Source organism: Neopsephotus bourkii, unplaced genomic scaffold (genome assembly GCF_033783945.1).
Source record: "Neopsephotus bourkii isolate Nb327-2 ecotype Australia unplaced genomic scaffold, CSIRO-AGI_Nbou_v1 NB_1358, whole genome shotgun sequence".
Taxonomy (NCBI): domain Eukaryota; kingdom Metazoa; phylum Chordata; class Aves; order Psittaciformes; family Psittacidae; genus Neopsephotus; species Neopsephotus bourkii.
The window spans coordinates 1,561,593-1,633,681 of NW_026901837.1; the positions used below are offsets into that span (position 1 = coordinate 1,561,593).

The window sequence follows — 72,089 nt, forward strand, 5'->3', positions numbered from 1 at the left end:
GATTCAAAACTAATTTAAATAAAAAGTCATCTCACTGCTTTTTAAACCTGCTGAAGTTGTAGATTACAAGTTTAATTTACACTCAGGAGCAAATCACTCTTTGATATGAACCAAAAAATGAGTGTTCCACAGTATGAAAAGTACCTCTGTTAGCTGAGTTGTAAAAACTGCAGACCACAGACCTGAGAAATTTACTTTGGCTTCATACTTGAGCAAGAAACCCTTGATATTTGTAATTACTTGAAAACAGACCCTTGAAAACTTGTTTTTCACCCAGTCTATTTTCTTCCTTCACACAGCTCCTATCTTTAAACAAGGCAGACATATACACATGGAAATGTTGCAAATGACACAGGGTACATGTGAGTACATGGTGCAGAGGAAAGGCAGCTGACTTACAGTACTATCCCTGGCCAAAGCCTCCTCTTTGCAGTAACTGTAAATGGCTCCTGCAGATCTTTTTGCTGGGATCGGAGACAGTTCAGTCTGTATCAGCAGTAACAAGATTCGTTGCTCACAACAGAACAATGACGTCTGCATGGCTATGGCCAGTTTCACTTTGAGTTTTTAGGTTCACACAACACTGAAACTCAAAGTACAAATAGAGGAAGGGGATGTCCCAAAGCACTGTAAAGTGAGCACAGCAGCTCCACTTTCCAAAATGTATGCAAATTGCTGTTGGTGGGTTTTGCACAGCCTAACCTTGTAAATCACGCTACAAAGCCAGCCAGCACATTTTAAAGTTATGAGCTTAAGCTTCCCACAGGGTTGCAACAAGCAACTGGTCATCTAGCCTCAAAAACTCCACCTTGCCCTCCTCTGACACAGGAGGCAGCTCTAATAATGGCCTCATTAAACACTCCAGAGAGCCCTCAGCAAAGCTTATGCTACCTGTGTGCCATACATCTTATTGAAACAGAGTGGGATTTAGATTACATAGAGTTTTTGTATTGGTACAAGCCATGGGCTGAATTTCACCACAAAGCAATACAAAAAGACCACACAACTGCTTCAGCTGAAGTGGCATGCAAATTGTAGCCTTCCACGGACAGTACTGCCATCAGCCTAACTTAAATATCAGCCTCTTTTGTGAGGCATGGTCAGTTGTGTCATGTCCATATTTGAAAATGCAGCAGTCCAAATATTTGAGGGAAAAGATTTCCTGAAAATATCTGAAGCTCTAAAACATGCTGCCAAAATGTCACTTCTGATGAAAATTTCAGTGCTTTCAAAGGACAAACATAAAACTACATGCTAGAGCAGGTTGAGATTGTGAAATGTTGAGAGATGCCCAACTTGTCATACTGCCACATAAAAAATGTGTGTGCTTCAATTGTAAATATAGACATTTTTCACACTGTAATGAACTGTTCCTCAGAAAATTTGAAAACAGAACTTATGGAGATACCTACCATTTCACAGAGAATCATCTCTGTAACCACTTGTAAGCACAAGATAGAATGGGATTTAATGAATCACTGACTTGTGATTCTGTTCCACCAAAAGTTGTCTGTCTTCCTCTTCCCCTCATTTCAAGAGCAGAGCAAGGTATCATGTGAAACTTTTGAATTACATGGAGAATCTGGTTTTGACCATCGTAAGTTTGCAGGCCTATACGCTACTGACTAGCATCCGCTGTGATGTTATATAACAGCAGCTACATTAAGTTGTGCCAAAGCACTAATCTGAAGTCAATTAACAATTGCTACTAAGGGGTGTTTCATTCTAATCCTTAAATAATTCACCTGTCTTTGATGTTAATAAAGTGGCTTAGAGAAGTAACATTTGATGGAAAAAAGCCACAGATGCCAGAAATAACATGAAAAGCTCCTACTTAAAGCAGTTAACAGCTGCAAAGCTAACAATAAAATGTATTAGTTAAAGAGATGTATATATTTAAGTGTACTTAGATTTTATTACTAAAATGCATAATGTGATACACTGCATGATTTAAGTGGTAGGGCTTTTTATTACCTTTTAAAGTGTTCAGACAGAAAACAGTGAAGAATAAAGGATAATTCACTGCATTTTTGTGGGCAGCACCCACATGTTCAGATTTCCCAATGTTTTTTTCTTTATGGGAAAAAAAAAAAAAGTGCACTGGGCAGCAACTCAGTTTTTTCCCATGTAAAAATCATGTGCCAGTGATTCACTAATTCCTATTTTTCCTTGTGCTCATAAACGGGCAAAGGAATGACTGTCAATGAAAACTATTAAAGGATGGATAATAATACCTCAGAGAGCTGACATTCCAAGTGATAAATTTAAGATAAGACAGATTCGAACAGGTCACTGGTTTGCAGTTGCACAACTGTCTGGATTTTTTTTGATGTAGTTCATTACATTACAGTATCCTGAAATTCTGACTTACGCACTGTTAGGAGCAAAACAGTTTGATGAGCTGACATTACAGTCACTCCCAAATGCTAAAAAAGCATGAGTCAGGGAAATCCAGGGAATAGCTTAAAGAAAAAATTACAACCTTTTATTTGTTTTCTGATTTCTGAACCATTAGGTTGCACTCCCTTCACACTTTCTGGCTTTCCTCTGCACCAGTCGAAGCTAGAAATGTAAAATGATCATTAAAAACACAGAGCAATGTCCCATTCAACAAACTGCCTCCAGGGTCTAGATTCACAATAAACGGGTCATGTATCCTGTATAGCTGTATGGAAAAATCCACCTGTACTTTTATGTCTTGTCTTCCCCTCGGTCATTTGAGTGGTCATGTTTTATTTGTAATGCCTCCACATGAAACCAGTGATAAGTTTATACAGTAGAGCATACCCCTAATGTATGTGGTGAAAAAACTTCAAGATGGAAAACAGTGAAAAAGCGAAGCCAATACAAATCATGAATTCCACAAAATCATCACTCCTGGTCAAACTAGATAAAAAAAACCTCAAAGAAAAAGCAGTCAAGACCATCAACTTCCTTACTGCAGCTAACAAGTTCTTAGGTGTTTCCTATGGCTTACACACTGTGTAGAAACACAGCTCACCTGCAATAGCTGAACCCCATAGCTGGTTCTTCTACATCAGTTCAGTTCTGCACTGCACTGTATCTCTGATCTTAGATGAAGCTTTGCTCATGGAAATTCGGAGCATCTTCCCCAGTAGATAATGTTTAAGAATACCTATATTTAATGAGCAGCTCCTGTTTAACCTTTTATCTTATCTGTTCAGCTATTTAGGAGACCCACTAATGAAAGTTGCATTAACTTTGGAATTCGGTGTATTGCAGATTGAACCTATAACATTTTTCAAAAGGCTAGTTTAATTCAGTAGTCAATGCTGATTCTGAGTAGCAGTACTTTATTGTTTTGTACTAGCAATTTGCTGAGTGGAAAATGAAAGGGCAAAACATTATAAAGTGATCCATTAAGTTAAACTTGTGGAAAATCTGAATCACAGAGCTTGACAAGAACAGAGTCCTGCATGGACTGAGAAGTGTGAGTACCCTTTGATGATCTCTTCCTCCTTTCACACACAGGACAATTACTTAGTAGGGAACAAACTTAAGCAAAATGGGCTTTGGTAGAGAAGAACTGTTATGATATTTGGCATAGTGCTTGGGAGCAGAAAAAGAAGTGGTACTGTCAGTTAAATGAGAACATGCCAAGTGATGGAGGGAAGAATACAGACAAGAAGGACGCAAGAATGGATGTTATCATGGTTATGGTTAAGCCATTATGGTTTCTCACTGAGCAAGAAATTAAGCACCAAGTTTTCTCCCAGGCTTGCCACAGATGTATTTTGGGAATTTCTGAGGGGTACTATCAAGAAGTACTCCCATTAGCAGGTTGCTACAGCATTCTCCCCACCATCCCATAAATGTGAGGTGTTCTAATATTTTGTGGAGAAAAAGAAGAAAAATAATCCTGCCTCCATCAATAGATAAAGATGAGAAGTAAGACAAAAGGTAGGTTAGAAAAAGTCTAAATAAGTTTTTAAAGTTTTCAGACTTTGTATTCTATTTTTCATATGGTATCCATGACTACGGTATCAGACCACCTTCTAATAGTTATGTGAGCAAGATGACTAATACTTGCCATGTTAAGTTTGGGGTTTTAAAGTACATACTTATATCTTCTTTACTGTGTGATTATTTTTATTAAAAGCTGGGTCAAATTAGTTCTCTTGCTCTAAGAGCATAGGTAAGACCACCTTGGAGGGCTCAAATTCAAGAGGTGATTCCACAAACTTGGCCTAAGGTGTTGAGAAAGTCCTGTTGACATAATCAGGATTTATTCTTGTTAAAGCAGACAGCATTACTTTTTCAGATCTACTATAGGTCTCTATTCATAACACCTTCTAGCATGAGCGAAGATCACCCTTTTTGTATTGCATTAAATGTGCTGCTATGGGGAAGTATTTCCAGGCAGTGTCACAGGTGCTGACCTTTGACCATAGACACTGCCATGTTTACCTTGGAATTGGTAGGGCAGAACTGGGGGATACAGTATAAGTATTCAACAACCAGCACTTTTGAGAGAAAGAAAAAAGGAAAAGAACAAGAAGATATGCAGAGATATTTTTCATGAAGTTGCTCCATTTCTATTTGGTTTGACTGGATTGCATGCTTTGTTGTAAATCACTGTACATTTGGCATTGGATACAAAGTTTAGACCCAAAATGTGGCCCAAAAGCCATTTGAAAAGTTTAACAATTAACTCTGGGCATGAGGATGCTGCCTCCCAACAAGACACTATTAATAACACACCATACATTATCTGAAAAGGTATCAGAGGGGCTTTCTGGTTTTGAGTTTGTTTGTAGGTAGCTGGGGTATCCAAGATGAAGGGAAGGGAGGCAGGCAGGAAAATAGGTGCTCAGAGGGCAAGGTTGACTACTATTCTCCCATCTCTGCATTCCATTGCTAATGTGATCCAGTCCCCAGTTAAAATGTTATGCTTGTTCCAAATAAGTTTTATTAAGAAAATAAAACCACCAAAGTGAAGGTTGTGCAAGCTATCTGGAACTCCAGAAAAGCAATGACTTACACACATACATACTGGACAAGCGCAAAGGTTTTACTCATCCATCTTCTGGCACGTCTCAATGCCCTCTAACTTTCCTTTGGGGAATCATCATTTCACACTGGTAGAGTTGGGGTTGAGAAAACAAAAACAGCATTTACAGAAATAGACATGCCAGCATGTCCTGCAATCTTTTGGCCATTCTTGCAAGGTTTTAAAAAGAACAGAATATAGAAGATGTGCTTTAATACATAGTTGTCACTGATGAAGATTTTTTGTTCTTTTTGTAGCAGAATTTAATGAACGTTCAAGCTGATCTATTGTTCCCCTTCTTGCTATTGTCTCCACTGATGTTAATATGTTGATCTTAGAAAAAAATACTATATTACGAAATTTTAAGTCCAAAAATAAAAGGCAGCAATGCAGCTTCTCCTTTTTCTTCATCAGCTGGGGCATTCCTCTTATTGTGTATCATGCATTTACTTCACCTTGGTTCCTGATGGAAAGCCAAAGAAACAATGAGGTCCCCTTCTGAATCCTTACTCCTATTCATTGTACAGTGTTTTCCAGAGTGTGGAGAATGAAGGTGACTTGCCTCTGCAACACATTAGCTGGGGCCATACTCTGTATGAAGTCATCTCTATCTAGAGCTTCTTCTAGCAAGCGGGCTTACTTTCTGTACCAAGGACAGGTTCATCTCAGTTTATATCTTCTTTATCACAGGGAAGCAACACTGTAAGTCTCCTTTTTCACAGTTTTGCTCCTGCATGCCTTTCCTCTTTGGATGATTGCTAGCCACAGAGTAACACTATGTCAGTATTTGAAGACTGATGTGGACGTAACTGTCACATGCCTACTTTTTAAAAAACAGTGGATTCTTTGGGACAGTGTGCAGCCCTTCTGACATCTTTTGTAAAACAGTGTTGGCATTGAATGAATACTAACAGCAAAGGAGGAGAGAAATATGCAAATGTGTTTACTGGCTGCTATGAGCTAGATTAAGATATCACCGACACACTAATGTTTCCAAATGAAGGTAGATTTACTCTTTTACCATTCAGAGCAAAATCTACCTAGGTTCATCCAGATAAAAGGAAACTTAGCAGCCAAATACTTGGTAATCTTTCTTAAAAGGAGATAATTACTCACTTCAGCGAACAAAACTTATGGCTTCCTCAGACTGAAAAATGAGAAATGTCATTACTTCTTACAACCTTTGCCATGTTAAACATTTCTAAGTGAATTTCTGTGTATGTGCTGAACACAGACTACTCATTTCAGAGTTGGTCACTCAAAGAGACCATAGAATCCAGCTTGTAAAGTGATTGTTCTCCATGCACAGTTATATTTTAAGTTTGTTTGGGAGACATCAGCACTTCCTTAAGCAAGCGGTTTCTACAAATGCAGTCTCCTTTGCTGCATAGACAAATAAGATCGAATTTTACATGGTGAAGAAGAAAACAATCGTTGAGCAGTGATTTACTACCCAGTTCTAGAAATTAGTTCTGAAAGCAATAAAACTACAAGTACTACAACATGAACTGATGAGGTACTCCATACAAAAACTCCTTGGCTGTTGGTCACATATCTTTTATGCAGGCATGGAGGTTTTTCTTACAGAATCAGTAATATTATCTTACTATATTGTCTCTGCTTTTACTATATCTTCTCTGCTTGTCTAATTACTACTGAGTGCTAATCAGTCTGGTTAACAAAACAGGACATGTCACCTGTATGAGTTCTTATCACAAAACCCAAGCACATTTGCCCCAGAGAGATTCTGTTAATATTGCATGTACACTTGCAAGCTTGCAAAAAATGAACAAAGGGTGTTCAGTGGCTTATTTTAGCTAGTGAAGCTAATCTCTTATTAAAAGGAGTGAAAAGCTATATAATGTTATTTTTATGATATAATAGCTTCTAAAGCTCAAGAGTATTAAGATAACCAGTCACTGCTTTCCATGTAAAACCTCCATCGTCCATTGGCCCGGGAGGGGGGGGGGGGGTGTGTGTGATTAGTATGTTTTGTATTACAGTTTCAACAAGAAAAGCAGGACTATCTGTTAGGAGTCTGCTTAGTCAGTATGGAAACGACTGCTACTGTGAACTGCGAAGGGTGCATACCTGACCAAAGCTAACTCACTGGTTAGATCTGACATAGCAATTCCCAATTCCTTGTCCAAAATGGTACATTCTGAAATGAGGGTGAGGTGCTTATTGCAAGTAAGCAGAAAAGCTTTGTAGTGCACTGTGTACACTGTCAGCACTACATGAATCCCACTGTGGACCTGTGGGAATTTTCAATGAGAAAGATCATCCATCTGGCTGACGCTTCTAAAAACAGATTATAACTAACTCTGATTTATATCTGCAGCTCATTGAGTCCAAATGGAGATGAATTAACACAGATTTTACTAACCCAGTTTGGAGTAAAACTCATTTAGTTCAGAGAGGAAATGAATCTGATGTATTATATGCAAGCTGCCTTGTGCAAGCACACCACTTGCATTGTCAGGGCAGAATGTGGCCAGAAACCTTTTTCTAAATTTCAGAAAAGACATTAATTTAATTGATGATTAATAAATATTCCAGCCTACTTTTATGAGATTCCATCACAATTTAGGAAAAAAACAATAATAATAATAAAAGGAGACTATTTTCAGAAGCTCTGAAGTCTTATTTGAAACTAATTTTCCTACCTTATTCATTTTTAAGGAACTAAAATGTGTTATAGGTGGAGATTACAAGATCTGCTACAAACATCGTTTTTATTCTGGTTCAGCCTGTTTCACTCCTCCAATATATATATATATATGCTCCAAAAGAAATTGCACTAACAGCTACAGACTATATGGTGAGGCATCCATAACATCCCTCAAATCCATTCTAGATTCGCACAGACACCTAGGTTTAGCAAGCTCTAGAGGCTTGCTGCAAAATAAATAAAGAAAAAATCCTTAAATGAAACATGGAAAGTTCAAGCAAATTAGAAAAGACAGTAATAATTATAGTAGACTACATTGTCATACATCAGTGACATACATCATTGTAGCTTGTCTGAAGACCATGGGATCCTGACTTTAAAAGACAGGATGGAATCCACTTGCAAATTAAACAAGATTAGTAGGTTTTCCTCCTTTGCTTGCTTGGTTGCTTGCCTTGAGACAAACACATGCTATTCATTTTGCCTTACATCTGTACAAGAAGGTAGCAAGTATGCAGGCCATATTCCTGGACAAAAAAAAAAAAAAAACAAACAAACAAAAACAACAAAAAAAAAAAAAAACCTGGGATCAGTTGATTTCCAATGGAAAAGCATGGAGCAAGTGGCTGCTGTTGGCAAAATGGCCATTCGGGTGTAAAGTTGCTTGCCTGATTTAAAGGGTACTGACAACAAAAAGACAGACAAGAAGTTCTTAAAAGGGTTTGTCTAACTGGGAGGTAGGAGAAGGAAAAGGCAGTTTCTGTGCTCTGTTTCCTGCTGTTGTATCAGAGGGGGAAAGCCCCTCTGTCAGCTTGCTGCCATGGATTTATAGCTAAACTTGGAAAAGTACTGTCCTTCCTCAATTATGACTTCCATCAGTGGAAGCTGAAGAGCACTCAGCAGCATGCAGAATGCACTTAGTCATCTCTCAAACTGTATATGATCATCTTGGAATATCTTTTGAGAAACTAAGGCACTAAATGACAAAGCAAAGTAAACGGGTAAAACTGTTTCCCCTGACAGTATGAATCATGCTGATCATCCTACTTTTCAGTTAACTTTCTAACACTGTAGTGATTGTCATCTTTACCAGATGTGTTTGATTCTTACAGAGAGTGACAGACACTTGCCACATTCACAAGCCATTTCAAACTACAATAACATGAAGGGAGAATAATGTTGTGGCTTTATTTCTCATGGCTTTTACCCTCAACATACAGGAACTCAGATAAAATCCTCCGACACACCTAACCCCCTAGAGACCAACCTACGACACAGCAGCTCAGTGACAGCAAATAAGCGGTAAATAAACAACTAGCAGGGCTGACAAAAGAAACCACTGGGTACTTAGAAGTATATGCAGTTATACAAGATTATAGATATCAACATATATATACTTTCAGGAGCGTGAGGAAATGCAGTTCAAGTCAGAGAAAAATATAGGCAGGATCACCCAAGCTGCCTGGATGCTCTGAGTTCTGCTGGACAAATTACAATTTGGGATGACCTTGACTGGTTTGAAGCAATAGGCTTGAACTGATTTCACAGGCTGTTAGAAGTTCCTTCTACCATCTAGACACCTATCTGACTCCTAGGTTTTGTCTAAACACCTAGGCTTCCCTAGACATCATACAGGCTTGAAGATGGATGGCTCAATTTTAACCCTGTGATAGAAAATGCAAACATCTGTTTGGAACCTGGTGTTTGGAAATGTCCTTCTGTGAGATAACAGAGAATAGGGAGATCCCTATCAGCTTGACACTTCATATGAGTTAGGTGGCATGCTCAGTAATAACTCTACTTGCCTGGCTTTGCTGCTACTGGGATAAGGCCCATCACTGGGAGACTGACACTGTGAGAGACACAGGATGTGCCTCCAGCACACAATGTGCTGGACCTGTTTGTTATCACACATCTTCTATTTGCATAATTTTACAACTGGTATTAGTAGTCCCATTCTCTCCTGGTTAACCATATATGCTGCTTATCCATCTCAGCTGAAATCTTGTGAGTTTCACAACGTTTTGTGCTGTGAATAACAAAGATCATTCATGTTGTTGGATGAACTCTTCAGGTCACTGGAGGTCTCAGAAAGAGAAGCACAAGGGGTATTCCTGTCCTCCAAGCTGTGCCCTTGTAGAGAATTACCTGGAGGCTTTTAACGACAGCTGTCATACTGGAGGATCCCAATACACATAGTATACAGCATCCCAAGAGGGCAATTAAACAAGATTTTCTGTACCAAGAGGCCTCATCTCCTTTATTTTGGCACTTAGATGTGTCAGGTTGATTCGGGATGATGATTCAGGGTAGTTTATCCATGCTCAGATGGTGCCAGCTACTTTGAAACATTCTTTTCATTCTCTCTACAAAAGACTTTTCTCTATTCTGTACCATGATGGGCCTTTAAAGTGCCATATTAACAGAATCATGGAAATGGGAAGGGACTTTTAAAGACAGTGTAGTCCATCCTCCCACTCACTGCAAGACCCTCTTTAATACCCAGTGGAAGGATAGACCTTCTCTGATGACCTGCTTAAGTGCTGCAGCACCTTCCTAATAAATAACAAACAAACACACACACAAAGGCCAAACAAACAAAAACCTAACAAAACAAACAAGCAAACAAAAACCCAAAACCAACCGCCCCCCCCAAACAACACTTTCTTTTCACTTTTTTTTTTTTTAATGTTCACCCTGAGTTTCCCAACCTGCAAGCTGGGGCTGTTGCCTCTTGTTTACATCTGTGGCTGCCAAGATGAGTTTGGTTCCATTGCAACTCTTCTCAAGGCAGTGTAAGGTACTACTAGATTGCCCCTTAGCCTCCTCTTCCCCAGGGTAAACCAGTTCAGCTTTTTCAGTTTCTCCTTGTAGGTCATGTGCTCCTATCTCTCATGGTAGACTTTGGTTGTTCCCTCTCCAGTTTGTGAGCAGCTGTGTCCAGAATTTGCAGGAACTTCTGCAACTTGCCCACAATTTTGTCCAAATGTAACCCCCACAGAAAACACGCTCTGCAACTGCTATCTAGAGAAATGCTCCTCGGATGATAAGATGGCTTTGCATTTATTAAATCTCTTTGCATTTATTAAATATTATTAAATCTCAGCATTTTCCTGATTTCCAGTGATCATGGGAACAGCATTTATCTTGCAGGCTGTGAAGGCAGAGGAGCCCAGAATCTTATAGAAAAACTTCCTCACAGGTTCTCAAAACATTTGCACTGAAATATCCAGTTTCACAGAAAAAGAAAGAAGTTACAAAGGAAACACTCCACACTTGACTATGGTGCTGAGTGAGGATGTGTAAGAAGTATGTTCAAATCCCTGCTGTAGAATGGGAAATCCCTGTCCTGAATCAGGTAAAGCAGGAAACTGTACCTGGGTCTTCTCAGGTCATGCCTGCCTTGTCTCTTCACCACCCAGCTATTAAAGTGACACATTCATTCCACCAGTACACACAACCTTTAGAACATTTCTGATTTCATTTCAACATGGAACAAAACCAAATTCTTACACCTCAAAATAGTCATACATCAGAATGGCTGTCCCCTGCTCAGCTAATGTTTACTGACACCTTTCCTGAACTCAATTGCTTTGGTTACTATTTGCCATAATTGTTCCTTACCCATTACACATTGAAAAAGGAAAAAGATAAAGGGAAAATATTATTGCAAGGGTTTTCCCACTTCCAGCAGAAAGTGTGTATTTGTAAACAAGTCTTTGGCCTGATGTAGTATGAGTTGATTGCTTCTGGTAAGCCCACGCTGAAGAAAGGTCTCCATCAAACTACCACTGGAATATGTTTAATGATGTTTCCAAGGGCAGGCTTCTGAAAACTGCTTGTTCCTGTGTCTTCACCAGAACCATCCCATGTGTCACTGTATCCTCACATTTTATTTGCCCATGACCATGCCTATCTGCTGTGGTTTAAATTTAGTATCAGCTAAGCATTACACAGCCACTTGCTCTCCATCTCCACTCCCAGCAGAATGAGGGAGAGAAGCAGGAGGCTAAAAGTGAGAAAAACAATGGGTTAAGATAAAGACAGTTTAATAGGTAAAGGGTGCATGTACAAGTAAAGCAACATAATGAATTCACTCACTACTTCCCATTGGCAGGCAGGTGATCAGCCTGCAATGGTTTCAATCATTACCCAGGAGAAAGGGATTTACATATGTTATCTAAACAATGAATGAACATCTCATTCTGTTTAACAGTACTGTTTTGTAAAATTATAAAATTGATGTGGGACTTGAAAAAACCTCCTGCATAAAACAGGATAAGGATATGGAACTAGGGTTTATAAACTTTAATCAGCTTTAATTGAGGACCCATAACCTTTGTTTCCAATTACATGTGACTCAGTTTATTTGTTCCTGTTTATCAAGGACATGTCTCTGATCCTCAGGAAAGAAATTCTGTGGATGCTTAAATGAGAACCATGACAGGGGAGAACCTCTGAAACTTTTCACTTGTCAACACATAGGAAAAGAACTATGTTAACTTTTTGCTTGGACTTTCTAACACGTGGTATAGTCAGACAAGTAATAGATAGAAAAAAAAGTAATTTCTGGTAAACAAGAAAGAATTAATTCCCTCCACAGCAGGAATTATTCTGTCAAATTCTACAGTTTTTTTGAGACAATGTGATAGTGATGTGAGTTGTGGTGTGACTGAATCTACCAGTAATTTTTATTGTTACATGGTTTTAGTCAGAAGTATACTTATTAGAATGTGAAGAAGACAGGTATCACTTGAATAACTGTCTCCACATCTGCACAGTGCCATGAGTCATATTAGTTGCACACATTTAGTATCAAGAAATATGAAAGCTCTAATAACATTTACAGTTTTGTGTAATTAGCAGCAACTAATACAGGTCATGCAGTTGCCCCAGTAGGGAACTAAACTGTGCCAATACTGTTATAGTAATGCTGAAAAAGAAAGCATAACTGACAAAATAACAGAATCTCTTCAGTTTCTTTCCTCATTCCTTGGGTTACATAGCAGAGAATGAAAAAGCCCAGCTGTACCTTTTCTTGTACCCCAGACAAGGTGTTACAACAGAGTATGACTTCAGTCTCAAGAAAGCAGAGGCATCTTTCTGCAATGTCTGTGAATCAGTAATTCAGAGGGCACTTTGTCTGACCATGTGCAGATGTCTGCATAGGCTTCTGCATGTGAACTATTTGTCCAGGCATCTTTATCAGCCAAGGGAGAGACAGGCTTACAGTGTAGCTCCTCCCATCCTGCAATAAGTATCTAAGAGTGCTCATCTGAGAGTGAAGGTACTTTATTCAGACTCCCTGGGGTTTCCCTTTGGAGGCAAATCTGAAAGCCCTTCTCTTCCTGGAATATACGGGGTCTGGATGAACTTAAGGAAGCTCTCTGAACCACCCAGCTGAGGCAAGTTTATAGTTGGTAGGATTACAGAATACAGTACAAGTTGTAACTTATCTGCCTGTTCCTTAACAGACAAATTTTAAAACGTGCATTTTTCAAAACAGGACTATAGTGAAGAGGTACTGCAGTTCTGTGAGAATCTCTGGACAAAAAGAAGGGATCATAATGAACTCTAGGATTAAGAAAGCAAAAGGAAATTTCTTCTTATGATAACCCTGCTCTGGCCACGATGCTTAGTATTTAGTGATATGTTGATTGGAGATTAGAAATGTTAACAGCCAACAAATGAGTGCTTATGCAGCATAACACAATATTGTGAAAGGCAGTGTCATAAAATATATTTTCCTTTGTATTTCTTTGTATGGAAAAAACATATCCAGCAGTTTGAACAATCGTGTATGGTTTGCCACAATTATTGTCATATAATTAGACAAGTGGTTTGGTTACTTGCAAAGCACATCTTCATATGCATTCATGCGTAGCTTTGTAACCTGGCTAAGTGACTAATTGCCTAAGATGTGCATCTCCATATATACATGATCTAAATATTCACTTAGAACATGATCAAAACCCTATCTAGATCAAGAAAGTATTAGTAATAATAAAGTGGGCTCACCAGGAGCTGATGCCCTTTGTACAACAACACAGAATCTAGCTGATTCAAGATTACTGGCAATAAGATAAAAATCTCCTTGTTACGTCTATCTCACATAACGGATGGTAGGTTGCTTTCTCTTGAACACACTTCACTGCTTTATCAAGACTGCCACATCCATGTCAAACTTACAAAGAAAAAAACCCCAAACCAAAACCCCAAACCAAGACATCCTCTGTAAAACAATAGATGCAGGGAGAATAAACATACAGTTCTTAAAATATACAAGAAAGTAAATGATGTCTACATGGCAAAATGATTCTAAAATTGCATAACATTTCTATGAAAGTCGAGCTGCTAGAAGAATGGTTAGCATGGCACAGCAAAGAGGAGAAAAAGTATACATCGTCCTGTCTATAATTCATATTACCCTTTGCTACTCCCGTCAAAAGGCAGCTTCCTGTGACAGCACAGCAGGCAGATTGTTGCTTTCTCACCCTTCTGTCAGGCGGATTTGCTTAGCTTTGTAATTTTTGCATGTATGTGTAGGTTTCTGTTTGGTCCACTACTATAATAACTCAGCTACTATATCTGTTCTGCAAGTCTACATTTCTGTGTGAGTTTTTTATTGCTAACCTTGAACAAATTATGAGTATACTCCTGGAAAGATGTATTGATAGAATAGATACTGAAATACATCAGCTTGAAAGTAAACATGTCTGTATGAATAAGTCCAAGAGAGGACATTTCTAAAATGCCCACCTCCGCAACCGCTGCCCTAGTGGAAAATCTGAACTGCAGTTTTCTGGTTCTTTTATGTTACTGCTGCTTTTTCTGGTACAGTCCTCCCACTGATAAAAAATGATATGGAGGTACAGGAGTTAAACTCCTTTTCTCTTTAGTCCTTTTTATTGCATTGTGACATGGGTAAGTCAGATGTAGAGGCTGAAAATCCTGAAACTATTGAGTCATACTTGAAAATGCTTGCAGAAATACTCTGAAGGCCTGATTTATACCTGATTATGTTAAAGCAGAAGGTGCTTATAGATGATTTGCCTTCATTCTTGGTTGTTAGGGGTTGTGCTCTGAAAGATAATGTTGACAAAGAAAACAATGGTAACTTAATTCTTTCAAAAGAAGGGTTGGATTGAGTTTTGGCTTGAGGTTAGAATATGTTCTTAGTTTAGCAGAGCTACTTCAAACATCGTTAATTAGAGAAGCATTAACATAAGAACAACATTTCAAATTCATTGATGTCATCTTGCTAACAGATTTGGATACATGGGCCATAATCCTACTAAATGTCAAGAGCTGCTTTTTTCCAGAACAGGGAGGCCACATGTCCTAATTTGTTTTCATGTTTGGAGGGACTGGGGGAGATGGGAGGTGTGGGATCAATTCTTAATGGTCATTGTTCTTCCCAGCAAATAATGAACTACACAGAACATGTCTGGATCTAGCATCAGACTAATTTTGGTTTGTGACTCATTTTTTGGTCATAAGTAGAGCTTAATATAAAGTCTTAACAGTTTTCATAAGGCATATGATACTGATATCACCTGAAAAGTACTGTACCAGCAAGAGTGGCTATACTGAGCAATAGAGAAAATAGGTCCCCATAACACATCTTGTGTTTAGAAGGTTTTAGGCATACCTCTTCAGCTTTTGACCGGGAGTCAATTTTGCAGTGTGTTACAGTTTTCTCATATGAAGACACATCAAAATGCATCTTTTCTCAAGTCAGTGTCCTTGGTAATTATTTGCCCACGCTGGTAAGAGGGTTTCAGGATCAGCCAGGCCTTTTCACTTGCTTTAGTTCAGATGTATAACATTCCTAGTGCCTGCACAACAAATGTCACATTGGCAAGACCAAAGAACATGATGTATCAAGATGGTTTATTACCAACTCATATGGCCCCAGCCCTCCAGCAATCCAGTACCTAGTAAAATTATTAATGCCTAATAAAGAGGCTTATTGCAGCTCTGAAGCTAGTGATTGCTTTTTAATTACATATTTCTTTTGATTTAATAAGGTAGTAAATATTTTCTTCATCTCTCTTTAAAGAGAAATATGCACTTTATGCATTGGTACCCTTTATATAGGTTATTTATATTCCATGCATAATCATCACCATGTTTACCCTGGGTCACATCAACCTTTTCACCATCTTTTTACATTATTTTGCTATCTTCGCGAAGCATTAGTTATTTTACAATTTGTAAAAGAATTCCTTAAAGGATAAATGATACATAAATTCTTCCTTGATACAAAGAGTAACAAGGACCCTTACACAAGTCACTGCACATTTGTGTTCATTCCAGCTCATCCCTGTGAAAAACAAACTGATGGGGTCTGAGGCTGCATGTGCACCCCCCACATAGGTCCATGGGGTCACCAATCCTGCCAACAAACCTGCTCTGGCATGGGCTCCTCTCTCCATGGGGCTGCAGGTCCTGCCAGAAGCCTGTTCCAGTGCAGGCTTCTGACAGGGTCACAGCCTCCTTCAGGCATTCCCCTGCTCCATCGTGGTGCCCTCCATGAGCTTCATCTGCTCCACCATGGACTTCCATGTGCTACAGGGGCACAGCTGTTTCAGCATGGGCTACTCTACAGGCTGCAGGGGAATCTCTGCTCTGGTGCCTGGAGCACCTCCTCCCTCCTTCTGCACTGGCCTTGTTGTCTGCAGGGCTCTCTTATCTCTTCACGTATTCTCACTCCTCTCTGCAGCTGCTGTTGCTGTTGGGCAGGTTTTTTCCCCTTCTTAAATACATTATCCTAGAGGCTCAACCACCATCACTGATGTGCTTGGCCTTGGCCAGTGGCACATCTGTCTTGGAGCTGGCTGGCACTGGCTCTGTCAGACAGGGGAAGCTTCTACCAGCTTCTCACAGAAGCCACCCCTGTAGCTTCCCCAGTCACCAAAACCTTGTCATGCAAACCCAATGCATGTGGACACGCACCAGGGAATAAAATACATTAGCAACAGCACAAAACACATGCTGGAACAGCATCTAATTTACTTTCTACTAGTATGTAGTCTCTTTGCTTATATGCTGCTTTGATACCCTACTCACTGAGTCACATTAGTGGTGGTGTTGGCTGAGGTTGTATTGGCTGAGGTTATGAGTTGTATTGGTTATAACACTTTAAAAGGGAATAATTCTGTGTGTCTAAGGCCAGCTTGAAACTGAGGGCTGCAAGCTCAACAGCACATCCTGTCTGCAAATGTCATTCTCAGCTCTATGCCCCAGGCCACTGTTGCTGCCTTCCCATTGCTCCATGAGGCAAGTAGTTGGCAGTTTTACACAGAGCTTGTTTTTCCTCTAGGCCTGTGCAGCCAAAATGTTTAACACTGGAGAAAGTGAAGTCTCTTTCTCTCCACTTTTCCTTCACCAGTCTGTGTGGCTGGAGAGCAGGGACAGTAGTGGGTCATGGCAAAGTGAGGGAGTGCACTGTGCCCAGTTACTGCTTGCTGCAGGAACCAAAATAGAAGCCCTAAGTCTTTATTTGAAATAAAAGAAAGCCTTTCCCACTGAAGTTAATGGCGCTTGGGGTCTTGCTTCAGTAAACTGTCAGGGTTAAATCCTCAGGTAGTATGGGGAAAGGAATACATGTACAGAGGAAGACAAACAGCAGTGAAGCCACATATCATTACATTTTCATGACTCTTTGAATACAAAACTATTTGGTGACCCGTGTTCAAAGGAAGAACATACCACTGGTTTGAGGGGCAGTCTTTGGATGTGTCACAGAGCAATGTAACTCTCTGGGCTACAGTGACATAATACGAGCAACAGATTTTGCTCCATTCCATGAGAAGACTTTTCCCTCTGCTCTTTGATCCAGATTCAGCATATGGAGGGAGAACACCCTCATGTTTTGGGCATGGCTGAGGCCATCAACAGTGCTGAGTGTTGCTTCAGAATCAGCTGCAGACCTGCTGCTTAAGTGGAGTTGTATTTCTGCAATATCTGTCTTTTGCTGATAACTACCTACATGGTACAAAACCCTCTCTCACTGAGAGCTTTGAAGCTACATTTCTAAGGGGATGTAAAGAATTTTAAAAATCCCTCTGTTAAAATTCCTAATTAGTGCCAATGTATTATAAAAAGAGGCTTTCTCCAGGCCACTCTTTTACTGTCACTTGGTCAATTAGGGTAAATGAAAAGACAATGGCTGTGATTTTCCACTCCATCCCTCTAGTTTCACATTAATGTAATAGAGCAATTAACACTTGAGGCTTCAGCCTCTATGGCTGCTAAGCTGGGGTGAGCAGTTGCGGCTGGGCCACAGGGAAGTCTCAGCTGAGCCAATCTCAGCGAGTGAGGCTGTGAGCCAACCACCTGGCTGCACAGCCCATGCATGAAGTCTTTTTGATGTACACCGAGATGCAAACAGGAGGCTTGAACCCTCAGTAATAAATAGCAACACTACATAATAATAGCTGGGAATTACTAAGTGCTTTACACTTATACAATGCCAGTCATAGGAAGCTCTCCCAGCATTTTGCAGACATTAACCTCTGCTATTAAATGTGCATACCATGAGCTTATTAATTAGTTTATTTTTTCTGTGTTATTTTTAACCGGGAGCAGTTCCTTGATCCAGCTCACAACACAGCCCCACACATACTTACGTGAGCCTTAGTACTGGGATGGTGATGGTGCTGATAACAGAGGAAGGAGAAGGGAGGTCTTTGCACCAGTATAGTCCCTGAAGCCTTCATACTGTTAAAGCATAGGTTTAGGCAAAATTATATCTAATTCTTAACTCAAGCAATGCAGTTGTGATTAAGATTTTGCTGCCTTTCATTACAGTCCCATTCCCCAGAGTTGTAAGAACAATTAAAAGGCCTTTTACCATGCCCTTGACATGACCCTTTCAAAAGTAGGTTAGGCCTCACCTTTCGCCTTCTCCTGCCTCACTGCTATTAAAGACAGGATTGAATTTTACAGCCACGAGATCTACTTAGAGTTACATTATGATTCATCAGTTCCCTGAGGCAGAGACTGGAGCCAGATCTGTTGCTGGTATAAACTGGCAGAGCTCCACTGATTTTGACAGTAATTTGCACCGCCTCACCTGTGTATGTTTTTCAAGGCAGCATGTTGCCATTCAAGCAATAATAAAATGAATGGGCCATTATCATGAGCACTATACTTGTGTTGGCTCCAGCAAAGGTACATGAGGCATGAATTTGACTCAGTACTTCTTTGACTGATGGGGAAATCATGGTCCTACAGATAAACAATATGTTTTCTGTTTGTTCTTTTATCAATATCTGGATAGAACATATGGAGGAGTTTTTGAAAGCTTTCTTTTGCGCAAGGTTGTTTTCCACTTCTGAACTGCCAATTTACCATGAGAAATCTGTTCACGGGAATGACAGAATGGGCAAGATGTACAGCAGAAATAGTATGGTCTATTGCAATAAATTACAGGTTTCTTTTTCATGTGCAGCAGTAGAGGCGGCACTGATGCAATTAGCTACAGCTGGTTATAGAAAGAAAATACACATCTGTAGATGGCTCAGACTAAAGGGAACCGAGATGTATTTTCTGGAATTTATCAATGTAGAGAGAGCAGGAAGAAAAAAGAACTGCCAGTTTCATTCCTGGCTACAACAAACTTTAATAACCTTTTTTTCTTCCCTCTTAAACTAACTTAAGCTAGTAAACACATTTAGTCCATTACATAGCAATTAGCAAATGCATCTAGGTCATCACACATGCTCCTAAGGAAGGGTATGAAAGGTTCAGTTTCTGGACTGAGGGATTTGAAATAACTGTTTGCTGAAGTAAAGAACTAAAGTGTGCCATATGTTCTATGCCCTTTTACCTCTAGGCTTCAAATAGCCCATTTAATTTTGTCGTAAGAAAGACTTGGGACTAATTTGCTAGCAAAACTCTTGCTGCTGGCTGTTCAGTTTGCCTGCTCCCAGATATCACAGCCTGGGGTTTCCAGAAACATAGCTGCAGAGGATGTGGCTCATATACATGATTTTCAGCACCAGCCTCATGGCACAGCAGTGCCTTAATGTCCTGGTCATGGACTAATTTTTTCTCTGCCTCTTTTAATCTCAGCACATGCACCATTTTCCACCACATTCTTCCAACAATACATGTGATTACCTTTAAGTTTGTTCTTTGAGAAATACTTTGTCTACTTCCAGAGACAACATGTTTCCCCAAATAAAACTGCACCTAAACTATAAAATAACAACTGCTCAGTAAATTTGATATGAAAAAAAATTGTAAAAGAGAATTGTGCTTTTCTATGTCTAACTTGGTTGCTTTTCTCACTTTTTGATTTTGCTTTTGCCCATTTTTTAGTTTTCATTCTTCTATAGAGAACAAAATGAAATTAAACTTTCTGTGTCAAGGGTTCTCTTCAGTCTCATGTTTTGCTTCACTCTCTCATTGCCCTGGCTCTCATCCTTTATGTAACACTTTTATCTGCCAAGGTCAGGTCTAACAGACAGAAGTGAGAGCTGGCAACCAGTTCTTTCCACTGTTGCTTGCAAATGACAATGAGCAAGACTTTGCAAACACTGAATATTTTCTCAAGAGTGAAATACTCCTGCCACTACACCCCAGTTTTTCATTATTTGGTAGTCCCACAGCTCATCTACTCCCTTGGAAACATCTTCAATAGGTGCTTCACCTTCTGTGCTTTGTAATGTGCTTAAATTAGTGGGTTAGATCTTTTCCATTTCTTTATGCATGGAACGCTAAAGTCTGGGAAGTATAAGAGAATGATAACCATGAACATGAATATTTCCCAATGAGGAGTCATGGTGTCATTCTCCAACCCTACCAGAATCCTTCCCTGTGTTTGAGTGTTAGAACTCATTTCATGGCTTCAGCATCATAAAAGTGGCTAGTCAGCTATTTTTGCTATTGTTTTGACAATGGCTAATTTGTCTTTCTGTAGGGTGGACTCAGAACTTGCATTGAAAACATCACAGGGTGGGAAAGGAGAGGTGACCTTCAACATCAGCATTCAAGCCCAAAATTCCAAAGGGGCTTCTGGGCTTTTGTCCCAGATGCTTAATCTCTTCCTGAGCTCACACTCCAACAGAAAACCACAAAGGCGATTACACCAATGCAGCACGATCACTGACTTGCCACTTCTTTTCAAAGCTGTGTTTAAAAGTAAAATGCCACTTCTTAGACTTCCTCCTTGTTACACAGCCTGCTTTAATGTTCCATCAAAACAAAGAAAACAACTGTTCCCACATTAGGCATACATTAGCTATGGGGGAAGAAAAAGAAAAACAATTCATTATTACACGCTTTGGAAAAGGAAAGCAGCCAGGGTGTGTGCCTAGACGACAAATTTCTATAATCTCCACGCCTATAATTTACTTCAGAAATATGCGGTTACCTTGAAGAAGAGAGGGCTCTTCCCAGCTTGCCAGTATAATGAATGATTCAGGTGCGAATGGAAACACATGAAGGGAAAAGTAAAGATCTAAGGAAGACAGTTTCAAAACTGTAAGGCTAAACAATGTCTCCTCAGACCTCACCCACTCAAATTCCTGCCCCACAACTCAGCAAAAGGAGACAAGCTGTCTTGATACTGGCACCCTGCTGCAGTCAAATAAAAAAAAGGCAAGTATTGAAACCCACAGAACAGATGGCAAAGGAGGCATTTCAAGCACTCTCAGATCATCCTGTGAGCTGAGAACAGATTTTGACAAGCTTCGGGTTATTGAAAATGGATCCAAGCAAGAGCTGAGGCTGCTGCCAATTTCTCTCTCCTTAATTACAATCAATTTCTGTCGTGTGCACACCAGAAAGAAAAAAAAGAAAGGGCATTCCAAACTTCAGTGTGTGGAGACGGGAAGTACAACCTGTACTCGGACGCTTCATTCATAATGCTGAATGCAGAAGATGGTCAGAACATAGAGGAACAGGGGCTACTTGGACAGAATAATTTATGCCAGTTGCTCCCACAAAGGATACTGGCAAGGACTGTTTTCCTCATTACTCTCTTTGGAAACAATCTTTACACATCCCACCAGTAATGTAAGACTATAAATTAGTCCAGATAGATCACTTAGAGTGAACAGAAAAGATTTTCCAGATCAGAAATTAGCAGTGCATGATGATATATTTGGTTTCGATATTGTCTTCAGCGGTAATCCAAGAATCTGGTAACAACAAAAAGCAAACCTATGAAGCCAAGTATAAAGACAGCCTTGCAGTATAACACATTTGTTTAGTGCTGTAGGGGACCCCACCTCAGCTGCCCCCAGTCACCTGAAAGCCGGTTGTCCCAGGCTGAGCTAATCACCTGAAGCTTGTTCATAAATAGCAGCACCTTCACAAGGTGGTTTTGGCTTCCCTTTCTCAGAAACACCTTTTAGGATGAGAACAGCTTCCTGGAAATGTGTTTCCCTCTGCTGAATAAGAAGGCAACTTGGGATGACAAGGTTAGGCTGGGGCTGCAGTTCAGTTGTACAGTGAATACAGCCTTAGGGCTCCAGCCTAACTGTGGAAACATTTTTTGATGGCTTGACTTTTTATCGGCAGGACTTGCTCCAGACTTGGCATTATCCGTGCTCTCACAGTCAGGAGAAAGACAGCATAAACCAGCATAAACATGATGTCATGTGCTCAAGTTAATCTGATGGAAATGATGAGATGTACCTGCATGGGATGAGGCTCAGGTTAGGGCACTTCATAAGGATTAGGGATGGTGAAACCACCTGGGGCAGCTGGCGCTTTTGCTGTCAGAGGGGTCTGTAGCTTTCCTGTCCCTCTGGGCTCGATTTGCTCTGCGCCAAGCACATTTTGGAGGGCAAAGGCAGCAGTGGGGGACTGGTGAGGTATGGGGCTGGGCTGCCACCGGCGGGAGATGGCTGCTGCATTACCGGTTTGTAATGCCAAGCCTCCCCTAGCTGCCTCCAGTGCTGGGTTCACTCCCCAGGTTCTGCCTTCTCCACGTGAGAGAAGTGGGGGGGCAGGAAGAAAAGGAGCAACCAGCTCTTTAAGATTTGGGCCCACAAGCAATTGGCTCATGTCAGCCATCCCTTTGAAGTACCGGGGCTGTTTGTGGAGGCAGAGGATCACAGCTCAGCCCTGGACAAGCTGATTGTTTCAATCAAAGGTTTAAATGACTGCCACATGCAAATACGTGGAAGAAAAAGCTAAGCTCCACGGCAGCTCTGTCATCCTGGGTCCCCTCGAGAACCCAGAAGCATGGGGGTGCTCCAAGGCTCTTCAGCCATATCAGATGGTTTCTTGTTGCAGCTTGCACTGTCTGTCCTGAAGACAGACACAGGGGACAGCACTTTTAAGAATTTTAGGAGCTCAGGACTTATGCTTTAAAGCAGGTTTCACAAGTTTCTGTGGCAGCTTGGGCACGTCTTCTACATGACAGTGCTGGGGCACAGCTACAGACTCACCCCGTGCCTCAGTGTTTCCTTCAGAGTGGCTCTCAAGTGCTCCTTGTTTGGTGTGCAGGTGGGTTTCAAACTCACTGTAATGCACCCTTGCCTGATTCATGTTGGGTGCCTGAGTATCTGGATCACACCTTGAGTAGCCTCTTGACTCCAGCCTTGTGGATCTCTGTTCCCCATAGGTTCCTCACAGTCTGCAGCAGTGGAAGTCATTAAAACACTTACAAGGAACAGTAATACTGTCTTTAGAGTAAGGCATCTGTGAACGAGCTGTGAGATAGCTTGGTAAGGAGTAGAGGAAATGCCACTGTGCATCCAGGACACTTACTAATAGAATATAATAATGTGTTCACTCATTTTAAGTGACTGCACAGCACAGAATTGCAGATCTCATTTCACATTGCTGTTCAGTTCTAGGAAAAGTTAAATGATACTTGCACATAACTGCTTTTTGTGTCCTTCTATTGACCCCAACTATTTGAATGCCATGACAGAGTCCAAATGACAAATGTAAGGAGAATGAAAAAAGAAGAGCCGTTTGTCCAAAATTAGGCAGATCTGCCCGATGAGAGATTGTATCTTCTGTTTCCAATAAATTAAATGAGTTTGAGAGCTATCTGTGCTGCTGTCAAGCTGCTACTCCTCACCTGAGCTGTCCAGAGATGAATCATCTTTTAAAACTGATTTTTATGTTCATGATATCCAAAGAGGAGTTGCCAGCTAATTTGCATGGAAAGTTTTGCACTGCTTTTAGGAATGTGAAACTAAGTCTTTTAATCTTCTCTGGCCTTCATAAACTTGGAGAAGGAAAAGACACATATGACAAGATTAAGCATTATACAAACCCTATTTTAGTTTATTCCAGTATTTCCCAAACATCAGGCACTCCTTCTGTAGCAAATATGAAGGACCAGAGGCATAGGAATAGGTGGAAGTAGGGGAAAAGGTACAGGAGGCTTCAGATATACGTACATGAAGACATGCAAGTTTTACTGCAATATACTAAGGGTATGATTGATTTCATATGAAGGGCAAAGGGGCTGAATTTAAGCAAGCTGCGTTTGTTCAGGGCTCCAGCTTTGGAACCATCCAATTACGTCAGGCTCAGGCTTGTTTCTAAATGGTTTTCTACCTTTTACTGTTCAATAAAACACTTTGGAGATGTGAACAGCCTATGATGTAGATGTAGATGTAGATAAGCTTTCTTGAGTCAGCAGATAGCCTAAAAAAATAATCCCAAAGCCACAGCTCTTTCCTTCCATCACCAGGAGGTATTTATTCCAAGTCTTACCATCCTGAGATGGGAACACGGTGTAGGATGGAGGAAGAAAGACAACATGATGGCCATCCTTCCTAAGCAAACACTACCTGCTGCTGCCAAGGCACGGGGTGCTGCCAGACTAATGCTCTTGAGGGGACCCATGACTATGCCAAAGCTTCTAGGGAAGGAGGAGTATCCCACAGCTCCCATTTGTCAAAAAAAAGAGCCTGGCCACTATCACACCATATTTTTGGAGTCCTGGTGTGCTGATCCATGGGTTGCCAAACACAGCTCTCTGGGAAGGAGAACAACAAACAAACATTTGTGAAATCGTAATCGGAAGTGTAAGCTCATCCATGCTGTGTCACTTGTGTAAGACCTCCAGCTTACATCCTGTTTTGCCCCAGCCCAGGGGTCTACTGTCTTGAGCAGACCACAGGGTCGGAGCCTACTTATGACAATATTATTGGGTAGATTAATGTTCCACAGTTTCTCCAGTACCTCTGTTCACAGAGGAACAATTTCACAACAGGGTGCATGTAAATAAACACCAGAGCCAATGTGAGCAGGCTGAGCAAACCAGAAACACCACACATTGCAGAGGGAGCCACTTAGGCTCAAATCAGAAAACAAGCATAGTACTGTAAGGCTTAATATTGGTGAACACTTGCTTTTACTCTGCTGATCATGAGTTGATCTCATGTTAAAAATTGATGCTTAATGGATTATTTCTAATCATATTTCTGTTTGGTTTTTTTTCTTCTCCCTCACTCCAGTTTTACCCTCCTCACACCTGCAATTTAATATTGAAACATTAGCCATGTTGTGATTCCTTTTACTCCATCTTCTCTGACTTTCAGCACACAAACCATTTGGTGCAGGGACTGTATGTGTACAAACTTCATACTCTTCCAAAGTACCTTATCTGTTCTGGCTTCAGAGGGAGTTCATGGTCCCAGGGGACTGAGGCAAGGGGTGCAAAATGCAAGGACTCTGAACAAAAGAGCATGCCAATGCCTAAAGCTGTAATCCTTGGAGCTGTGAATTGGAAGGAGGAGACAAGCTTATCAGTACCATCTCATGGCCTCTGGAGGGGTGATACATAGATCTAAAGGTTGTACACACACAAGTTGCTGAGTTCCAAAGCTATGCTGGCAATGGAGAAGCTGCTCCATCTTCCTGTGCTGTGGAAGCTCTCCTTTCCATGCCCACAGCAGTTGTATCTCAAGACCCTGGGGGAGATGGGGGGCAGGCGTCATGGATTAATAGAAATCCAGGGATGCTGCTATTAAGATGTTCATCTACAACTTCTGAGCTTCTCAGTGGTTACAAGCTTATGGTGTTGTAGGGAGCAAAGGCAGATAGTAGCATGGGATTTCTGAGGATAATTGGTCTTTGCATTAAGAGGATGATTCACTGCATCAAACTTCAGATGTTTGCAGTGCAGCAAGTTCTCCACAATGAAGTGGAAATAGATACTTCTAGGGCACGGTTGATTTTGTCCTCACACAGATATCTACAACAGGTCAGATGAATCATCTGCTGTGAGTATTTCTTTCCACTGACTATATAGGGAACCTGGCCTCAGATGCAGACCTCTATATTACAGATATCTGGAGTGAGGTATACGGGGTACTTCAGAGAGATATTCACTCCAGACGTATGTGCAGAAGCAGCCTCTATGTTTATACATCAATGTTTTATGTATAGAAAAGACAGGAAGTATAAGTGTGTCCTCAGGGTTGAACCATGGATATTAATAGATTTTGATTGCATTCTCTGTGAATACAAACATCTAGAAAATCAGCAGAAAGCAGCTAAGGTCAAAATTTTGGTGCTAGTATGTAGTTCATAGTGACTTTCAATACATATGTTTAATGCTGATGTGTTTTAATTGAAGTATTTATTTATTACAAACAATACTGATGAAGTTTAGGATTTATCTTCTTGGTGAAGTAAATTTCAGTTTTCCCTCACATTTTTGTAAGGAGATTGCACACAAAGAAGTTTCACACAGAAAAGGTGTGTGATGTGGAGCTCCCTTTGTCCACAGCTGTGGGGACCTTCCAGCTGCTTGTAGGATCATGACAGATTACAGATTGGAGCCATATGTCTTTCCTTACCCTTAGGTCAATATACTTGCTGAAAGCTGCTACACTTGCCGTCTGAGTGGCAGAAGAGAAGTGGAGTGTATTACGACTTGGTCAGGTCCCTTTCTGCAGCTGTGGCAGACAGGAGAACCAACAATGGGAGCACCCTGCTCTGTTGCCACCCCGCTCTGGCCCCCTGCCCAGGGGTCCCTCAGCCTCACATCAAGGCTTTCCACCCCACATGTCCCTTACAGCTAGGAGACACATGCCCTGGGCCATACCATCAACTGTTCTGCCCACTGCCTCACTAGGGCCAATGACAGTAGCTCATGTGGGGCCCAGCACTGACTACCCACAGAAAACGGTAGGGAGCTCCCTTTGCCCACAGCCATGGGTAGCTTCCAGCTCCCTGCAGAAATGTGATGGGGCACAGGCTGGGGCTATCACCTGTTCCGTAGAGAGCTGACAGTTCTCCAGATGAGTGGCAGAGGAGGTAAAGCACAGGAGCGTGCCATGATGTAGTAACATCCCTGTCTGAGCATCCAGCTGTAATCCACAGAAGAAGCAATAAAGGAGGAGCAGCCACCTTCCATCATCATGGGCAGCCCCTGCCTCCCTGCTCTCTCCTCCCAGCCCTCACTCACCCGGTTACTCATCTGCCAGCCTGGAATGGTGCAGCCATTTTTATACCTGTCCAAGGCTAGCTGCCAACATTCTACCTGCTACAACATGGCCACAACATCACCAGGGCTAATGCCAGGAGCTGGTGGCTGCCTGCCATGATGTGACCATGACACCATCTGGGTTGGCTCATTACTGTGACATGGCTATTCCACCATTCCAGGGTGAAGAAACAAATAAACAAACAAAACCCCAACAACAGATAATGTTGAAGAGGGAAATTAAGCAGCAATCTGAAGAACAGCAGCTTAGCAAAGGTTAAAAAAGAATTAAAACCAGCAGGTCTTACCCGCTGCTTGATTTTAAAGATTTGTGTGGTACTTGCTGCCAGTATCTGTGGGTTTGAAGGCTAAATTCTGGAAGAAAAATGCTTGTCAAATTGACTGAAGGTAGTATTTCACAGCTTTGGAATTATAGGCATGTCCAGTGCCAAACCCTGCACTCAGGAGTGGCTGACAGTGCTGAGGACCAGCAGTGAGCTACAAGACTCATGTCTTTCTTTACCGGAAAGAGTAGAAGTTGCAAAGTGGACCTTCTTTGTTTACTTGGAGAGAGGAAACTGGAGGCCATCCTCCCTGAAGAAAGGGACCTCAGAACTATGAATCCCCAGAAGAGATACAGTGTTAATCCTCCTGACTCCCTCAGGTTCCCTGGCACTTCCTCGTTGTTTGGCCTTATGTCTACCACTGCCCAGCCACCGCCAATGCCTTTGAGTGGTATGACCACATTCTTCTGCTATGAAAATCCCAGAGCCTGGGTCCCAAGAGATCTTGCTATTGAAAATGCAGCGCTGGTCTTCTTGGGTCTGTGTTTCTTGTTGTTTGCCTCTGTGAGCTGTTTATTAAGTAGTCAAATAACAGCATACTAAGTAAATAATGTCTTGTCTTCCTTACAAGAAGTAAGAAAGACTTGCTACATTTTACAAATATGGAATAAGAAAAAAGTAAGACAAAATACATGGTGACTAACCCCATGGGTGAAAATATTTTAGGATAAAACACGCTGGAAATTGGAATGGTTTGCTTCCTGTTATGTACAAAATGGCTGCAAAGGAGCTATTAAAGTCTTTCAAATAAATACAGTGCTTTGTGTGTTTGTTTGTTTCTAGTTAGAGGTATACAATCATTCAAAAGACCATGTGCTGTATAGCCTCCGCAGGGCTTGCTTTGTAGTACAGATAGTGCCTAACCACTACTTTCCTCTCTCTTGATCACTAACGAAAACAGACCATATAGAGATGAAAGTGTTCTAAATCAGTGCTCTGTGTCATTTCCCACTTACTTTGCACTTTTCTGACAGCTGAAAGGCTGCAATAAATTGAGTGCATGCACACCCACAGAGAATGACAGTACCACCATAACCTAGCATCTCAGGACGTGTATTTTCTTCCCCAAGGGACTATACTGTAAAATTATCAAAGTGGGGGGCTTGTTAATGTCCTCCACTGGAATTCTAACATTAACATTTTGGTCAATGTGATTTCTTTGTGCATTGAGCTTTCCTGCTACTTTTCAAAAAATAAAAAAACATTTTGAACTTAAATAATTGAAAACTATTCTAATGCGATAGCTAAATAACAGTTTCATACTAACACATGTATGAATAAAAACTCAGGAATGTAATAACAGTAGATTTTTTTTTCTTTTGATCCCTTCTTTTCCTTCTGTCCTTTCATTCCTTTTTCTCATTTCCCTCCTCTTGCTCTTTCTTGCTTTTCCTTCCTCCTTCCCTCCATCCCTCCCTCCCTCCCTCCCTTCCTCTCTCCCTCCCTCCTTTCCTTCCTTCCTTCCCCATTTCCTCCCTTTTCCCCTTCCTTCCTTTCCTTCCTTCCTTCCTTCCTTCCTTCCTTCCTTCCTTCCTTCCTTCCTTCCTTCCTTCCTTCCTTCCTTCCTTCCTTCCTTCCTTCCTTCCTTCCCTCCCCCCCTCCCTCCCTCCCTTCCCCTTCTTTCTGTCCTTCTGTCCTTCCTTCTACCCTCCTGCCTTCCCTCCTGCCCTTCCTACCACTCTTGCTCCTTTTGTTTCTGCCTTTCTTTCTTTCCTCCTCCACTTCTAATTTTGTTTTGTAGGTAGTTGAAGATCTGGTTTATTTTAAAACAATGAAGAAGGCAGAATCCCCTGAGGTAAATTCATTGAGTACTGGGAGGTCTTGGTAACACAATTGAACTGGCACCAAATCAATAAAAACAGAACAGAAGAAAAAACAATAATTAAAACATTCTGTCAAAAAAATGGAGCAGTAATTAAAAGATGCAAACTATTGTTTTGCTACACTAATTACATTTTAATTTTCAATAGCTTGCTGAATAGTATAAAAGCCCATGCCTATAAAATGTCCCAGTGACAGTGCTCTTTCTGCAACTAGCGTGATAACAGTGTTTATGTGCTGTAACAGAGTGGTATGTGCTTTCAACTCTGTGTGGGTGAAACTAGCTTCCCTAGCTTCCTTGCAAGATAGCATGACAACAAAGTTGTTTTGCTTTTTTTTTTTTTTCTGGTGTGGAAAATTATTACTCAACACACACTCACACACACACATGCACGCACATATACATGCACACAAAAACAGGCTCAGTCCAAGAGACACTCTGCTCAGGGCACTTCCATTGACCTCAATGGGAATTTTCTGTGTGGCGCAATAATGGGTTGTTGGCCAGCATGAATACTGTACTTAGGTTTAGACCATGTTGTTTTCTTCACATGTTACCGAAGGATGAAGAGAAAAACAAATTGAATTTTCCTATTAATATACACCATTTGCAACCCTAACACATGCAACCTTTTAGGCAGGGTCCTGAGGACTTTTCTCACAGAACAATCCTCAGATTTCACTGGTAGATACCGATATATAAAAGCAACATAATAAAGCCCATATTGTGTACCGTTATGAATCATAATTGTCCTGAAAAAAATTACGTAATTCATTTAGCTCTTTTTGCAAAAAGTTTAGGGGACAGATTTCCATAGGCAGATTGAAGAAACACGCCAAATCAAGGGTACGTGGAAAGAAGTTTGTTACTGTTGTTTGCAGCAGCTCCACACAAAAACGAGTTATTCAGATGAGTCCTGGCAAAATCTGGATCCATTAGCTACAATCTGCTTCTCTACAGCTGTAGTTTACACACTCTGCCTTTCATATCATCTCATTTGAATGATAGAGCTCTCCCAGAAACAGGCATCCCATGTGTTCAGACGTGCCCCTAAAACAATAGATCCCTTCCATCAAAGTGGGAGCGGTGGGGAAATAATTTCTCAGAAACTAATCCCTAGATTTCAGATGTATGAAATCAATGAAATGCCTCAATCCATGAAAACGGTCAGCATTGCTAAACAATATTTCACAACTGCATAGCTTTTCTACATTTGCAATGTAATTTGGAATTACTTTGTAATAATATGAAAAATAATAATAAGACAGTGCCAAATGATGGTATAAAGTGAGTACCCTCCAAAACCTCCTAAATTCACCTCTCCATTGCATGTATTCATTCCCGTTCAGCTGGGAAGGATTAACAAGGTATAAATCTGGACAGTGTCAGCCTACTATCTGGAAATACATAGCAAGTAAATTTAAAAGGGAAGCCAGGATAACAATATTACCAAAACCAGGCTCACTTACACTGTGTACAACATCTGTATGTCCTTCTGGGGCGTGATAAGTTGATAGTGATCACACCAACAGTACTGGTACCTTTTGGAATGGAAGCTAACCTGGAGGTTAGAAAAGTTACTATAAATAGTACCATTTACATCCTGTGGAAAACTGCAGTTACATATTTTCACACACCAAAGTTGCAAAACCAAAACAAATACAAAACCCAGAGCAAAATCTGGCCAAACATTAAAAAAAAAAAAAGAAAAAAGAAACTCCTCTAGTTTAGAAAACTAGTCCCTTAGCTTCTGGGAATAGCCCAAATTGAAGGGGGTTTAGTGCTGATGCAAGAATAAATTGCTTAAAGAATTATCTCATGGACACATAGTATTCCCCAAATCCCTATTATTATGATGCTAGTGAAATATCCCGATTTACTGAAATTAAACAAAGACAGATATTTATTTAGAATTCCTGTAACTGCTACAACCAATAAATGTGTTTCATCACTATGATTGCAAAAACAAATACCTACCAGAGAAATGCAGTTCACAACAACACATAACTGAATGGAAATAGAAATTTTGTTAATGTTATGCTAATACTCATGGCAGATGTATTTGACTGAAGGGAAAATAAATTAGGAGAGCTGATTGAGATTGAGCCATGGGAGAGTCCCAGGGAGCAGTGAGCTGGCCAGCCCCTGTGCAGCGATGATGACCAGCTGCTAGGGCACAGGGAAGTTCTGGCCAACTGAGGAGGGGAAGGTGGGCTTGGTGTGGGGTACTAACAGTGTAACTGTGGTCCTGAGGACAGCAAGGAAGAAAGCAAAGATGTCCTTATGGTCCTTGGCAGACTGAAAAGGCCTTAGGATGCCTGAGCCATGCCGCCTCCCGTGCATCCGCTGAATGGAGGTGCCAGCACACCCTGAAACTATTCTTCCTATCATCTCACCCTAGCAGCCTCTGGAAATCTCTCACTAACCTCACTTCCAGAGCAACTTTGCAGACTCTGGCTATTGCAGATACAACCTTTTTTCTTAGTGTACACCTGCCCTAAGGGAGAATGCCACAACAGCATCAAAGTTGTAATTCTCTCACCACTACTATATGCTGGGTTGTTGGAGGATTAGACAGAAAGCAAGAAATTTCCTCACAGCAGACAGAGCATATGTGGCCAACTTGACATGGACAAGAGTGGAAATCACTCTATGGTTGGCACTTGTGGTATAGTCACAAAATGCTCATACTGCCAATAGCACCATTTGTTCTGGATAGACCATGGATCCTTGGAAGCTCATTTCATTGCCTGAGAAGACTGGAGCAAAAGTTAACACCAAGATACAGACTTTGTGTTTTCCTATTCTTCCTACACTTGATTCTTTGGAACATACAAAGGCTGTGGTTTCACAGCTTGGCAGAATAGGGCTATAACCATTATAACCTGGCATGTACCCTAAAGGCAGGGACAAGTTGGTCTGTAGCTGAAACCTGTCCCCAGACAGATTAACATTTCTACATTAGCAATGAATCTCTGTGCCTGATGTTGCCCTCCCAGCTGGGATGGGAATTCCACTGGCAGCAGCAGAGGACAGAGACCCTCTGGTAAGCCAAGGTAGGGCTGCTCTTGGATTATGTGACAGTCAGCTGCTCCAGTTGTGTGGTCAAGGTTCCATGTGTTTTAAAATCAAGCTTCTTTCAGATCCTCTGTCTGAGTGACTTTTTGAGTTGGAGATGATGATGTGAGATAACCACAAACAGCTGCTCATAGTACTTTGGAAGTATATTTCTTTCTCTTGCAGTTCTTTCTATTGAAGGAGATGATCAAGGCAACAGTAAATACATGAATGAAACTCAGACATTACTACAACTTGGAAGCTTAGTAATAGCACCCCTCTGCTCTCATTCAGATAGTTGGCTAATGCTAAAGCCATGAGTTGGATTTTATACTGCGAGCACACAATTGTGTCAGTTCTGCACTGATCATAATAAATATTGGCTGATGGAATTGGACTTTCTCTGTTGGAAGTCTAACATTTTAAACATACAATACAATACTAATTAAGCTAGGTCTAAAAGTTAAAAAGCAAAGCTTCTCTTTTTATCCATGATAATACACTAAACACCATAATAGATTTTTAGTACCCTGCCTAATCATATCTACCTTTTAATAATGTCCAAAAATCCTACTGATAGTAGCAAACATCCTGTGCCATATGCTAACAAGGAAGATGAAAAATCTTGCAAACCCTTGCCCCTCTGATAAGGGAGAAGAAATCCCTCACTACATCCAAACAGTGAGAAACACCAACCAATCACAGCCACCTGCTACCCCAGTTACTTCCAGCATCCAGCCATCAATGCTTCAGTGAAGATACTTCCTTTTTCTCTAAACTCCCAAGTATAACCAGACACTCTGTACACATTTACACTGAGGGAAAATTTTTCATCCTGACTCTGACCCCTGTACATTCATGAGCAATACTATCAATGTAGTATTGGATGTTTGAAGGAGGTGATCCTGCCCCTCTGCTCTCATGAGTAGTGTCCCCAGCATAAAAAGGACATGGAACTGTTGGAACAAGTCCAGAGGAGTTCCACGAGGATGATCAGGGGACTGGATCACCTCCCATATGAAGATAGGCTGAGTAAGTTTGGACTGTTCAGCCTGTAGAAGAGAAGGCCATGGGGAGACCTCATAGCAGCCTTCCAGTATCTGAAGGGGGCCTACAGGGATGCTGGGGAGGGACTCTTCATTAGGGACTGTAGTGATAGGACAAGGGTAATGGGTTCAAACTTAAACAGGGGAAGTTTAGGTTAGATATAAGGAAGAAGTTCTTTACTGTGAGGGTAGTGAGGTATTGGAATGGGATGCTGTAGGATACTCGGAATGTTCCATCCCTGACAGTGCTCAAGGCTGGGTTGGACAGAGCCTTGGGTGACATGGTTTAGTGTGAGGGATCGGAACTAGATGATCTTAAGGTCCTTTCCAACCCTAACTCTGCTATGATTCTATGATTCTATGTGAAGACTATCCCAGTTAATTTTCGTCCCTCTCTGGCTCATGAGGGCAGAGATATGAACTGAGGGACCTGTCAATTTAATAATTGATGGATTCCTGTGCTGTTCAGGACAGCAGCATTAGTGCTCTTGACTTGGCATGGAAATTCAATGAATCTGAGACTGCTTGATATTCCTAACTTGCTTAGCCTGTTACAAAGCAGGTGGGAGGTGGAGAGAGCTCTAATTATATTCTTGTTTTTGTCTTCTTATCACATTTTTGAGTCTTTCCTGTAATTTGTTGCAAGAGCAAAACTCAATGTGAAGTCCAACATTTAGCAGTATCTAGATCATACAGTAGGGTAGCTTCATATAGAATGCTGTTGTTTGTTTTTTTTTCCAGGCATCACATTTGATTGAAATATGTACAGGCTACTTGGAAAAGATTCAAAGAGGAGTAGCAAAAATCAAGTGATAGTAGAAGGACTATGCTCAGTACAGAGGAGGAGGCAGAAGAACTGTCTGCTGACATGAACTCATGCTCAGTTGTAGAACCCAAATAACAGGTTTCAGTATTTGCAGTGAAGCTATTAGGTCAAATAACTATTAGCAACATTACAGCGGATAAATTCCTAGTTAGTCTATCCATAATTGCCTTCAAAGAGAAAGCCCTTCAGAAGTTATTAGTCAATACAACTACTTAGGGAACAAGTAAAGGGTGGAACAAAGGCCTTGCACTAGTAGCAGGTCTTAACAGAGCTCCATAAAATCGTATTACTGATGCACTGACATTTTTAGTGCCTATGTGTTTCTGGGACTGCTTGTTGATGCCCAGGTATCACTTGGGTTTGCATGGGGGTTCCAGTTCTGGCTCTTAATGCAAGCAACTGCAGACCCCACCAATATACCCCTTTTCCCCTGGGAGCACCGACAGTGAAAGTGACTAGTAAAGACAGACATGTAAGGAGAGGAACTGTGACTTTGTTGAAAGGTACCTCTTGTCTCCACTGTATTGTCAAGGGCACTAGGAAATGCCCCTTAAAGTGACAGGTCTTTTGGCTTTATGAAGTGAACATGGTTGTTCCCTGTTGAAGAGTTTCCAGCCTGAACAGGAATAACAGAAATCCTTAGAAAAGATGACATTTTCTGTGAAAGAGCAAGGTAAATCCCTTCCAAAAAAGAATTAAAATATTAATTTGGATTAATATTTATCACCTCTGAACCAACAATAGCAACATCCTTGTTTGCACTTCTACAGTCTCTTACAGTTCCATATACCAAAAGTTCTTTAAATAGAGACTGAACATCTGCAGTTTTCAAATAGTAGAACAGAGCAGAGTTAGGTGAGACCAAGGGTTTATAAAAAGTGGCAACATTACTGTGCAGAATGTACAGACGGTCTGTTTTGCTAGCAGTCCACGTTTATTCCCACAATTTAACAATAACTAGCATTGAGACTCATTTAACAACTAAAGAAAATGAACTCTGTATGGGGGATCCTCCTGTGGCATTCACTGTAATTAATAACATTAGTGGCACTCCATTATTTCATCATTTGTGAGGTTGTCTTAGTCATTAGTATTATCATCCTGTATGTATATTTCAGATCCCCTTTTAAAAATTAAAAATAAGTAAGAAAATAAGTCTCACCAATGTGAATGCATTGGATGAGGGTTTTGAACCAAACTGAAGAGCTGAAGGCTAAATCCACAAGAGAAGGGTCAGTTCGATATTCAACTTCGGCTTTAAACACCTGAATCTAAAATTGCCAACCTCCAACACCTTTTCCCACAACCTAATCCTGAAAGCCTTCCAGATCCCTAGGTTTTTAGTACTGAATCCCTCCAGATGCCTGTGTACTTGCTGGTAAGAGCCCTGATCTGATCTATGTTACTCTTCCTTGGTACTGCTTGGCAAAGAGTGTCTTCTGAGATCCTCACCCCTGCAGCCTTTTGGAAAATATCTGAAATATCAGCCCCATGCAAAATGTGGCTAACAGAATAAGGGTTATACCTTCCTTTCACTGTGTCTAGTCATGGGTGAGCGTCAGTGTAAGAGAAAGTTCCTTCTAACTAAATTAAAGTAGGTGCCCTCCCACAATTGTTCCCAGCTGTTGATGCCTCTGAGCTTTGTTATCTTTAGCAACGGTCCTCAGCCTTTCCAAACTTCAATTCCATAAAAGGGGGAGAAAAGGAGAGGGAATGAGGGGCTGTCCCTGAGGGATGGCAGCGTAATTGTTTTTCCCCTTATTTCTCAGTTTGCAAAAAAAAAGAACTAATTGTTGACTTGCACTCTGCCTCGCCTCAGAGTCTTAGTAGACATAAACGCTGCAGTACTATTTTAAAATGTTACGAAGGGTAGTTGTGACATAGAATCATAGAAAATAGTTAGGGTTGGAAAGGACCTTAAGATCATCTAGTTCCAGCCCTCTGCCATGGGCAGGGACGCCTCTCTCTAAACTGCTCTGCACCCACTACTAAGGCATCGCTACCCCTGGGCTCTGCGTTAGCACATACAAGAACAACAAGACAAAGCAACAGATTTTTGCCTTATATGTTCAGCACACCTCTGGTCTAGATACATGCCTATCAGGTCATGTTCAACTACTTCCTCATTTTTAAATATAATTCTTGGTGCATTTATGAGTGTTCAAAGGTGGTGTCTTCTGCTTCATGTACCAACAAGGCACAGCACAGGGAAAGACCCCTTTTCCCTGTCTGAGATGTTTTTATATCTGTCAATGACAAAACCAAACACAAATTTCCAGCTTTTCTGGAGTCAGAAGTAATTATTAAGTTTAATGTTGACTTTTCTAGGATTTTTTTCCTATTAGGAAATAGAATGAGAAACAGCAGCCTACAGGTAACGAAGACTTTCAGTCCCCACAAAGTAAATCATACACAGAGAATAAAATGTGCTTTGTTTCTTGATTTCTGCTATGAGTCCTGTCTTGTCTTCCTTGTATTTTTGGCCATCTCATTAGGAAAACTTCACAACAAGCTATATCTGCTTCAGGATTAAGATTCAAAGATCTGCCCTTTAAAACACTCAGTATCCTGAAATACGTAAGCAATACAGAATGCAAATCTCTGTAAGAGTGGATCACACACAAAAATCAGGAATTAATTTTCTTAATTCAAATATGACTTCTGTAAACATGTAACTTGTAAATACTAGTGAGCAGAACACGGAGAGATAAATCTGTGGCCCTATGTGCTAATTACCAAATCCAACAGCCTATGTAATTTCTTATATAAATTTGAAAAGGTGATATGGATTCTGAAGAACTTTATTTTGGGGTTCATCTAGGGTGAAGTGTTTTTCTCAGTTATCACGATCATCTTTTTCCTCTAAGACTGCATATTTCCTCCTAAAACATGTGGATCTGCTTTCTAACTTCATGTAATCTGCCTGATTATGTAAGCAGGCTGCCTGTACCTTCGCTCCTGAACATTTCAACACATCCTCTGCAGTAAGGAAGCCACAGGCAATTATTTATTTGACCCTTTCCATCCCCAAACATTTTAATTCAGAATTAAAGTCTGACACTACAGTTTATTCTCTTGAAGTTTGTTTCCCTTAGCTCATTTGTAAATTTCTTGAGTTTTGCAGTAGTTTTTGGGCTCTTTTGTTATTCTGGCTTCTATTTCTTAGCACTTGTTTAACTCACCAGATCAAGGGTAGAGCACTGAGACCATATATGCCTTTCTAGTGCAACTGCACTGATTACAGAGGTAACAGGTAGTTTGACACAGCTTAGCCCTGGCCTGTGGACACCATCGTCCCTCCAGAAGTCACTTCTTGTTCTGTCAGCCTCTTCAGATGTTTTTATGCTCACTCCTTAAACTGCTTCAATGAAAAAACCTGGATGAACAAAAAATTGCTACTTAAGATAATTCATCTCACTATGGTTGATATTCATTGGGATGTTTTCACACCTGCAGCTGGCTTGTATGTTCTGGGAAGGCAGTAATTTGTGCTGGCAGGGTTAAAGTGCTGCATAGCTTCTAGGTGTGGATTCACAGAAACACAGAGTCATGGCATGGCTGAGGCTGGAAGGCTTCTCTGGCGCTTATCTGGTCCAACTGCTTACACAAGGAGAGTCACCTAGAACAAGGTTGCCTAGGACCATGCTTTTGAAAATTGTCAAGGAGGGAGACCCCACAACCTCTATGGACAACCTGGGCCAGTGCTCACTCACCCTAACCATAAAAAAGTGTTTCCTGATGTTCAGACAGAGTCTCCCGTGTTTCAGTTTGTGCCTATTAACCCTGGACCTGTCACTGAAAAGAGCCTGACCCAATCTTCTTTACACCTTCCCTTCAGATATGTATATACGTCGATGAAATCCTCCCTGAGCCTTCCCTTCTCCAGGCTGAACAGTAACAACTGTTTCTTACAGGGGAGATGCTCTGGTCCTGAATTTTGCTTTGAGATGTCTTTAGCAGCAGCAAAGCTGTACTGCTTGAGTCTTTGCCATTTCTTGACCCTGGATCTTAATCATCTTAGTGGCCCTTCACTGGCCTTTCTCCACTATGTCCATCTCTCTCCTGCACTCAGGATCCCAGAACTGGAGACAGTAATCTGGGTGTAGCCTCAGCAGCACTGAATGGAGGGGAAGGATCACCTTCCTCAACCTGAGGGCAATAACTCTCCTAATGCAGCCCAGGATAGAACTTTCCTTTCTGCCATGTGACATTGCTGGCTCATACTCAACTTGGTGTTCACCAGGAGCTCCAGATCCTCCTCTGCAAAGCTGCTTTCCAGTTCGTCAGTTCCAAGAACATACTGGTGTGTGGGAATAACCTGAGTTTCTCCCCAGGTGTTGGACTTTGCCCTTTCCCTTGTTGAACTTCATGAGGTTCCTGTCAGGCCATTTCTACAGCCTGTTGGAGTCCCTCTGGATGGCAACATGGCTCTCTGCCACACCAGAGGTTCAAGGCAGTCATTTCTTTAGATGGCATGGCTGGGGCCAGAAGACATGCATTTACAGTGTACAATCAGCAATCCCAGTGCCGTCCCCAGAGTTGTCATTCATTCCCTGGGTGACCTCAGGTGCGTCAGTTAATTCTGCGGCCCTTGCCTGCTATGTCTTATCTGTAGTATGCACACTGTAATGGAGTCTAACAGGTATTTAAATGCAAGATAGTTAGTAGGAAACATTCTGGCAGTTAGCATTTCCAGGGTATTCTTATATCAAATAATAAAACTGCCATATTATTAAAGCAGCCAGAGGTGAAAAGAAAATAATTTTTCTTCTCTAGTGCAGTTGTTTACTGGTCAAAGTTGATGAGACAAGGGCTGGAAGGAGGGAGTTGAAAGGCAGCACAGAATTCTTGGTGACCTGAACCAGTCCCACCACCCTACCCTCTTGCTACATATCACCAGTAGCACAGGCTACAGCTTCTCCTGCACAGGTTTAGTACGTTGTAAAACCCAGCCACTGCAGCCAGAGAGGTGTAGCAAGTTTCACTAGTCTCCATGCCCATGTCCTCTGAGCACAGCTCAGGCAGAACAGAGAGCTGTGCTCCCAGGGTATAAAACAAAACCATGTCACTTCTTGTGGCACTGCCCTGAACCAATCCTTCATGCAGTGACTTTTACATTTTCCTTCCAGGCCACCAGCTGTCAGATGGTAACAATTTCCATCCACTTGCTGACGTGAGCTGGTTTTGAACTTTAATCCAGTCCATGTCTTAACTGCGGTGGCAAACACTTTTTAACTAAAAAAAGCCTTCAAAACAATTTAAAAAATAAAATAAAACCAACGCAAAAAAATCCAGCAGCCCCAAAACAGCCCTTGCTAGCAGTACAGATTTTATAAAAGGCTTGACAGATGTAAACAGGTTGAGCAATCACACGAAGGAAGGAAGTAGCCATTGCGTGATTGCAGGACCTTGTGGTTACTGTGATTGAGGCACCTGGCTATTGCTCTGTACGACTACCATGCCGAAGGCCAGCGTTCACCCCAGAGATCTTGCAGTTCACACTCACCATGAAGCACAGGGTAGATGCCGACTGACTAGGGAACAGAAGGAAACAATGAAACAATGCTGGTCAGCATGAGAAGCAGGAGTCTCATCATTAATCATCTCCATTTACTTTCCTAATATGCTAACATTTTCTGCCACACACAGATCTCTTCCTCCCAGGCAGTACTGAGTGCCTTCTGCTCCCAGGGAAGTCTAAGTATGGAGAGACATCAGCATCGCGCATGAGGTGCTTAGCATTGTGCATGGCAGAGCCTGGAGAGTCAAAACTTGGCTACTTCACATATTCTGTCTTGGAGCAACAGTCACCTCTGTAATGGAAAATTGTTATAATACAATAATACAGCTGGGAAGAGTATGCCATGTTTCTCGAACGCTAACAATAGTAGTTTCTTAGTCAAATATATACGGATAATAGTTAAAATGTTGTCCCTACTACGCTTCTGAAGATAATTCCTTTCTTAAAAGTTAGACATTCACAGTAGGAAAAAAAACCCAAACCAAACCAACTATCATTTTCTGTATGAATTTTTCTCGCTTGGGAGGTGAACAATCTGCTGTGATCTCTGGGTATTTGGGTTTGCTCTTTGCGTGTCTCCCACGTGACTAGTTCCCTTAAATTTTCCTTCCCTGAGTTGTGTTTACTGCAGGGACTCATGTGGTCAGTCCTTTTTCTCTGTTCTGCCTGCTGCCTGGTGGCACCCTCATGTTGCAGATGTGCCGGCTTCATCTTCAACCCACGATCTGGATAGTCTCATTTTTTTACTGAATAAATTTGGAGTGTTGAACTGTCTGGCAAATCTCAGAATTTGTAATAAATGGATTCCACTTAATACCTTTTCTTTTTCTATAGTTGTTGCCATTGCCTGTGCCTTTGGTGGATTTATGAATAATAGGGCTTAATCAGCTATATTAACTCTAGATTCAAAACTAAATGGTTGCAAATTAATTTGAATTACAAAGATTAGCCTTAGGAAGGAAAAATGTGGCAAACACCGCAGTTTTCCAAGCTAACCGCACCTTTTGGAAATTCCCAGAGTAGCTGATTCACTGGAATGACAATTACCCCCCCTACTTCTTCCCTCCCTCCCCCCTCCAAAGCACATTGTTTTACAGGAAACTTAATAAAACACAGTTTGTTAGCAGCAGTCATTAGGACCTTACTGAGATTGCTCACACTGATGATAATCTTTGAAAAGTAAATTTTTTTTTTTTTCATTCCAATGGGATTTCTCTGCTTATCCACACCTACCAATTGCAACGGGAACCTACCCTGAGTAAGGGCTATGAACCCATTTGTGCATCACTGACGTCACTGGGAATTTTCTCGTTTTATTCAGTGGGAGTAAAGCTTACGATACCCTGAAAAGTAATTGTAACATATTAGACACCCATTCTTTCATTCCTTGCACAGTCAAATCCTAGCACCAACAATAGTCTTAATTCCGGGTGCTAGGATTTATTTTTTTTTATATATTTTTTTAACTAAATATATTATGAGTCAAAGGATGTTGGATCCAACACTCCAAGGAAACAATGGGGACAGATGCTTCATCCTGGCTAAGTGCCTTTTGTGTCCTTCTGTGTGGCTACTTTAATTTGTACCAGAGGCTAGCCATACACACATCCATACACATGTACACATGAAATCTAGCAAGACTGAAAATCAAGGAAAAAAGAAAAATGTTTTACAACCTCTTTTGGCTTCTGATACCAAGCTTGAGTTTTAACACACATGCATAGACGCACAGCACAGAGAAGGAAAGATTTTAATTGCTAAATGGAAAAGGAAAATAATAACTGTTTGTTTAAATATTAGGTAGTTTCAGGATACTAGGAGGTAAGCAAGTATTCAAGAAGATGGCAACAGAAAACTGTCAACACTGTAGTGCTTGCCTGACTGAATTAGTTCTTCATAATTTGCTCACACACCTCCTTCACTGTACTGACCCTCTCCTTTTCATTAGTTTTCACTCATAAGTTACTTTCTTACCTGTGTCTATATTCTGGCTCTGTAAAAGTGACGTTTTTTCCCCTGGCTGTTAAGCTACAATACAATACCTTGTAACCTAGGACTACATGTTCGACATGAGTGTGCAAAATATAGTAGGAAAGCAGTATTTTCTACAGGGAACAGAAGTAGGATTTTTATAGCTCTGATAAAATCATATTTACATACATCAGTCAGTCATAGTCTATTATCAGTGTTAATCAAATGTTCTTTCTATCTCTGAATTAAAAAAGCAAAAACTGACCATTTTAGGGAGAAAATTACTTTTTTAAGGCTGGAAAAGGCTGGCAGAAACCATAGCTCAATTCAAACCACTTTTTGGGAAATTCCCAGAATGCTGAATCACTGGGGTGGGCAATTACCACCCTCTTCAGCTGAACAACCACATATTCTAAAGAGAAATGTATGCATGCTTAGAGAAAGGAAATGCAGCTTTACCGTGACTGTCTTTTGAGAGCAGTTCCTGAGAAATCTGTTCATAATGGGGTTTCCTTTTCTTTTAACCTCACACTCACCAGAAACATAACTAACCATAGAGATTTCTAAAAGTTTATTATCATTGGCCCCATACTTTCCCACACTAGAACACTTACTGCAAGAGTTTTCATCCCCAGGACCCAGATCTGACTCCCTTATCATGCATTACTGCACTACCTGAGGAGGCCTCGTAAATCCAGACATCTCAATGAAGTTGACTGCTTGAAAGCCAGCAATTTGGGGGCCCATTTTCTGGAGTTATTTAAAACCATATCATGCTGAAAATCTAATACATATTTCACATCCTTCTACCTCATGCCTTAAACAAGCAGAAGTGGACAGTGACTTGGAGAATCATTCCTATGAAAGGATGGTTTCCCATTGCAGTGTTCTTCCACTGAAGTCCTCAACAGCTGGAGCAACTCGCAGTTTTGACTTCAGTTCAACAGTCCTGTCCCATGAGACAGCAAGTGTACATCACTAATGCAGAAAGAAAAGGTCAAATTTTGACAGTTTTCTCAGGTTATCAAAAGTCCTAAGAAAGTGGGTGGACATCTCTCCACAATACTCCACTTTCATTGGTCTGGCAGATGTTACAATTTTCATCTTCCTGTGGTCCTCCAAACCCAAGTGATCCGGCCCAACCAGTCATTGTTCTGATGAAGGGATAATGAATCCCACCAGCCCTGTCCCTTCCACATATTTGGAGCTTTATTTAAAATGAAGAGGTTCACAGGGGAAGGTGTCACATAGGACAAGGTAGAGAGACAAATGTGGGAGAATTTTTCCTCTACACTTTCCAAACAAAGCCACATTCAACAACAGAGGATCAAGAAATTAAAGCAATATTACTTTGGCATTGATTCTTCCCTATGTCTTCCTTGGCCAGTTTATTTCATAGCCTTAGTTGTAAATTCCTTATCCAATTCCCCTCTAATCTCTGCACCTCCTAGATTAGCCACTGCATGCTCAGCACTCTTCTGAAGCCGTTCCCACATGTTGAGGTGCCGCGCGCTGGGAGTTGGGACAATGTCAGCAGCAAACTGCTCACCAAATACCTGTGAGTCAATTGCACAGACCAGCAAGCTTTGTTCCCAGGAGGGTGTCTGCATGGCCTGTTGGTCCGGGGCACTTGCTTTCCTGCTGACCAGACAGAGGAAACCAAAGCCACTTCTCACAGTGCCATTATTACTCATTGCTGCTTGGGGGCTGTGAAGAGGTGGGTGTCACAGACATGGCCACTGTCCTGAGTGGCTGGGAGTGTTGCATCAGCTAACTGGTGCAAGAGTTGTGACCACAGTTGCTGTCTGTGACCAAACAATCAGTACGAAAACAAACTAGACTCTTTTCCTGTCACTGAGTTTGAAGTACACTTCCACAAATATCAGCTGACTGGAAGGATCCAGTTCAGAGCCTCTTACCCAGGCTGCACTTCAGGGTGCACCATCAGGGTGCAGTCCATCTCACCCTGACTAAAACAGGTGTCTCATGCGGAAGGGATCAGTTGTTCTTCAGAGGTACTCATTTGTTAGAGACAACCTGTTTAGATTATGTATCTACACACCTAGGTAAACTCAGACAAGAGTCCCACCTTCTTGGACTCATGCTACAGTTACATTAACATCACTGTGGGTGCAGCTTAGAATGAAAACAGAGGCGGTGTTTTTTTTTTCTAGGCAGTCTAGTTTTGTTTTGCTTTGAAAGAACCAGTATTGCAATAAAGCACTTCAATGTGTGGCAATAAAATGAGATAGCCCCACGCCTTGTCGACTGAAAGTACTTGGCATTTAGCCCAATGACTGGCAACATCCTTTAGGTGTGGTGATATCTCTCAGTATCGCCCCACCCTCACATGTCTAGCATTTCATTAACACAAGCGTTAAGGTCCAGTTCTACTACCCTTACTCACAATGAGTAAGGGTGGCGGGATCTAGGTCTAAGTAAATTAATATTGCCATAACGAGGCAGTATTTGTAACCTTATTATGCCAGTGAAAACTCCACAATCAGAGCTTTGAGAATAAGGAACTAATTGGCTTGAAACAGTTTCAGTCTAATAACCTCTTACCAGAAGCTCAACAGTGCATTAAGGTTTATACCCGGGGTTGGTTAGATTAGTTTCAATTTCAGGTAGTGGGTATCTATCCAATTACTCTCCTCCTTACTCAGGGTAGAGCACATGGCATTCCTTCTGCTACTTGATATGCTAAGCAGCATGTAAGTTGGCAAGTTGGGCTGAAAAGCAAATTAGCATTATGCAAACTGCAGGATTCTGGCACTTACATTAGGATCAGTGATCTGGCAAGAAATCCTGCCAAGCTACCAAGCCTTCCTGAGCCCAGAGAGCACTGCAAACCCTAATCCAAGAGACCAGCTGACAATAACACAACAAAACAAAACACAAAAGAGGTTGTGGGGGAGGGGGAGAGGGGAAAAATATCTTAATTGTCTGGGAGAGTGCCGGGGGACTATGGAGTTGGATTTTCTATTGAGATCTATCTCTTGTCTTGCAGTGAAGAAGGAGAAAAGGGGAAAGGTAAGAGAGACAGAAAAGTGAGAAAGGGAGAAAGAAAGCAAGACAGTGAGAAAGAGGAAGAGAGAGATAAAGAAAGAGAAGGGGGAAAAAGAGAAAGGGGTAGGAAGGAAGAAAGGAAATTAAAAAGAGAGGAAGGAAGGAAGGAGGTATTACAACTAACCCACAGCTGGTAATGCTGGTGCCCCAGCTGCCTGTGGATGCCTGCCTGGTGGCATTGCAGCAGAGCAAATGGAGGTGAATGAATTTTGCCACAAATATGCCCTCAGTTAACGGGGTCATCTCTGATGGACCAGTCAGGGTATATGTACTCGTCCCTGTATGTGTATATGGGTATATGTAATCATCCCATGCATATACTCAGGGTATATGTACTCATCCCCTTTTGCTGACTGTCTGAGGACGTGGGCAGCTGCTGCAAGAGTGGCAGACGACAGCAGGGCAGTAATATCTTAAAGCACTTCAGCCGGATTCACCAGAATTCATCTGTCTTAGTTTAGGTTCCTTTTAAGGCATCTCCAGGTAAAGAGATAATTTTTTTTTTTCTGGTGCTGGAATAGGTTATTACTGGTATTTTTGTCTGGTCTATGAAGGCAGGATAAGGCCCATAATTCTTACATCTTAGTTTGGAGGGAAGGGAGAGGGAAACTAGAAGAAAGTGTACAACAGTACCTAAGCCTTAGTGAAAAACAAAGGGACTTGTGCACCTGTCTGTGACTCTGTGCCCTAGAAATCATTTCTGTATTACAGCTTTACTATCTATGTTTCTGAACAGCCTCAGCCACATATAGCACCCACCTGTTTGTACTAACCCTGTACACATACAGCAAAAAGACTATGTGTGGACCCTTTAGTAGTTCTCAGATGGTAAAATATATCTAACCATGTTAGTGTCAGATAGGATTCAGCTGTAGTTTTATGCCATCAGCTGCAAGAGATCGTGCTCTAATTACACGATTGCATGTTGCATTATGAAGGAATTTCTAAATTCTTTTAACAAAGGCAGCCTCTTTTTTTTTTTTTTCATAGCAAGAAGGCAAAGTCTGAGAAAGATGTTCCTAAATCATAAGGTGATCAAATACAACAGAGTAACAGAAATCAGGGCCTCTCTGCTGGAGCTGTTAATCAAGCTAGTGCGCTGTAGGATTGTATACAGTTGACCTTTATGAATTGTTTGCTTTCACCTGGCTCATGGTTTCATCAGTGTAAAGGCTGTGAAGGGAAGGCATGAGTTGAGCCCTGTGATCCCCTGGCCATCAAAGCTAACTAGTTATCTCTAAACTGAGCTCTACAAATTGTGCTTTTACCTCTTGGCCAATCCAAAGTCCTTTATTTTCACTATTTGTTTTGCAAAAGTTTCAGTTCAGTTCACTAAAACTAGAAAATGAGACACAGTTCTTCAACCTGTGAGCATTATAAAGACCTGGCCCAGGTGCTGTGAACCTAGTAAGCAGAACATACCCACCCTTTGGAGGGTTTTGTGTGTAAGTCATTAAACCAAGGCAGCAGGATTGTTCCATGTTCTTCATGAAATTTGTAGCAGGTTTTATTAATTTCCCCTCGACATTCATTAGAATAGGAAGAAACTGAGTGAAGTTCTGGATTTCCATTTCTTATGAAATAACTGTGCTTACTTTTATTTCATTTGGCTACTTGGTGATGAAGTACACACAGTTCTGCACCTGCTGCTCCAGACTTTTTAAAATAAATTGACAGAAAAAGTCTAGTTTTAGACAGACTTTTTTACTCTGTCTCCTTTTCTCTGATGCCTAAAAAGCATTCAGAAAGTATGGACTAGCCTTTGATTTCTGTGCCTTCAGTTTGCTAGTCAGAACCCTGAACAGAGAACACAGGAAAATAAGGTGCACCATTCCACAACTGCATGGCTGCCACAGTACCACTGGAAGAAAGTTGAAGGTTTTATTACCTACATCTAGGTCACAAGGTCAAAACCAATTTGATTAGGTTGAGAGACAAGGTAACCCAAGTGCCTCTGGATAATGTGATTTCATGATGGCAGGCAATCTTCCAGATTGCACTTAGCCTCTTAAGAAATCCTGGTTGGTGTTCAGATATGTTTCTACACCTCCTCCTTACAACAAACCAAGTTGTACCTTAAGCTTTTGAGAAAAATGAACCCTTCTCATCCATGTGAAACAACATAGCATCTTCATTTGGCTTCCTCCACTACTGAAAAGGATCTACAGGCTGGACAACACAAGTATGGGGTTTGACCACCTGTGTCTCTGACCTTTCAGGAGACTACAGGCAAGCTGATTGTAAACTCATGGTGTCTCTGTTTCCTCTACCACGCACTGGTTTCTCTATTTACATCATAACCTCTTCGTGTGGCGTAATTGTCTAGCACAATGGGGCCCTCAGTGGGAACCTCAAGGTATTTCTATCGTAAGAATAACAAACAACAGAAAGGAGGAAGAACAAAAGAAGAAACATCACAAATACAAGAATAGGTCCAAACGTCATCAGACCGAAGAATTTCAGAATTCAGGACTTTTCAAAACTGGAAACAGAAGCTAATGAGAAGTCCAATGCTTCCTTTTATCTAGAGCTGTGACATGAATCTACAGGGTATCATGGCACTCATTTTACGCATTGCTTCTATTGTTAGAACATATCAAGTGACAGTCCAGTGAAATTCTAGACGTTGTACCGTATCTAGCATTGTCGCAAACATAAATCATGTTTTGCTTTGCAGTATTCTTCCCAATATTAATGCTTTAAAAATCCAGTTAGGACCTTTTATTCCTTTTCTACAAATGATTTATTTTGTTTTCTTAGAACAATAGGTCACATTGTTCTTCTCCTTTGGAGCTTTCACTTTGATGTGTCGGCTTTGACTGCTAGAGGAAATGTTGTGGACCAGAAAAGGATCCTTGCTGTGGTCCAACTTCACTGTAAACAGCAGGTGCAGCAGCTGCTGCAGGAAAGCAACTCGTTTTCCTGCTCCTTTTCAGGGATGAAAGACGGGGATGTAGCAACTTATTTTTCTGGAAAATCTGAGGCATAGGAAATAAAAATACACAGTTTGAAGTGTTTATTTGTCAAAAGGCTTGAGATGCAAAATAAAGGACATGTAAATACTGTACTTGAATATGTAAATACTGAACGCAAGTATGCAAATACTGCACCTGGATATAATAGTGTTGGTGTTATCTATAAATCTGGCCAAACGCTCAGCTGAACTACAATTCGACCTGCCTCCTCAGCAGAGCCAAACCAATTTCCATTAACAGTTGCATAGCTGCCTCTGGCAACAACGTGCAGAAATATACCAGTAATCCCTCTACTATACAAATGTAAAGGAAAGGATGTAGAAGAAACTGTGCTTGCAAATATGAGTGGTTCCCATGTTCAGAACATACTGTTAATTAATAATCATTTAATTGTATGTGTTCCTCATAAAGATGCCCAGGGGCAAGCTATGAAGTGTGTGTTCAGTTCCCTATGTCTTCCGAAGTCACAGGAAACTGTTCTTGCCCTCTGTACAGGATGGGTATGGCTTGCCACACTTCTCACAAGCCCAGAGCACTCCAGTTTCATGGAGGATCTACTTAAAGTTCAAGATTTTCCTGAGCTTGTAAGGCAGTGTCAAAATTTTGTGTTGTCCCATCATTTCAAACAGTTGAGTTTAGCAACAGAATTGGTCTTTAAGAAATCAGTCAGTCACTGTCAGCACAGGTACTTTGAGTCAAGGGCGTTTTACTGCTGTGCTCATAACTTGGTAAGTATGAGAAAATTTTTTGTAGGAGCTAATCCATGAGTTCTGCTACAATCCTGCTCCAAACAAATCTTGTATTTCGTTCACGAAAACAGTTTCACAAACAACACAACTATGATTTATAGGCATCTGTGCTGAAATATCATCTTGCTCACCTATGCCAGAGAAAGCAGAGAAATACTTCAGTAAATAACTTCATCCCTTGCTGATAAGTGCTCTCACCCACAGACTATGCAGTTAAGAAGAGATAGGCAGTTATCCCTGCAGTATTTAATGAGTATTTGGCAGGCCTGCTAAAGTTATGGCACTCCTTTGCTTCATTAGGTGAAGCACTGAAGCCACAGAGGACAAAGTGGGGATGGAAACACTCCGTGACAGTCACACAGGCCCTTCTTCTTGCACCCTTTCCCTTTGCCCTGGACAGCCAAAATCCTGGCTCCATCAGGATACCAAGAGAATGTTTTAAACAGGGATGTTAATGCTGCTCAGAGCAGGATTAGCTGCCCCTGAAGCCTCTGAATGCCAACCAGATGTTGCTCTGCAGCTGGCAAAATGCCCGAAGCAGCTTTTAAATTCCTTTTTCTCCTTTAAGATGGAGGTCCCTTTTACCGGTGAGCAATATGCTCTGGGAATCTCAAGGGATTACAGAACCATCACAGTAGATGGCTCATTTTCACTCACTTGTAGTCCACTGATGCCAATCAAAATGCTGTATCTGTATTAACAAAAGGCAGTGTACTGGCTCAGGACTATCCCACATATTTTTAGCATGCTTCACAGTCTAGTTCTGGCTCTTCCTGACACTGTCCAGGCAGCATTCCTGGGTCAGACCCATGGGTTGTCATTCCCAATGGCAGTTTAGTTGTGACCACCCTGCTTTTCTGGAAACAGAAGAAAGCTGAGCAATATGGGCATAAGCTGTGCCATACTACTTGGCATCAGAACGAATGAATAATTTATTCTGGTTTATTTTATTTACTACAGTAGATGTAGCCCCATTGCTTTCAGTGAGCATTGGATTATACTTAGAAAAAGACATATTATAGATTTTAAGTGTTAAAGACACTCAGCCAAGAAAACTGTTAAATTGGAGCTAATTAGATACCAACAAGAACATTCTGTGCTACATGCCCATACCAATTTATGTATCATCTCTTGAAACCTTTTATCCCCAAAGGAATGCCTGCAGCATTGTAAACATAGCTAAACGAAGGTTCATAAGTAACAGGTCAATTATCCCCACCTCCCAGGCCTCTTCTTGTGATAATAGGAAATGCATCCCAAAAGCAGATTTTGAAACGGAACTCGGTAGTAGATGATTTCTTGCCAGGTAGTTTTTCTCGACAAGTGAGTTAGATGTGGTTTCGTAGTGATCTCAGTACTCCAGCCTCTTCTAAACAAACTATAGAACACCTCTGGCTGAATTTAGTCCATCTAAGCACAGGTTATATGTGACAAGAAAAAGTCAGGTTTCCCCCATTTAACCATGTAAACAAAGAGCCAGATTTCTTAACTAATTACCACAGACTTCACCTTATTTTCCCAAGCTCACTCAATCACTCAACATACCCTCTTCTATCTTCTTTTATTTCTCCACCTATCACTCATTCATTCGTGACTCGCGGTCTTTTCCATCCTTTCCAAATTGCTTCTTTTTGCTGACACAGCAGCCTACTTAGATAATGAAAATCAAATTGCTGTAATAAGATAATACCATGCTTTTCACTAAGAACAAATAGAAGCAGAACTCGGTAGAAATCTAGAGGATTAGGAGCAGGGATGTTGTTATTGGTTAACTCCAAATGCCTGAGACAATCTGCCAAATCTCTGAATGTGTCTCACGTGGTTAAATTATCCAGATACTTTGTGCTCAAAGTCAACAGAGTAGCCTCAGGTAAAGAAGTGTCTTTCAGCACATACAGAAAAAGACCTGAAGAGCCCTTGATGTAAGGAGAGAGTGTTGAAACACATAGCTTGGGCCAAAGAATGTATCTGTAAGACTGAAACATATCTAATAATAATTCTGTATCTAAGATACTTGGATAAGTTTTTACAGCATTACTTTTAGGTGTCTTTAAACCACTGATCTGTGGTGAAGGATCATAAATATTTGGAGGGGGTATCTGAAGTCCTGCAGCAATCAAGTGCAGACTTTAGAAATCCTTAGCAGTGTTCAAATTCCTTTGTAGGGCTGGATAGCAGCTCTTGATATGAAGTGGTGTTATCTTTGACTGCTTATGTACCTCTTGTCTGTACTTAGTGTGTTCAAGGCTGCAGATGATCCTCCCTCTCAGACATGCTAAGAACCCTGGCGGTATTCAGGCTTTTGAGGAGCTTTCAAAGCTTTCAATTCCACTATTCCCAAAGCAAATATATGCTGCTGAATTACAGAGTGAATTTCCCTCCCATTCTGACCAATCACCAAGCAAGACCAAAGAGAAATGTCTGTCCAGGGTCAAAATTCAATGTTCTTTCTAATTTTGCATGCATTATTCAAACTCACGCTGTCCTCTGCACTACTAATGCCTTTGTGTCAGGGAATGAAAATACAGTTATTGACTAAAGTGCAATATTATACATACTATTCCATTGCACAGTGGCTTTTGTCTTTTCTAGGCATGCAGACTTGTCTTCAGACAAAACTTATCATGTTGAATAAAATGGAGCAATACAGCACTTAAATTCAAGAAAACAATGAGGCATTCTTAGAGTGCAGTTGAGTCTACTACTCTAGAGGCATGTAACAGGGTTGCATTCAGACCGCTTTCCAAAGGGGCATTATTTATCTCACCTTGGTTTAAATATCTCTAAGTGATTGCTTACTCTAAGACTAAGCTTGCAATATTCAGCAGGAAGAGAGAGGAGCCTGCAAGGGGGATATCACCCTGATTATTCCAGATGCTGAATTTAAGGTGAGACTATAAAGGCAGCCTGGATAATCACCTCTGATATAGATAGATGGAGATGTCTGAAGTTGGACGGGTGACTCCCATCCTAAGCAGATAACTAGGAGATACGTGGAATGACTCATCCTTCCAGTGGAAGGATTGACTCCATGACTACTTTTCGTTGTTGAGGGAACTGCAGAGACCCCCATATTATTTGTCTCTTGAACTTAGACTCCACTGAGGCATGGCTGATACAGGGCTTTTAGGATAAACAGTATTCTCACCTTCAGCCACCATGGAAGGTTCCATCTACAGTAAAGACACATAATCTGGAAAGGTAGCGTAAGAAAGCATGTCCAAGCATCCCTCAACAACTCAGCAAACAGAAGGTTTCTCAAGGCTGTGATTATATAAAGATAGTTTGCAAGGTGAGAAATAGATCTATTTGCAAGGGCATTGTGTTGCTAAAGAAATGCATAAGCTATCTTGCGAGAAAATAGGCACGAGAGTCTGGTGAGCAATTATTTTCTCCCGGGTTTTATCCACTGATCTGGGAAACACTTCTCCAGCATTTTCAGTAGGAAGACTTATAGCTCAACACAATTACTCTGATATGTCTTTTATTCTATGAATATTTTCCTTGCCATAAAGAGAATGCTAACATGTGCAACTGTATAACCCTCTATCTGCTTCAAATATGAGTGTACCTGTGAATAGGAAGCAGTGTTAATTTTGTACAGCATACTTTTTCAATGAATTTATTTTAAATCATTTCATCTATGTGGGATCTGGTTTTCACTTTCTAATACACATTTCTAGTAAGATACAAACCTGAGTGAAGTCTCTTCCTTCCGCATACCAGCTGAAAGGATTGACTATTTTACATCAAATACACCTAATACAACTAACTCTGTTACCCATGCTTATGTGATGAAAAACATATTGGAACCACAGACATGTATGAGAAAAGTATATGGGGACTCCACAATATCTCAATCCCTTTAAAAACAGGAGAGTTTTGTAGCTTTAGCACAGGGCCTTCCAAATGCTGGGGGTAGAATACAGGGCACAAGACATGCAAGGTTTGCAGGGGAGCTATGTAAAGCTGGTAAAACTACGACTGTATGGGGGAAAATGCTCACAGATGAAGGAACTGCTGGAGCAAAAGAGACCCCTCCTTTGACTCTGAGGTTGTCTCTCCTGGGTGTCCTTCCTCTGGATTACTCTGTTTCTTTTCACCAACAGAAAATTCTGGCTATTCACTTTCCATGTGCTGCTTTAAGTGTATTACAAGGCAACAGCAATCAGAAAAGGTCCCCATAGTGTATGGTGGATTTCAGAACTCTCACAGCTGTCACCAGCCGAAGACTGCTTTACAGATTAAAAAAGAAAAGCAAGCTATTAAATAAAAAGGAATGTTTTAGCTAGGGTCAAAAGTATGAAATCAGTATCACCCATGCCTGTGGCCCTGATCCTGCACAGACTTACGCACATGCTTCATTTCGCATACTGTGGGTGCTCCCCTTCACTGTCACACAAAAAGAAAAGCACATGAATCAGTGTTTGCAGGGTCACAGTGAATTGTTAATAAAATGAAAGTTCTAGTGAAGTCTGGTTAAAAACCTTATGACTCATCTAACATATTCACTAAATAAATAGTATAGTCAATATTGGAGCCTGATACCATGAACTGTTACACAGACCAAAGCCCTGCCTAAGCCTTTGCATGTGTTTTTCCAGCTCATGGCTGCCTCTTGCAGTCTCTCTGCCCTATCTGGAGCCCTGTTCACAAGCCAGGGGGTCAGCAGTAGTTCCTGGCTAAAAATATAGTCCAGGAGAAATGTATTCATAGTACAATTCAGAATCTACACTTTCAATTATTTTTACCCAAACAGAAATAGACAGATTTTTAAAAACTGGTATTTATTGTGAACCAATGCACTGAGTTTTATACTTGCCTTGGTTACTAAATCAAAAGCCTGTAAAATTAGGCATTTGTAATTCAGAAGTAACAACTCTAACTACAGAAGGACAGGGAAGTATATGCCTCAGCTGAGGTCCTTTGCTGATTAAATCTGTACATTTGAGTTTGCATGTATATACAAATCTGCTCTGGTTAGAACTTTTGTGGTTGTTTTACATTATCACACTGATGCCAGCATAGACCTCAGACAAATGTCAACAGTGAGCAACAGTTCAAATGAAAACCCATGAAAATACTCGAAACTCAAATCCATTTTTCTTTCCTTTAGTTCAAAAATGCAATCACCTACTACATTATTATTCTCTGGATAGCAAAAAAAGCTCATTAATTTATAAAGGTTTGCACACTCAGTAACACTACTGTACATGTAAGCATGGTTTAAGTCCTTTATAAATTAAATTTTAAAATGTGCCTTTTATTTCAAAACAAGGAGACTAAAACATTCTGGGTAAAGCCCTGGCCTTTTGAAGCCACTACCAAAATTCACATTTATCAAAGCAGGTACAGGATTTTGTCCTGTCTACTTGCCATATGCCTAGATTTTAATAATATTTTTTAGTTTCACCGGTAAAAGAAAGACACAGTGGTTTCAGATCAAATGGCTGCTCCATCATGCTAACTTGGTGCCAAGCCACCACAACTAAGAGCAGCTAAAAGGCTTCCACATTACAGTGTCTGCTGGAATGTACTTGTGACTGTTTAGCAGCTTTACCTACCTGGATCCTTGCAAAGCTTGGTGTGATGCAGTGCTCCTAGCTCTGCTTTTCATCATCAGCTGGTATTTCTCATCACAATAAGTTTAGAACACTGTGTGGCATTAAAATTTGAACAAATACCCCACAGTAAGTACCGAATTTATGAAACCATATGTCCTATCATAATGGAGTCAACTGTTCACATCATGAAATCATTACCTGTCCTTGAAAAAGAGTTTGGTTTTATGTACATGTATATACATAGATATTTTTCATACATATATATTTACTTATTTCTTAGCCTTATTTATTTTTTGCGCATCCAGGATTCTGTCATGTTTTTTGCACTTATAAAGCTTATTTCTTTCCATCGTGCTTCTTTTACAATAAACGTTCAGTCTCTGCCCAGACTTTTTCTGGTAAGTATGCCAGTTGTTAAAGAAAAAGTCTTAAAACACAAAGAATGGGAGCCTTACTGCTCCCAGTCCAAGAAAGCCCAAACTGAGACCTGCCTGAGATAAAAAGTACAAGTTATTAAAAAGCATTAATGACAAGGGATGCACTTTTTCTAGATTAAACAAGCATTACCTATATCAAACTGTTCATGATTGTCTAATTTAGTGACATACACAATAATTCCACAGAGAAAAACCATACAAATATTATTTGTTAAGTATATCATAAAATTGCCAATGTAACACAGAACAGTTGGAAAAGGTGAGTGATACTGAAAGCTATTCTTGCATTGAGGAATTTGAGATGTCTGTTAGGGAGCATTCTGCAGAAATTAAACAGGAAGAGAGCAGAAGGCATTATGGCCATTTCTCACACAGGGAGCAGAAGGATGAGCTCAGAAGCAGGGACACAGGAAGGAACCAAGACCTCCAGATCTTCTCACATGTAATCAAAAGGCTATAGCTCTTCAGACCACTCCCCTAGAAGCTTCCTGTGAAAGCAGCTTACTGGCATGAGGGCAACTGCAAGGAATCAGAGGAAAGATGGCCTGAGTTTTTCAAGCTGCAGTGGTGCGTTTCCCAGTACATTTGCTGGAACTGTGTGCTGCAGCTTGCCCTGTGGAATGCAGCTGGGGGGGGGGGGGAAGGGGGGGGGGAGAGGTTGGCTTGATGTCTTGTCTGCAGTTGCTTCAGAAACAACTGATTTAATAGTAATGATGATAGTATATCTGAACAGGACAGAGGTTAATTTAATTCTGTGAAGAGAGATATGTACCTTAACACAGTGAAACTGTTCTGAGAGGCCATTTTTCCCCAAGTCAAGGTAAGAGCAGATTAGAATAAGAATCTTGCATCCACATGGGTAGGGAAAACAGGACACTAAAAATGTGGGAATGAGAGGTAACACAGTCCTTTCATGTCCCAGTCACTAATTATGCATGACTGTAGGTCCAGGCCAGTTTTCACTGCAGGCAATGAAAAGCATCCTATTAACTTCAGTGGCCTTGGAGTAGAATTCTTGGAGCAAAGTAATCCACATGACAACTTTAACCTGTTGGTGACTATACTAGGGTGAGGTTTAATGTTTTGAACTCACAGCAGAGACAAAGATTTTCAATCAGATAGAGGAAAGGAGGTAGACCAAGGTTTTCTCAGTTGGTAGTTATTCCTCACATACAGAAGCAGTAAAAAGTGAAATAAAAGGGCTATGCAGGAAGGAAAGACTCAGATATTATATACCTGAGTTGTGATTGCTTTGTGCTGGAACCTTTTTTAACACATCACACACTGCATTCAGAAGGACGCAGAGATGTGATGAAACAGATGCAGCAGATGCAGGAAATACAGCACTTCTTGCAAGACAGACTTTCGGGGGTAATTCAGTTTATTAATGGCATGTATTATGGAGTAACAAGTTGCAGATGATCATTAAAACTTATCATTAACAGACATTTCTTATGTATTCATCTTTTGTTGTTTCCATAGCAAGGATGAGAGAAATCTGTGTAGACTGAGACTGAGTTCCCAGAGCTCACATTTTTGACTTGTAATTTGAAAGCAAGGATTATTTTTAAGGGCAGTTTAATTAAAAAATAATAATGAAATAATTTTGTCACAAGAAAAGCTTGTGATGTGATGTATTCCAAGGATAGATTTGGCTCCAGGAATCTCATCATCTTTTTCTCCTCATTTTCAAAAGAGCTCTAGCAAAAGCAATGGCAAATTTCCACTCCATTCATTGCTCTCCTCGGACCAAACACTGCAGCTTTTAATCTCTGCCTCCTAGTCCATCCAGCCTCAGCACTGGCAATTTAGGAGACGATCTAATGGCTCTCCTGGTGAGCTCACTTGCTCCTTCTTATCCCATCAGGAAGCTCTATAGTGCTTCAATCACAGACAGACAGAGTGCAGATAAAAGCCTATCAATCAGGAGAGGAGCAGTAGCTGCAATATGATATAAAAAGACAGTACTCTATTCCCAGTCTGTGTGCAATGTGGTCAGAATCAGGGAACATATGCTATGACCACGGGCAAACCTAAAATTGCAAGAGGAAGAAAAATCCAAGCCATATTCTGGAGCAAAGGCATAAGTAACAACAAGGTAGATATGTCTATGTCAGTTAAACTTCATGTCCTTAAGTCCTGGAACATAGGACGATGGCCTTTGGTGACGCCTAAGAAAAACACCAGACTGCAACTTAAAATGACAGGGAAGTTAACAAATAAGTGAGGAATTCATTTGGGAAGGAGGGAGAGAGATGGATCATACTGGGTTTTTTTTTCTGTCAGACTTATCAGCAGCTGACTCTGAAGTCACGTGCTACATCTCAAAGGACAGCTAACATTTTCATCCCAAGTTTACAGAAAACATTCTCATGGACAGAATGAAAAACATTGCCTAGAGGGATTTTGGATTTGCTGTCACTGAGAGATTTTAAGAGTAGCTTAGACTTTTTAAAGACTAGATTAGACAAATGTCTGCCCAGACCAGCTTATGTTGTGGGTGTACTTTGAGCAGGGGACATCCTAAGCCACTAATGTGGTCTTCAGACCACTTGGGGTCCCTTACGGGCATGTTCTTCAATTAGCCTGTGCCATGCAAGGGCTGTGCAGGACAAGATGATGGAGGTCCAGACAGAACTGGGGAATTTGTAAAGAGAATACAAATGATGGAGGGTTGATACACTATCTGAACACCATGTTGTTAATGCCATGCTTGTGTCACCAAGTCCACTGCTGATAACATTCAATGCCAGGCATCCCTGGTGCTAGAAAATTAAATGTGTGCAGCCAAGGAGGTGGCTTTGCAGACAGAATAAACAACAACAAATGTGATTGAAGCAAAATGTAAATATAATGGTAACCACTGTCAGTGCCATACTGCATATGTGACAGATGTGAAACACTATAAGTGCTAAATGTACCCAAAATAAAAAGACACAGATGTCCTGACAGCAGGCAATCTGTGTGTTTCTTCTCTGTGCCAATTCTATATAGCACTTTGTAGTCCCCAGCTGTGAGCCCACACAGATAGCTCCAGACTCAAAAGTTAAAACTTAATCAGCCCCAAGCTTCTGTGCCCCAACAGGCAGCAGCGACGTCACTTTGAGTGCTAGTGCCTGCCAGCACAGCATTCACAGGCTGCTGTGACTTGGGGCTGCGCAACCCAGAAGAAAGAAAAAGACACAAATGCAGAGCAACCTCAGTGAGCAATCAAAATATGTGTTCCTGATCATGCTACAATATGTGATGGCCAGTGCATCTGTCAGACAAGATAAGAGGAGGGCAGGCACTGCAATGACGTGCAGAGTTCCTTTATCAGCTCAGTCATCACCTGGAAAAATACCACAGTAGATATAAAGCTTAATCTATTAACTGGTGCTGTCAGGACCCTCTCATTGTGTTGGTTAACTTTGCCAAAGAGGTACGTACTAGTAGGGACTAAGTAGTACTAGTAGGGACTATTAGGAGGGACTACTGTACTATGGTGTAAAGCCTAGTTAAGCGGAAGCAGAATTATAAACCTCATTTTCAGTACCCACTAGAGGTATATATTTGCCTTTACAGGTGAGAAAAAATAAAGCAGGGAATAGAGCATAAACAGTGTGTGCCATGCCAAACAAAGTTGCAAAGCAACCTTCCAGGACATCAGAGCAACCAGCACTTCTGCGTGATCAGGAGGGGAGGAAACCAAATGAAATTTGTAGTGTTTACAGGATCCCTCAGGTTTAGCTAGTGGCATCTCAGATCAAAAGTGTAGCAGACAGGTTTCTGAGCCCAAGAAGAAAGTTACAACTGCAGGCAAGGCTTCAGCCACCATGATACCATTTGATCTCCAAAGATGCAGTGGGATGCTGCATATTCCATACTTACAACATGGTGTATCCAAATGTAGTTGATTAGTATTACAGGCCACAGCACCATGTGTAATAAAAGGGAGTTTGGAGGCTTCTGTGCCTTCAAAGGCAGAGAGGGCACAATCCAATTAATACCAGGTGACAAAGGCCTACACATAAACACCATAAACATCCTGAGAGGCACTGGAAAAGAACCATTGTCCCACACAGCCTGAACTGTTTGCCCACAGAGCCAAGAACATGCTGGCAAGGAAAAGTTGATTTCCCAGTGTGAGAGTGCTCTTGGTGAAGACCGCTGCCCAGCACACACATGGAAACAGCCAGGGCCCCAAGGAATATTTGAAAATGGGCAGCTGATAAAGAAATATGTGAAAAAGCTGTGTGAATATGGTGTTACTGTCACCCAATACAGCATGTAACCACTCTGGTATGTGGTTTATATAGCACTCACGCATAGTACTCATGTAATATTCCAAGTCCTATGCGTGCTGCTCCAGCAGTACCACACATGCACACGATACCACAATCAAAAACACATCTTCCTGGCAAATTTTGACAACCTATATACCATGTATTGCAACCACCCGCACACATATGACGTGATGATAACAGCTGCCATTGCATCACCAGCAAATACTTCAATGGACCAGCACACATTTTCTCAGAGAGGGAGAATCTTCACACAGTCTCTGAACAACCTACAAGCAGATGGCAAACTGTGCACATGAGGAAAAACTTGAAGAAGCACCCAGCACAAAGGCCATATAAGCAAATATGCTGATGATGAATCTGGCTAATTGAATGTTTCATGAAGTAAACACATCAGTAAAAGCTATCCCACCCATTAAAAGCAGGCTACATAGCAAAGAGATTCAGAGCACTTAGTAGTTGGTGGGCTGCCACTTGTGAACATTGCTGGTGGGCAGTGCAGTCCAGGACATGCTGTAAATATTGCCACTAGTAGATTCTTCTTTCCTTCTTCACAGGCTTCTTGGATGTGACAGGGGCAAGAAAAACTTGCCATATCACTAACAGATGTAGCTCAGAAGAAGTTTTGATACACTGAAAATGGTTTCCACTATTCTGGCAAATATACTAGTCCTAGGTGTGATGATTTTGGTTATAAGGACTAAAGCTTCAGGGTTTTTTTTACACAGAAGGTAACCAAGTGACTGAAACAACCCTAAAATATTTAACAAAGAGAAATGAGATGTGTTAGAGAGTTGAAACAATTGCCTTATGGTGGAGGGGCTGAGCTAGAAGTCAGAGGTGACAGCAAGGGAACTGGTGTAGACACAAGAATTTCCAGCCAGTTCAATAACTGCCTGTGGTGTGTGTGCTGGGGAAGTTCGGTCCCTGTTTTGCTGTATGGTATTGTGTATATACCGTCACAAAAGTGCTGCCACAGGCCAACCTGTGATCGCAACAAGGCTTTCATCTCATCCCACAATTGTTTCTATTCTTACATGCCAGGCAGCAGAGCCACACACCTGTCTTCACTTAGCTAGCTGCATTCCTTCTCATTTCTCCAGAACATGTCCTAATCTATAGAAGATTTAGCTTGTGAGTGTTGCCTGGACAGCAATGCTCTGAGCATTTTCATGTTGTGCTTAGCACAGTAGTTCCAGGAATCTGGCATTTCTGTGCCAGGTTGTGCCGCATTGCAGACTGTGAGCTGCAATGGTTCACAGGACCCACGTTGCACCCATGGGACATGTGGAGCCAGAAAACTGCATCTCTTATCCAGAGCACCCCTCCACCTCTTTTGGCATGGGCTTTCTAATATACCTGAGTGAGTCTGGCCACTGGCACACCACTCCCCTTGCAGCAGCAATGGACAGGGCAGAAGTGAGAGAGCTGAAGTGGACTGCAAAGTTGTCACCACCAGTTCTGCCCCATGAGATAGGCTGGGCAGAACCGTGTTCCCTTTAGGGGTGATGTGTGGATGGCGGGTGGTGTTAACGAGCATGGCTGTGCCGTGTGTGCAGCTCCTCTGGAATTCTGTTCAGAAACACCATGAGAAACTCAGAGCATGTATTATTTACGCTGGTTATTAGAAGCAGATGCTAATGTTTCTTTGCTGCGATCTCCCAAGTATCCTGTCCTTTTATGATGTGTGGCATGTGTTTGCAGTGTGTATGTCTCTATATCACATGCAAATAAAAGGTTACTTTCACCATTTGTGTTGTGTTCATTGATAATGAGGACCTTACAACCTCTTTCTGTGGTCTTGCCCCTGCAGATGTTGACTGTAGAGCTGAGGTAAGCATCTGCAGTAATGTGTAGGGCTGCTGTATGGTGTGCATGTGTGGATGTCTGGCATGAGCAATGGATGAAGTGTAAGTCAGGGCAGGAACACTGTTCGGAGCTGCCTCCTGGCACTGGATAGCAAAAGGGCAAACAGGATGTCTTATTCATATACATACAGTTCAGTGTTTGAGAATGGCAGGCACAAAACAGTGCAAAATTCACATTTTCTGTCTCTCTCTCTCCTATATATTTGTATATGTGTATGCACATATATACATATAGGCATAGAGTTCTTTCCCATCAAATACCCTCTAAAAATCATACTCTATATACAAAAGCTTATCTGAAAAATTATACTCATATGCATAATGCAAATACTGTTTGCTTGGGTATTCTTCAGTATAGTTTAACTAACAACTTCACTCATTCACTTTGTAAATGAATTATTTAATAACTAGAAGATTTGTTCTTATAACTCAAGTGACCTTTAGTAACAGAATACCAACAATGCAATGCCTGTATCAGACAGAATGGGCCTAAAATTATAATGCCATAAATTCTATTCTTATCAAGCTGTCTTAATCCTATTCTCCTGGGGTAACTAGGACCTGTTTTAATGGATCCAAATGCTTGAAGCTTCTATTTCTAATTTCATGTTTTCAGGCCTTACATTTTACATGAAGAAACAGCACATGTTTAGAAGATTTCTTAGGCTTCCTTTAGAACTATCAGCCCAAATTTGGGAGTTTTCAAGACAGTGAGCAAATCTACACTTTCCAGAGATTTTCTCCACAGTTAAGTAACACATCAGTCAAGGTGCATGCACTTTCATCTGTGTTTATATGACATTTTTTATAAGTTTTGACTTAAAAATAAAATGCAGAGTTATGTCTTTCCAACCCACCAGGTGGACACTGGTATAGTACCATGCCGTGATGCCTCATGTTGGGAAACTTTCATCATATGCCACAATTCGTTTCTTCTTGAACCTACATCACACTTGAGATAAAATGCTGAAATACAATATCCTGAACCACTCCTGCTGCACTAGTCAGTGTATTGTTTACACATTCACAAAACTCCTAGGAATAGTTAATGAGTAAAGACTTAACAAAGACTTAAATCTGTGTCATAACAAATACTAGAAGCCATAAGTAATCATAAGGGAAGAGGGTGGGGGTGGAGAGAGAGTGACTGTGCTGAGTGTTTTGGATGTGAGCAGGCCTAAACATTGGCTTGGTAAGCAATTGGGAAAGATATTGGTCATACTCCCCAGGTGAACACAGTCTGGAGACAGCTATGCATGGTTGTATCCTGTGAGGCTGAACGTATCTTTCTGAAGAAAGAGAAATAATGGATATGATTTAGATTGAAGGTTCTGAAACTTTAGTACATGGATCACTTCAGAATAGCACCTGGGCTGTTTAACATCATGGATGTAACTCTACATAAAAGGGAAAAGGGAGCTGCACAAGTCTGTGAGCTATTTTTATTTTCATGTGGGAAAAAGAAATAAGATAGCAGTATAGAGAGTTGAAGGATGGCAGTTTCCTTACCTGCTGCTTGTTAGCTGAAGACTGTCATCTTTGGTCTATCTGACAAAACTATATAGTCAGACTTGAATGGTTTCTGCAGATAATTACATTCCTGAATCATGCTCTGTAGGGAAACACAGAGCAACCATTGCCATCTCTTGCTATTAGGGTTCATGTTTGTCATCTGCTTTCTCTTTCTTCTCCATACTCCTACAGGAGCCACTGTCTCCTTCCATTCTCAAGTCCTTGTCAGGGGAAGATCTCATCACTGAGGCTTTCATCTGACAGCCTTTGTCCCAGTGTTTGGAGGTACTCCTACCATAGTTATCATACCAGCCTCGGTAGACAAGCTGGACCCATGATAGCTCCTGAAGGGGGGCATTTTTGCACCACTCTCTCAACCTTCTAGTCTTCACAGACTGAAATGGAAAGACATACAAAGCAGTCTCACATGCATACATTACCACTGCCAGAAGTGAGAGTAGTTTCTGTCACTGAACTCTTTGATGCATACTAAGTTGGGAAACCCCTGATCTAAATGTGCTTTTTTCCCATTTTTTCCACATCTGACTTCAGCTATCTGCCAATAGCTTGGTGTTGGTGCAGTTGTAGCATTACGGCACATACAGTCTTCAAAAAGATGTGACTATTTTGCTTGAAGTCAGACGGACTGACCTTGTTCCTGATCACAACTACTTCTTCCTATTCCAAACTCTTGATTCAGTGACACTTTTGATAAGGAAATATCCTTTAACATGTTCAAGAATTCTGTAGAAGACTGAAAGAACTTAGACCAGAGATGTGCAACTTTTGTGCAATTTTTAAATATCTAATTGGAAAGTTCAGCTATGTAAAATGCCTAGTACAGCAATCCAGCTGTCTTGCAGCTTACTGAACTCCTTGCACTTAAAGGCCTCTGTATAAATAATTATTCAATGCCTTCATAATTATTCTTATTATATGCAAATAACAACAACGAAAGCTATGTTTTCATATATGTCACTGGGTACATTTGTGTACATAACATTATACATGCAATTATTCATGTATCCTCAAATTTTAAAATGCCAAAGCTATGTGTATATCTGAAAAACTATTTAAACTAAGCCCTGAGAGCATTAAAATGTGCATCTGGAATATGTGGACCTTTTTTGGTTACAAATTCAGAAAGTCTAGAAGTGTCTATATACAAATTTGTATATGAAAAGAAGATTAACTGGCAATGTAGCCTCTTTGCAGGCTACAGTTGTGCCTAGAAGATTTTTTTTATAGATACCATGAAGGCTATTTTTATATTGTATGTACTCGCTTTTATTTGGTCTCGCTTACAGCACATTGTGAGTTTGAAAACGAAATGTCTATGTAGGTTTTTACCCCCCTTTATGCAGTAGAAGGTCAGATATTGTGATTTTTAGAGCAGTTCTTTTCTCCTGATTTTCCCTGCTGGAAATGACTGAAGCCACGGTTTTTACAGAAATTAGAAGAGACAACCACATAATGTTGGGTGAACCATAACAGCAAAGTGCTCCTTCAAAGCTCTGCTTACCCTTTATTTGCTAAACAAAGGCCACTCTTTGCACCTTAAGCCAGGGTGGAGAAATTAAGGGGAGGGAATGACAATTATGGTCTAAGAGGATGGGGAAAAATAGAGGACAAGCAAGGTGCAACTTGTAATGATCATTGTTTATAGTATGAAGCGGGGCATGAAATGAGGAGTGGGTCAGGGGCTTCCCTGTGATTTGAGTATTAGGGCTGAGAGGTATTTTTCTTCTTTTGTAACATTCAGTGCTGGGGAAAATGAAATTGGCAAAAAGCTTCTTTAGCACTCTTTAATACCAGTACCATCAGGGAAACTGAGGGACTATGGACCAGATGAAGCGTGCCTTCCATGACCTTCCTGAGCTGTGACTGCAAAAGAAAAAACGTTCTCTCCACTCGATACAAAGTCCTGCTCCATTCCGGGGGCTGAGAGGGTCTGTTGGTGCAGATACAGCCTGTCCTGCACCAGCTGGCCATCGTGCCCGGGAGCACTCTCTTGTAGACATGGCATCCATGCTGTCATTGCAGCCACCAGCAGTGTGGCTCTGACACATGACTTTCTGAAAGTGGTCGGGAAAAACACACAAGGACTCACAGCGAAGCTAGAGGGGACTAGAACATGCCGGGACTAGAGCAAAGGGGAAATCCCAGCCTGCTTCCTATTTCCACCATGCAGTGTTTTGCATGAGCTATCGTTCCTACCCGAACTGATAGCGAGCTCCCAAACTGAAGGAAAGCCCTCATCCTTCAGGTCAGCGCAGGACCCAGACTGACCTGGCGCAACCTGGCATGGCAGCCTGGGCTGGCCGCCTGCCCTCTTGGCTGGATGCGCTCTTCAGAGGCTGGAAAGGACAAAACAACAACAAAACTACTTTCATTCAGGTGCCTGTGACTCAGGCTGTGATTGGTCAGTGGCCAGGGGCTGTTGATGAGCAGGTGTGGGCACTCCTAATGACACCCCACTCCGCACAGGGTGGAGCTGCCCTTCCCAGCTTCCGACACACCATCCAGGTTCTGTGGATCTCCCTCCAAGGCCACAGTGTGTGTCACGAGTGTTCCAGGCACTGGCTGGGTGGTGGGGAAGATGGTTTGGCCAGGGCAGAAAGCTCGCTCTTCCTTCACCAACAAAACAGCTGCTTGCCGCAGAAGGCACTGCCACATCTTTAGCCCATGCATGTAGAGCTGAGGAGGAGAGTTCATGGCAGAGATCAGGAAGAGGCAGATGGGGTGTCATCCAACAGCACTTACTCTTTCACTGGCTTGTGTAATGCACCTTTTAATCACCAGACGAGGATCTGGATGCAAATGTGCCCCTTATGCAATGGGGTGAGTAAGATTCTGTGCTGCCTGCAGCCTCTTTTCCAGGCAGTGCGGTTGTGTTCTCTGCGTGATGAACTTGAATGTCAAATATTAATAACAAAACAAATTATCTCCACCCTATGATCAAGGTGTGTCGTGGCTGATTCCTGTTTAACATCAAGGTTTCTACTGCTCAGGAATCCTTCCTGCAATCCTGGGCTCCAGCTGTATCAGTTCTGTGAGTGATTAAGGAATGACAATAATCCTGAAAAACTTCCTGGTGTCTGAGCTCATCTTGATCCTCTTCCATGGTTTGCTGGGGTGGGAGGAAAAAGAGGAGCTCCAAAGATAGAATGGCTGGAGTTACTTTTGCAAAACTAGCCTAACCCAACCATCAAAGCACTTCCTTTAGGTAAGAATTTTCCCCCACCAAACTCACAGTGCCCAAATAAAACTGTTTTTCAAAACAAAGAACAGTGTCTCATACAATAGGATTTTGTATAGATCATAAATGACACTCCCACTGTGCTAGCCACAAGCTCTTTTGTGCATTCAAGTACTTAGTCTGATGAAAAAGTAGCAGGAATGCTTTTTAGGATGTAGATCATTTGAAGAATCATGGAGCAACTGAAAACCATGCATTAAGGATGAATAATTCTGGCACTTTTCACTCTGTTGAGGTTGCAGCTAATTTATGGCTATTTTTTTGATTCCTCCATTTCATGATAGATCAGTAGTACTCGAGCACTGTGCATCTTTTAAGTGGTTCTAATTAGAAGAGCCTCAACAATGCTAACCAGTGGATATGCTGTCTTGTTTACAGCAAGTGCCATAGCTAGTTCAAAATCTCTGCAGAGATTTAAGTAGTGTTACGCCTGATGTACAAAGGGAGGCCAAAGCTTCAGAAAAGAAAGTGGAGATGAGATCTTAAAGCTGTGTTCAACTACCTTACATAAATACAGAGAGGAGGCCAGACTTCTTTTCTGGAGATGCACACGGAAAGGCAAGAGACAACAGACACAAACTGCAACAAGAAGGATGTTATTAGATATCCCATTAAATAGAAGGGGAAAAAAAAAATCACAATGCAGAAGTCAAAGACTGGGAGAGGTTGCCCAGAGTCTCAACACACTCAGCAGGACGTGACCCTCATCCACCTCACCTAACTTCAAAGCTGGCCCTGCTCCGAGTCGGGGCTGGAGCAGATCAGATGCCCGTCATAGAAGCCTTCCAACCTGCATTATTTGATTAATCTATGATAGTGTGTGAGGGGGTGATAGCTATGGATTATGACAGTCAATTATCTAATCATTATATATTCAAATGCTCAGTAAAAAGGAGAAAGGTAATGACAGTGAAAAGATGGGATTTTATCAAAAATAATTCTGTGAAAGAGAAGGGAGAAAAGAGAATAAAAACTACAGTATGAAAAAAGTCAATGTGAAGGAGCACAGAAGTAAATAAAAAATAGAAGATTCTCTGTTCTACCAGAACACCTTCAAATCACGCTGGCCATGCAGAGAAGAGGCAGATGATAGGTACACCCACTTCAAAGCACATTACTACATATTACCATGAAAAGAAGAAAGATATGTCTGAATATAAATGTAAATTCTATCTACTATTTCTAAAGGACTGGTGGCTCATACTGGTCCCTCTCAAAAATGTAACCTCACTTTCATCTGACTAATAGATTTACACGTAAAAAGTAACCTTTTAAAAAGATTCCAGTGATGGAAATAGCAATTAGTACGCTAATAATAATAATTCTTGAGCAGTTCAGAAGTTTAACCATAGGTTGTATAGTGGTTCAAAATTCAACCTCAAGAGATAATTAAAAAAATACAGTGAATGGTCTCTTTTTCTCTTTCTGCAAATTATCCTCAGATTATATTCTTGTTCAAACATCTGAGGGTTCCTGATTTCTTTCTGAAGTGCCTACAGGCAAGTGTTTCTCTGAGCAATCAGGCTTGAGGACTTTCATGTCAGATTTCTGTGCTTGGTTACCTGGATACTCTTTGTCTATCTTCTTTCTTGATGGTGAGGTGAATAAGTTAGCTGCAGGAAGTGTCACACAGAAATGCCATAAACCAAATTAAAAACAACCATTTGGAAAGTTAAACCAATGACTGAATGAAATGGGAAGCCACTAATCGCTTCCCGCCCTTCTATCCTTAATGATAAGTATGAGTAGAGACTTCGTCATCTGATGCTTGCATGATGCCCTCTTTGACTTCTGTTGGATGGTATCCATATTACAAAAAGTACCGCAAGAACTGGAAATAATTGGTACCTCTTATAACATATGCAGATCCTGTGTGGAACACAATGTCTTAAAGCAAAGTCTTTGATGTTTCCCAGTTATATAACCCCCGGGGAAGGAGGATGTTATTATGTTCAGAGCACATTCTCCCTACTTTCTGTGTTAAAAAGGAAAAGAAAAAAACCACCCTGAGATCTTTGCTGAAAGAGAACTTAGGAATTGAACAGTTCTGTGATGGCTTCCTCTGTGTTATCTCATTCATTTCCCAGATCAGCAAAACAGAGCTGAGTAAATCTGAATCCAGCTGTTGCGCTGTTCCTAGAAGATTAATCCGTAACAGTCACAGAAGTCTATAAAAACTCGGGCTTGATGGAGAGGTGGGGGTTCTTGCTATTACACATGCATAAAGATTAGAAACAACACAAAGTGAAAGGGGATGTCCTGGCAGTGGACAAGAGAGCTTTTCCTTGGAAAAACTCAGCACTGGAGATGCTTTTAATTACGAAATACATTACTCCAGACCACAGCTCGATAGCCATGAGAGAAATGGCACTAATTATTTAAAGAGAGTCAAGTGCAGAGAGTTCACGGTTCATCAGACAGGGCCCAAAATGGAAGTGACTGTTCTGTAATTCTTTCTTTGCTCTCTCATAAGGAGGGAGCACATTAATACCTTGTGACTCTGGTTAACCAGCATAAAAGTACTACAGTAGATTAAATGTATTTGCAAAAGTGAAACCAGCAGCTAATCATCTTGTTCATACACGTTGACTTTTCCCCCTGACTAATTTCTCTTGTAGTGGGAGTAATTAACTTTATTAGTAACACTGACTGGTACCTTCGGGCAAGCACTGGTGGAGCTGCTTATTAGCAATCACATAGTTTCACTTACACTGTTATCCTGAACATTTCCTACAGGGTGATATGCCTGTTAAATATAAAGGGGGACAGATTAACTTCCTAGTTTAAAATAAATGATTATATGTAATGTTAAAAACAGGGGGAGGGAAGAGACAGAAATCCTAAATTTTTTGCTTTCTAGAATTCATTATCATTTTCAGTTCACATTTTGCCTTTACAATGGCAGGATGGTTGGAGCTGGAGTCCACATCCCCCAGTTGTGTCTCTTCAGGTGGGCTCCCTGTGACACGTGCTCAACCCAGCCTTGACCCAAGAGACTCCTCATGTACCCAGGAAATCTGCTACACAGCTTTGCCAGCAGACTTCAGCCAAGATCTCTGTGCAGAGGCGCAGAGGTGACAGTGAATTACTCAAGCAGCAGGCAAACCTGTGACACTTGCAGTTTGGATGAGCTCGCACTTTGGTGTAGGACAGGAGCCAGCCTGGTGCAATTCTCTGGAAACACATTTGCAGGTGTCAGCTTTCCTGCTTGGAAGAGGCTACACGGTGAGGCGAGAAACATTACCTGCTTTGCCTCACTTCCCGGCAATACTTTCTCCAAAAATGACAGGGAACCTGGCAGGGAGCTACATTGCTTGGGGGTTGTGAAACAGCTGTAGTGCTGAAAAGAAACAGGTCACGTACCCACTCATTAACTGGGCATTGCAGCGTGAAGCATGCAAAGAGGCACTGACAGCCAGTCTCAGGGCTGTTTTCAGAGGTGGGGCAACTGGTTGCATACTGTACTCAAATAAACCTGTATGATCAGAAAGCAAGGTCACAGGAAGAAAACCATCCAAGGAGAGAGAGAAGAAAGGCTCCTCCTTCTCTGTCAGATCATTCATTGTTGCTTTTTCTACTATGACCTCAGCTGTCCATCCCCATAATGCATAAATTACACTGACTTACTAAGATTATGACATAGGCCTTTTCCCCATACCAAAACTTATCCCTTAAGGTTCCCCTTGTGTTGAGGAGGAAAGTCAACAAAACACTTCTGATCTACCTGTTTGAATCTATTTTATCCATTCTGTTCCTAGTCCATGGATATTCCAGGAGACATTGCTTAGGACAGTTTCACTTCCAGACGCATACAGCAGCACTAGCAATCATGAAGTGTGGTTTGCTGAAGAGAGTGGTGTACCACTGAAATTGGAAACTGCTGAAGTCCATATTATATAGGCCAGATATGCTGGGTTTTTTTATTACAGTTGTTTGTTTAAGGAAAGGGAAGAAATACTGAGGAAGGCAAGCTGCTGCACTTGCTGGCCCAGCTCCTGGCCCCTGCTGTGTTTGAATTTTGCTATGAACATCTGCTCCCTGGCCTGGGTGCAGTAGCAGGGGGAAGGCATATGGAGTGAGAGGGGCCGAACCATCTCTACAGCCTGCAACAACCCCAGACTGGCAGATTGACCTGCACATTGCAGCAGTTGGAGCAGAGCTGGGATGTTACTCCCAGGCTCTGGATGGCCCCAGTGAAATGGCAGGTCTGGTGAACATATCCTTGCAGTGTGCTCTTTGCCAAGGATGAGTGAAACAAACCTAGCACCATTATACAGGTCAAAAAAAGGAGAAAGGAAGAGGTGGAATTGTTGTGTGGGTGGAGTTTATATCATACGAATAATTGGGAAATTATGAATTTACATTACTGAATTGTTTTTCTCACTGACCTGTTATTTTACAGGAGAGACTCATGTACAAGCAGACAAGCAACACCGCTTATCAGATAAAATTCATTTGCATGCTGAACAACTGGCTCTGATTCTTTCTGTAGCACACTTCATTCACTGACACAATAATGCCCATGAAACTTAAAAAATTATTGCTGGTACCATCAAGCTTAAGAAAGCAGACCTGCATTTTAAAAACCTTTTTATTGAAGTTTCCCAAACATATCTCTTTCTAATCTGTCCTTCTGTGCTGTGTCCATGAGACTCAGCATACATTTCTCACAGAAAGATCGAACGGCTACTTGTACTAATAATCATCAAGTATATCCAGAGATACTAGTGCCTTTGCATGTAAGAAATGATACCCAGAAATCAAAGAACAGAGCCATGTCACTGGAGCTGCCTGGGTCCCCATGAACAGTACCCTGCTGTCATCAGGACCCAATATAATAATACCTGTGAGGGTATTCAGGTCCAGTTTAAACTGAGATGCAGTCTTATGCCTACACCTCCATCTGAAAACTTGTTATAAAACCTCACTCTCCTGATGGACTTCATCCAGAATCTATCTGCCCCAAGTTTATATCCAATTGTTTGACACCTTACTCTGTATTTTAATCTAAATGCTCCTCCTTCTTGTGTACTTACCACCAGTTATAATAATAGAGAGCAATCACATCCACTGTCAGTCTTCAGTACAAAGGAGCTAAGGTTTGGCTCAGATACAGGTGTGAATGCAACCCATCATTCAGTAGTTAATAAAGATCCAGTCCATCTGCACTCACTGCATTTACACTAGGTAGGGTGAATAGGTATTTTCATCCCATAAAATTTTAATTATGGAACTAAAAGTACAAGTTATATAATCAGCTTTCAACATCATCTGACACTCCAGTTCTGCTTACATTAGTGTTCAGCTTCCAGTCATTAAAGGATGGATTTGCTTTTTGGTAAATAAAGCAGACAACTTTGCAAAAATTATATCTGAGCTGACCTCAAGTATGTTTAAAGTGGGTTAGATGTAATGGGATGTTCCCACCACTGCCTCTCTGATATACATTTGGTCTCAGAATTTAGGGCTAATGTTTCTTGCGATGATTATACATATGTAAATACATACATATAGTATGTACATACATACATACATACTTCAGTCAGAGAAAGAACATTTGTTTGGGGTCCAAAAATTAATCTCAGGCCCAACCAAGTATCAAAAATTCTAGGAATGGCCAACTTTTAATTTTTGACCTGAGCTTAATGCCAACTCATTGCCTCTCATCCTGCCCTAGTTGACAGAAGGGCCAGATGAAAGTCCCTTGGCATAATGCAGCATTCAGCTGACTTTCCTGGTCCTACCCATTGATGTTTTCCAGTTTCAGTCTCGAAGTCTCCCTGATTTCCTGGAGAAGATGCATAAAACAATCTCTCCCTTCCTCTTGCTGGGTATACACACACAAGCTTCAAGTGTAAATGGGAGGGAATCAGGAAAAGAGTCAGGAATTTGCTGTATGCAGTGCTGCAAACATGACCCCTTGCAATTTGATAGAGATGTCCACTCTAAAGCTGATTGAAAATTGACTTTTTGAAAGTACTTAAAAAATATGTTGTAGCTTTTAGTTCTCTGAACTAAATATTACTATTTCTTTTTTTAAGGGTTGACAGAATCAGAGATTGCATAAATTCTCCCTTAGATGAAGATTTCTGCTTTCCTATGAGTCTAGTTAGAATAAGTAATATTTAAATGTCAGTATTTCCCCTTTTGGGGCTGGGGGGGGGGAGGGAGGGGACACGGCGGGAGACATGGACAAAAAAAGTTAATTTTGACCAGAACAGTATCAGGTTACTTTTGTAAATCACCCCTTCCACTTCAGATAAGACATTTATGTGCCATCATCAAATAATTACTAAATCAAGGTAAGTCAGAATCATTTATTTGGCATATATTGCCAAAAAATATATTCTGTCATTAATATCAAAGATCTCCCTCAGTGCATTGCACATCCTAATTCCTCTGGTATGTGAGCACCCTGACTTACCCCTCCTCAGTTTAGACACTTCATGAGGGCACCCATCAGCCAAAGGGCTCTGCTTAAGTCCTGCCCGGCTTTACACCTCCTCCTCTAGCAACCATCAGTTGGATGGCTGTGAATAGATGGGTGCTAGAGGACCATCCAGCTCACCTGAGATCAGGTATCAAAGAGTCTTCCCTTGCTATAGTTACTACAGATGAAGGTTTAAAAGTTTTAAGGGTTTAAAACTTGCCCAGGCCTCCCCAAGATCCCTAAAACATGATACACAC

At 41.2% G+C, this 72,089-nt stretch overlaps 1 long non-coding RNA gene across 1 annotated transcript; it reads right to left on the bottom strand.

Annotated features, from left to right (window-relative positions):
- Window positions 1-24,335: 24,335 nt before the first annotated feature.
- LOC133219502 (uncharacterized) lies at window positions 24,336-27,144 on the bottom strand. The gene is made up of 2 exons (XR_009727459.1): window positions 27,082-27,144; window positions 24,336-24,640 (listed from the first exon to the last, which is right to left on the bottom strand). It is a non-coding gene; the product is annotated as an uncharacterized LOC133219502 (long non-coding RNA).
- Between the last annotated feature and the right edge of the window lie 44,945 nt (window positions 27,145-72,089).